General features: G+C 32.6%; 1 protein-coding gene and 1 non-coding gene across 3 annotated transcripts; one reads left to right on the top strand and one right to left on the bottom strand.

The window, feature by feature from the left end:
• Window positions 1-30,965: 30,965 nt before the first annotated feature.
• Window positions 30,966-31,047, bottom strand: Trnas-gcu (transfer RNA serine (anticodon GCU)). The gene has a single exon. It is a non-coding gene; the product is annotated as a tRNA-Ser (tRNA).
• Window positions 31,048-37,259: 6,212 nt separating this feature from the next.
• Window positions 37,260-56,524, top strand: LOC130898559 (uncharacterized). 2 transcript variants are annotated; one of them, XM_057807945.1, is made up of 12 exons: window positions 37,260-37,283; window positions 37,366-37,555; window positions 39,949-40,085; window positions 42,626-42,855; window positions 45,155-45,350; window positions 47,073-47,246; window positions 47,722-47,772; window positions 48,999-49,055; window positions 50,714-50,758; window positions 51,447-51,550; window positions 52,391-52,563; window positions 56,041-56,524. In XM_057807945.1, the coding sequence occupies exons 2-12, from the start codon at window positions 37,430-37,432 to the stop codon at window positions 56,455-56,457; spliced, it is 1,710 nt and encodes a 569-aa protein (XP_057663928.1). In that variant the 5' UTR covers window positions 37,260-37,283; window positions 37,366-37,429; the 3' UTR covers window positions 56,458-56,524. The 2 variants fall into 2 exon arrangements, with proteins under 2 accessions (XP_057663928.1, XP_057663926.1); XM_057807943.1 differs by lacking the exon at window positions 37,260-37,283 and having other exon boundaries at window positions 37,309-37,555.
• The last annotated feature ends 15,565 nt before the right edge of the window (window positions 56,525-72,089 follow it).

The raw sequence follows: 72,089 nt of genomic DNA, 5'->3' as shown, positions 1-72,089 counted from the left end.
GGAAATATTTTTAGTTAAATGTGAGTGATTGAGTCGAGGTTTGCGTTACCGTGTATATGGTCATAATGTATAATCAATTCACAAAATAAATTCATTGATGTTGTGGCGTATAGATATACTTAATACCCAAGATATAATTTCTCAAATTCGAGAACACTTTAAGAATTATAATCGTTTCGCATTCTTTTATTTGTACAGAAAAACAGCCAACTTATAAAATTGGCACGTTTCGGGATGAGCTAGTCTCCTCGTTCGTTTGTATTTAGAATCCTCCTTCACCTCGGGGCTAATTACTTTCCTCCCTATATTTTCTTTATAATCCTCTACATCCAGTAGCACTCACAGTGAATTTGTTGTAAGTTCATTCTCCTTAATAAGCAGGCTACCGACATTAAAAGGAGAGCTCTAAATAATCTTAGAAGTTCGAATAAATTCCTTCGTTAAAGACTTTCCTTACAAGCTTCCGAAATAAGAACTAAAATATACATTAAAAGACAATAGAATAATCACTGTAATTAATAATTGAGTACTTAATATGCTGAATTTTCACAAATAAATCAATATTTCACGCACAAGAAGCTAGCTGCCGCTTGTTCTTTATATTTAACAATCCGTTATTCTTGTATTTCCAAATATAAAGAGATCAATATTTTGTCTCCAAATAAGCTACGTGAAAAATGATATTTCTCAAATGTAGGATGTTGAAAATGGAAATCGTTACAATATACAATACAATAAAATACAATCTATGTGTTTTTACTCTTTGAAGATGCAAGCTTAGGAATTTATCAAGTAACTCAATTTCCACGCAAATAGGGAAACTCAAATCTTTCCAGGTACCGGGTTGTTATCCTCTTCTAGAAAATTTCCTCATAAATACGTTGTCAACTTTGTCACCAAAGTTTTAAAGCAAATGATGCCCAAAAGTCATTTATTATAGTCATGAATCTGAATCTCATATAGTTTTGGAAATAATACTGTTACCAATGGCGAATATTGTATATTGCGTAAATATATTAAGAGTGACAGTCAGTGTTTATTAATTCACCTCTAGGAATTAAAATAGTGTAAATAATTACAAAGAACATTACATTGGTGTCAGGTGTGGGGTATTGTGAATAAATAGTGACATAAAGATGAACAAGAAAACAGAAACGTCGGTATAAAAAAACGAATTGGTAGAAAGACTAAAAGGGGCTTTCTTAAGTGACGGATTTGATCCAGAAACTTAACTATTCAAAGACAAGTCCTCCACATTGATCGAAATCACTGTCGAAACTTATAATACATTCCTACATTCTTAGTAATTTAGAATATCTGTAATTGAATGCTTTATCAGGGATCTAGGCTCTAGGATACAATATGCTCCACTAAGGGGATTAGGGTGAATTTTCATCTAATAATTCACCTCGAATTCGATTATAATATAATAAGGGTGCATTGAAAATTGTAAGTAGGAATTACGTTATTACGTCACAAATACAGGCAGATTGAGAAATGTAATATTTATTAAAAACACTCCCGTGTCTGAAGTTGATGAATTTCTAGATTGAACAGACATTATAGAGAAAACTTTCGTTAATTTCCACCAGTTTCCAAAAATATTTCGAGACAGTAATAAAAAACTCGTTTTAGGGTAATTCTTCATATAACTTGCTGCAGCTATTTGCAGGTTTGGTGCATGTTTGCACCAAATTATCTTCAAATTACTACAACTGCACATTACAAATTATATTTTGAATTATTTGAATCTGATTGGAACATAAAAATTGCAGACTTCGTGCACCGTCAATCTAAAATCTTCCGAGTAATCAGAAGAGTACTGGTAGAAATAAAATCTTAAACCGGTTCGGGACTTAATTAAACGGCCTTACATTTGAATCACATACTGCACGTTCGAAGATATCTCCAAGTACAATGTTGTTATCAGAGGCGTAGATATCCATATTTTCATTCAATGACCCGGAAAACGTTGGTGGTTTCAATAGATCATAGAATACACTTTTAACTATCTATTTTCTATGAATAGGCAAAAAATATAATTTTCAATAAAACTACGCAAACCAAAGCTTAGTTTTTAGAAAACCAGGTTTTTTGTTTTGCAAGATTTAGAATTCATCAATGTTTGTATTCACAAATTACAAGTCTTCGCCAACTAATTTATAAGCGTGTTCTTAGGAGGATTGTGAAAAAATTGAACACCAAGTGTACTAACTCTAATATATTTTCGATCTTACGAATATTTATGTATGCATTCTTTATGACTGAAATTATGGTCAAGTACAATTCAAAAATATGTATGACATTATAAGAATATGGAAATTACTTACATTAATAAGTTTAGGATTGAGAAAGAGATGTGCTTAATGGCAGTCCCGAAAAGAAATGAGAAGCCAGAGATAGAGGTTTCCTAGTCGCTACGGGAAATGTTCCTAAAGATAGGTTACAGTATTTTCCAGCCAAGCCTTTATAAAAAACAGACACACAGGCAAACGCGCGCACAGTTTGGGTGGATATTGGGATAGCTGCTTCCATGGAGAGGTGAACTACTACCTGACCCATATGCTCTCTGGACACGCATGCTTTGAGGAGCATCTTAACTATTCCATGAAGATTGCCAGGAGTGATGAACAGGTCCAAGAGCCAACAAAAGAGTATGTATTCTTCGTGTACCCGTAGTTTAGCATGCTTCTTTGCACTTGGGAAGCTGCAATTGAAAATATGTTAGATACTATGCTGTAAACGAAAAAAATGCAGACAAATAGACATAAATACACTTTATATGTCTATACACACAGACATATTTTTCTTCAGCGTTGACATCCTAGTTGTGAGTGTATCTTCCGACAGTGTATACCTATGCTATAATATGGATGAAGATGGTGCCGATTAAACCAAAATTAGTTCTCAGTTCCAGCTTAAATCGTTTCCTGATTATTCCTCCTAGTGTTTTTTTTTTATCATATATATCAAAACAACTAGTTATACAGCAGACAATTGCTACTGAAAAAGTAAACTCTTCACTTTCAAATGTTGTTTTGAGTAATTTTTCTTATCGAAACTTCTGTTTCCATTTCTTTTCAATACCTACTTACTTGCTTACTTGTAAGGCATTCAACAAGTAGATCAGGCATAGGATACTCCCTATTTCGAGTCTATGAGTACAAGATTATACGGAGGTTACGCAAAGAAAGAAAAACTGAAGATACTAGCAGCAAATACCGACGTTATGTTCAAAGCCCCCTCAGATAACGTGCTTAACATAATTTAAAGGATAGTACCAAATACTTTGGTGCAGGAATCAAAAGCCTTGGCTTAGGAACTGAGGAGTTTATAGTGAAATGTTCAGTAGTTCGTAAGAAGAAATTGTTATGACAATTGAAATTAATTAACTAAGAAGGGGTGTAAGCATTTACAGATTAGAGAGATAAATTTATAATTTCCGTTGGAGGGAACCAGCGTAACAGACGTTTCAGTAAAAATTCTCGCTGATGACATATTTCTTGGGACAAAAAACGATATCGACATGCAGTTTGTCAAGAGAAATCACAATATATATTGACCAACAACCCCAGACATTCACATTGCTTATCAAATTCCTTTGAACGTATATATTTTGTATTTGTGGACAAAAGCAAAAGCTCATTCAAACAATATCAAGTTGATGAAAATCGAATAAACAGAACCAAACTTACAAACCAAATTTCCAAAAATTTTGCTTTTATACTTAAATATTTTCAAATACGCCCTCTAAGTGTGAACCTGGAATTCTAAAAATTCTTATCACGTATTTGTTGGGGCCATTTTTGTAATAATTTTTCTTCCCTGAAGCTGTAAAATAATCCATTCCTCAGATATAGCCGACGGCCGTTCTTAGTTGCCCACCCACATATTTCTATACTAAACTTAGAATAATTTTATATCGCAAATAATTTCATTTATAAGTAATTGTAACTACAAAAAATAATGTTCACCTTATATAAGTTATATTGAATTCAATGTGTATTTGTAACCTTTATTCCGACCCAATCTTCCGCACATGCTTGGTACATTGCCAGTTTACCTTCTTTGAGCACATCTACACCAAGAAGACGTGACAGTAAACCATTCGTTTGTCGTGACTTGCACTGAGGTTAAATAGGTCCATTCCGTACGTTTTTAGATAGATGTTCTCCGACGGTCCCTAATGGGAAAATTAATTTGAAGCCGCGTTTAGAATTTGCTCTTTGGAGTAGAAAATTTATTATTGAAAGGTCCTGAGGTTTAAAAGGATTATATCAATCTCTCTTCAAAAACATTGAATGAGAAAAAATTTATTATTATTTTAATTGCAAGGATAAAAATTAATCTGGACTATTGTTCGCGAACATGGGAAACTTCATTATTATATATTTTACACAAAACTTGTATAAATCAAAAACATTTTTAAATACAGTGAACTGTTCTAATAATTTAATAACAGCTATGTTTGCGATGAATTTAGATTTGTTACTAAACGCCAAATTCATATTAATTATTAGGATATATTAAAATAAAGTTGACGACTGGATTGAGGTCATAAGAGAATATAGAATTAGACCTCATAGAGGGGCAAGTCTTACAGTTTACGTAGCCTATCTAGACATCAATGGTAAAATATGTCTATTTTCAGACGACACTAGTTTCTCTTGCAGCAACGCTGAACACACGGCACTTCATAGGACCATATCTAGTCACCTAATCACCCTCAAATCATGGTTAGAATCTAATCTTCTCTGTCTCAATGTTTTTAGAATTAAAGTTACATTATATAGAAATACATTACTCTGTTTTTTAGTAAATAATACCACTACTGCCGTATTTAACCTTCCATTAGGCACGCGGGTATTTCTAACGTATTTGGTCGCGTTGTATCTAGTAGATACATATATCAAATAAATTTTTTTTGTTATAATTATTTTTAATATATTAATAAAGCAAATTTCATATGAGTACATCTTTTCTCCGATTTTAATTTAACATTTTTTCAAGTAAAAAAAAAAAATAAAATAATAAAAATAATAAAAAATAAATATTTTACGTGTGAAATGTGTAAAATTTTAATTAGGTTATCGACAGAACTAAGTTTTAAGTTACATTATTTATTCAAAATATTTTACAAACTTACTTTACAAATTAATCAAAGTAATCACCCTCTTCAATTTCTTTATTATAATATTTATTACAAATCATATTTGTATGAAGTTTTATACATAAATGAATTCCACATTTTTTACCACAATATGCAGACACTGACGTTTTCTTATTTTTTACATAGCATGGTTCGCATCGCTTTCATTTACTTGGTCCAGGTGTTGCCTCTTGAACTTCTTGTTGTACTTCCAAGGTTTTGTAATTTTTGAGCAAATCTTTGGTCGTGGAAGACTTTTTATTTGGGCTCTCACTTTTAGTTGTTCGTCTAGCAAGGCTAGTCGTAATTTTTTCAAAATATTCTCTTCTTGTGACAAAGGTATTTTTGTTTCCATGAAATCTCGCCCACTAGTTGATTCCAGCTACGTTCAGTAAATGGTAAAAAATTACCATAGGCCACCTCTTAGTTAAACTAGCAACATAAGTAGCGCAAAGTTTGTCGACCACATCAACGCCGGATTTTGTGTTGTTATAAAATGATATGATTTCTGGCTTTTTTGAAGCGTCTTCTTCCACTTCGTTCGATGCCACATGCAAACTGAAAATAAGGTCTACGATTTTTCCTTTTTTCGGGACATATGAAACTAACGTTTCATTTTTTGTATATCCAAATATATTGTCAAATACTTGACGCCCTTTTGGTAAGACGAGGTTAGCTAGAAGTTCTCTTTTATTCTTCCGAACTGTTCCCACGTACGATAGGTTCTTTTCTTCTAACTTTCTCACCAGCTCTACACTTATGAACTAATTGTCTTCGGTAATATTTGTGTCTGTTACAAAAAATAGTATCAAGTAGTTTTTCAGAAGCAAGTAGGAGTAGAGTTTGAATTATCTCCAATTAATTATCTATCAATTTTCAACCCCATTCTTCTGTTTTCAACTTATTGCCTAGCCAAACATGAATATGATAATAGACATGGTACAAGTGTTGAAAGGAAGAAGCAGATATTGGAGACAAACAAGATATAAGTATCGATTCATTAATCTCAAATATCCATATTTGTCTATGGAATCAATTTTTAACACACATTGCAAAAAGAAAATGGATTTCATTTGGAGAAGAGTCAATCTTTGTAAATTCTGTAATCCATTAATTCATCACGTTTTTCGAATTGTTCGAATACTGCTGCTTCACCTCTTTTAAAAATTGATGAGCTATGAAAAGCGTGATATCTCATAAATGGTGAGTCGTACGAAAAAAGTAAAAAATAAGCTAAGATTGATAGAAGAAAGCTATAATCAAATATGAAATTTCTTCACATCTACTTCAAATTTGTACACATATTATTATGTTTTAACAATCGATATCTCACGTTTTTGAAGCAAATTTCATGAATAGAAGCTTATATCCAGATTTTGCATCTTACAAAGTTTTTCATATCTTTTTCAATAACGCAGGATTGCTTTTAATTTCAGTTGAGCTCTCGTAACTACTTATCACATCCAATTATCCCATATATTTAGAACCAACAGCTGTTATGAATGAAAAATGACAGGATCGGCGGTTTTTATGTTACCTGGAACATAATAATCATTAACAAAGATCCTCAAGTACTTGTATAAGTTCGTGTCTGCGATTGATTTAATATGTGAAGATACTTGGAATTTTATGATCAAGTAATGAAAGTATACGATGCGTTTTTGCTCGAGAAACGAACTGAAACTAGACATTCTTTGTTAAAAATGAAAATATAATTCAACACAAATGTCAAACATGATTTTTTCGCTTCTTGTTGTCCGTTAATTGACTGAAGATATGTACTAATAGAACATGATGGAGGATATTGCATTCCAACCAATAAAAGTAGAAACGTGATTTCAAACAACTTTTCTTTGAAAATACCGAGCAAAGTTAGTATATACTACAATAATAGTGATTATTTAATAACAGTCGAAGTACGATGTTCTCTTCCATATTTTTTCTATATGTTCATCAATTATTCAATAATTTTGAGTATCAGCCTGTATGGGTGTTGCAATAGTAAAATGAAATGATGCTTATAACTTCTCTATAAGAAGGTCCGCTAGAATTTTTAGAACAATTGTTAGTAATATCTATAGAAAACATATACATTAATGCTTCACTACCTCTAAGAAATCAAATTACATTGTTTCATGCTCATTTCAATATATAGGATGATTCTGAATTGATGCGTCGAGATTCAAGATGTAAAAAATTATGATGCGTCTTTCCTACTATGAAATTTCCTGATTCCACGCTTCTTGGAAATAACATTCCTATGTTATTTATGTTATTATGTTATATTGTGGGTGAAATCTAATTTTGTTCTCAAATTTATCGAAATCGTGATGACTTATGCCCAATTTATTATGAATGCACAATTTATCACTTGATAAATAATAAAATCATGATCCTGCGAGGATGACATTTTTTCTCCGAATATCTTGGTTCCAAGTGAAAACTTTAATACTCAATAGATAGACATTTTAAGTAACATTTTTATTTTGTAAAGCTGAATTTATAAAAATTATTGAAAATAAATAAGGTTAGTGCTACTAATTTGACCATCTCATATCTCCCAAGGTTATTAGGAGACTTTTATTCATTATTTCTTGGTTTGGTTTATCGCAATTGCAATGAGGAAGGTATAATTTGATGACCGGTTTCGATCATTGTAGGCACCGAATGACTCTCGTTCAGAAGATCATATCCGGTCTGAAGATAACACAAGTCCGGCTGCTTTTCAATTCTTGCAATCGGGCAGCATATCGAACCCAATAGAGATCAGTTATAAATTACTTGAGCCCAACCAAATGACAAAATAATTTAATTTTCACGGAAATCACCAGAAGACCCTGGAAATATTCAGCAAAATTTGTCCTTACACATTTGCGCTGAATTTATTCTTAAGCTGAATGTCAAGTGGCTTTAATTTGTTGTGTATTGTAATACTAATAAAAAACAGAATTAGGTTCAGAACATTACTTTGAAATTCGCCAACAGAGCAATGTTTATCATCCGTGTAATTTATAGTTTCGTGTACATAACCATTCTCACTTGAATAATTGCATTGACGTCAGCACTCATTGTGGATCTCAATGTCTGACAAAAACCCATTATTGGTTGTATTGATACCAACAATCAGTGTAGATCTCAGTCCCTGGCAAAACTAAGTCGTGGATAATTTTAGACAAATTTCGCTATCACTCAAAGATAGAACCATGAAAACAATATCATCAAGACTATCTTCAACGTTCCAAGCGCCAAATGATCATTCGATGACTATTCGATCTGAACAATTTTGCCGTAGCAAAGTGGCTCAACATTGCAGCTTATCATAACTCCAATCGCAAGCTAGACAATTATATTCTCCTGGGGCGATCAATTTCGAACCATCAGTTAGATATTTCGAGTCATTTGATGAATAATATGAAATAAAATATCATTTATACACGAGGTGGTTTTAAATATATTGAAATATAAGTATTTTCACTATAAACAGCCCCAATGGGACAGAATTGTGCGCTCTCAAATTAATCTAAATATCAAAACTCTAGTTCCAGCTGATCTCTTGAGAACTTTTGATTGGTTCACTTTTTTTATTGGTAACAGAGACATTGAATATTATGCCAGATTATTAATTCGTGGTAAGAAGTTACTTATTCTGAAGAACGATTACAATAAATAGCAACAAATTTGACTATTACTAGACAAACTATTTGGCTAGAATAAGGACAGCCACGAGATTTATGTGGTGATGGACTTGATTTTCTAAATATTCCTCCAACGGTACTCATCGATAAAGATTGTAGTTGTTGATAACGAATACGAGAGCTGCAATTTAAGTTTTGAGATATGGCAAAACCGATGTGAATATGTCAAATATGACATAGCCATCACAAAGTTTGACATTTGACAATGGTGAACGTACTCGGAACGTGTTATCATACGGGTGCTATTTGAGTTGTTTATAGATACTCATTTTGGTCAAAGAATGGAATTGAATAATAACTGAACATGTCGCCACCACGAAAATGCGAGCTTTTATACATCGGTTCAAACAAGAACGTTTTTGAACAGTCAAAACATCGAATTGATGGGTTGTCAGCCGTACAGTTTTTACATTTTGAAAATACCTCAATCGAAATGGAAAAAATGATTCGGCAATTGGTTCAAACGCATGCAAAAGTGTATTAATCTCATTGGAGAATATTTAGATTAACAATTATATTTATTTTTATTACTTTATCTCAAAATTTAATTAGTAACTCTGGTATAATGCGTTTTCAAGTGGAGTATAAAGTCGCAAGTGAAAAATAAAATTTTTATTTTAATACTGTGAGTCATTCAACTATCGTATGCAGTATTATTAGTTTCAATGAAATAAAGAATAAGTAGAATGAACAACATGTCAGAATATTTGAAACAAGCGTATACTTTCTGGCATTTAAACTGGAAACAAGCCATATCGAAAAACACATTTAGTAGCAATATTGCTTACTAGGCATTTAAGTTGAACCTCTATAAAACCAAAGGAGGAAAATAGTCCTTGTTGAAATACAAACTATTATACTAAATAGCTGAATCATTTTGACTCCCTTTCTCCACTCTCATCGCATTCGTACAATTCCCCAGACCTATAGAAAAAAAGTTCAATTTACACAGATTATATGGTGGTAGAATTTTCCCGAAAGTATTCCACCACTGCTGCTGACTCAATATCGTCTTGTATAAGATAGATATTTTGTTGACATGGGACATGGATATGAATCGAAACAAACATATGTTTCTATTATTCCATTTTCACTTAAGTGAAATGCGAAAACCTTTTCTCAGATACAGAAAATCATTGATCGTTCGAGACGTTCTTTGAAATTCTTTGGACAGGAGCGGAGTCGCCGGTTAATACAATTCTCAATATAATCGTGGTTGGAAAGGTGCGTTTGAACCAATTATTGAAGCATTTTTTCCATTTCGATTGAGGTACCTCCAAAAACATGTGATTTGAACGCTTCAACCGCTTCTTCAGGTGTAGAAAAACTTTTAATCTTATAATTTATTTTTGATCAATGTGCAATAATCATTGCATGCGAAACAAGGACTATACGGCATATGACCCATTGATATGAAGTTTTCACAGTTCAAAACCGTTTTTGTTTTAACTGATGCTTGCATTGTCGCGGTGAAGAATGATTCTATTGATTTCCCTGATATTTTTGAACACTTCTGGCGAAAAAATGCTGATGTACCATTCAGAATTGACTGTTCTACGTTGCTCTAGTGGAACGGTGGTGACATGTCCAGTTGCCAGGTGACAATTTGCTTCGAAGTACCTCGAGCAAGGTCAACTTTTAGATTTTGCTCATTTTGAAAAATTTATACAATCGATTATTATTGAAATTCGGGTTCGTATGCACAAATCCATGATCCATCGTGTGTCTTTTGAATAACTGCGATTGAATTTTTTCAGCATTTTTTTGCACGAATCGACACAGAGAACAAAATTATCATATTAGCAAACATCCGATAACGGACTGGGCACTATAAGAAATGTTTTCATAAATAACCAGACACAACTCTAAGGAAATCGAATGTGTCATTATTTTCATCAGATTATAGCGTTTTCATATCCTCTCAAATATTGTAAACAAAGCTCAGAAATAAATTTGTCACCTTTTATTGAGTTCCATGTATATTCAATATGAATAATGGAAAATATTGATGGGAAACCACTAATCTAATATAATTTATAACGAAATTCAAAAGATGACTATCTATTCAATGTTTAGATCACATTGAATATTATTATATATATATATATATATATATATATATATATATATATATATATATATATATATATATATATATATATATATATATATAACAAATAGCTTAGTAACTAGTACATGTAATAATGAGTTTTTGACGATGTAACTGATTTTGGTCAACTTATCAAAAACACACTTCCTTTCTCACTTATGATTTAAAATATATTGTCACGCCACAGAATGCCGCCTACATATTTTCTCGCACAAAATACGCAATCTAGGCATTTTCATGTCTATTATCGTCCAAAGGGTTTCTATATTGATTGTGACGTAGTAGGGTATCATAAAGGGAACAAACGCGAACGAGAACAGGTCTGTCATTAGAGCTTTCAAAAAATATTTTTTTCTTACCTATTCTTTTAACAGTAAAATAATGAGCGTTCATTATTGTACTAGTAACAAAATAATGAGAAACGTCTTATTATTGGCGTGTCTGGTTATGCAAAATTGGTAACTGACACAGAAATATAATCTAAGAAGGTAGGTACTCGCATAAAATGATTTTATCCCTTACATTGTAGATTGGTAACACAAATAAAATCTGACATTCCTATGTGACACAAACAAATAATATCTATTCTATTCTATCTATTATTTTAAATAAAAATAATTAGAGAGGTGATCTTTCATTCAGTCTTCACTCCAGTATTCTTTTTCTTGCAACCTTTAGTGACATGATGTTGTATGCTTGCCACAAATGTATCGTTTACAATTCTTGCAAACGGTTTCGTCAATCTGGTTGTTCGAGTTGTAAAATAGGTATAAAGCACAGCGACGACGCTATGTTGGAGCTACTGTATCTTCTGCAGTTACTGGTCCAGCTTCTTCATCGGGTTCTTCCGCTGGTCTGAATCTTCTGTGACCTTGTGTCATAAGACTTCTTCGATGTAGTTGAGGTAAGGTTAATTCGTGACCCAGTTTCCGAAGAAAAAGGCGATGCATTGATGCCTGTAACGTTCAAAATCGAAACAAATACAGCCATGGGCCAACGACGTGTGATTTTAGCAGCTTTTTATGAAGCGCAGAGCTTATCGACAACGTCGACACCAGACTTGGTTTTATTATAATATGTGACCATTTCTGGTTTTGCATCTAGTCCTGACTCCCGATCTATGGAATCATCGTAATGCTGAGAAGATGTAATTCTCAATTCTTTTTAGGTACGTAGTTGTTTGTTCTTCAAAACCAAACTAACTTGACTATGGTGGTCACCCCTTGACATTCAACAGTTCTATCTGGCAGTTCTCTGTAATTTTTTTATATAATAATAATAATTTTCGTTTTCAATATTGGAACAAATATTTTCTGATTTGTTTTCTATTTCATAACGCCCCTGGTTGGCTTTGAGCAACAATGTGTTTTGAAGTTTCTTTCTCCACACGGACTTTAGATAGACTATGGATAGCAGATATTTAACATGTCTTCTAATATAAGCGAATATGTTATGACAATTTTCCTAATAATTTCTATAATAATTTTTGTTGTATTTTCAATTCGCATTGGATATAAATCATCTTCGAAAAACACGTTTTTTAACATGTATTTCGTTCTGTTGGCTTTTGTGAAATGTCACAATATAATGTAAAATATGAATTTCCAAGTGAAACGACCAGTTCTCAGTAGAAAATTCGAGCAGTGATATCGAAATAAAATATCAAATGCCATATTCCAGCCCAACAGCCATGTCATTTTGCGACAGTTAATAATTCAGAGGATTCTACAACTCGATACATATAGATCAGTCTGAGGAGTGTATATTTCAGATAATATTGGTCGATATATTTTTTTTATCCTTGTCATTCCACGAACTGTCGTCCATAAAAAATTCTCATTTGAAGATTGCTACAAAATTTCGATAAATAATTGGAATTATATTCGATAGTTATGATAATTGTTGTATATACAATTAGAAAATGGGAATGTAAAAATACATAGTCAGTTATGCGAGAAGATAGTATCGGTAGGTGAGACTAAATGTCAACAAAATCTACCTAATTAATTTCACAAGGAACGAAAAACTATCTTTTCATACCATCCAACTAGATAAACAAGACAATCAGTAAATAATAGAGGGGAAATATCTAGGACTATAGCAACAAAATTCTTATGGAATAACGGACAGAATTTTTGAAGTAGGGTCAGACAAACATTTCATAGGATCTGAATTTTTCTGTGAAATTGGCTACAAGACAATAGAAAAACACCAGAGAAGAAAGTACAGCAACAATCTACAAGACTCAGACAGACTAAATAGAGAAACTATAACGAGGGTAGATCTGATGTGAGAACAATCTACAGATACTAACATGAGTCTTGTAACAGCAACGAAGGAGTCGAAACCTCTATACATTTTCTCGAAGTGTAAGAGACTACGGAACTCCAGAGGATTATACCTGGAAGCGCAAGGGTTAGGGGATGAAGATCTTTGGTAAATTGAGCTATCCCACATCCTGAATTTCCTAAAAAATCTGATATATCAGCTGCAAACACTGAGGAATTTCAGTGCAACTGCAAGACAAGTGAACCCCATAGATCCTTTGGGTTACAGTATGTATGACACCCCAAATCACAACATAAATATCACTCCGAGATATCCTGTTTCCAGTATCCTTGATTTCTACTTCTTGCAGTGACAAGGTTGTGTTAAATTAGATGAAGTTGATAAAATGTATATGACATCGAGATTATCATTGCTATCGCAGTTGATCTAGCAATAGTACCAACAATAATATACTTGACAAGATAGAGGAGTTGGAGTTGGAGAAGAAGAAAACAGAAAATATGTTCTTAAAATATTTATGGATCTGGGAAATTACATAACAGAAATCACTAACAATACTGAAGAAATAAACAACAAATTAATTAGCCAGGGGGAAGATATAAGGATATTCATTATGTAATAAAATACAGCGGTAGCATACTAAAACAGAAGGATTCAAATTTTTTACATCATTGGAACACATTAGGAAAATATAACTAATTGAATAAAATTAAAAAATACATTGAAACTTTTTTTCTTTCTATTTTTTTATATTGTGTATGATAAATCGGCGCCTAACGTTCTTTACTCTTGTCAATTAATAGACGTCTCCGTCGTGGTCTAACATTACAATTAACTAATGCACAATGCATCAGAAGTTATGAAATGTGAAGATATAAATTCAGGACCTTTCGGAAACTATAATCTAGGTTCAGATAGATCACCCATCAGCAGATGGCAGATCTTAACCCAGAATAAGATCAAAATTTCCGAAAATTTCAAATTTGAAATATGATCAAGAAGAAATTTTAATTTCAAAGCCTGCTTTATGCGTTAATTCTTCCATGATATTTATTCAGTCTTATAATAGATTCTAGATGTTAAATAATGATGAGTTATTTTATGCTAAAATTCCGGAAAGTATAAAAACCACAAACCTCAGTAACCTATCAATGACACTTCTCATAAGAATCAATAGATGACAGTTCTATGAGGGAAATAAATAATTTTTGATAATTAAAAAAACCATAGCTAAATGGAATAATCCGTCAGCTGAGCGCATCCACCACTTTATCAAGGTAAAAATGTTCGACCCGAATAACTCAATCAGTTTGCAAACAAAAATGAACGTAATCTGGGTTATAATCAGATTATGATCATAATTTCCAAAAAGTCCTATTGTAATACTTTATTATACAGAAGACACAGAGATATGAAATTAAAATAAGCGAACCAACAAACACTCAGAATTGGATATCGCGAGAAACACGCTATTCAAATTTCAGAAATTTGCAGAGCATAATTATGAATGTAAGGAATCTAGAAGCAGAAAATTAGTCTAAAGATTAAGACTTAGACTGCGTGCATTTAATAAGGGATTAAGTGGCAAAAAAAACAATGAGTAATCGAAAATATTCAGAACACAGCTTAGATCTCTTTCAAAGACTTCACTCTTTCATGAAAGAAGTTCGGTTAGGCTAGGCCTTCACCTGTTTGACCAATTTATTTTTGTTAATCGTCATCCAGGTCATAAATGATATGTTTTTCTTAAGTAGCTTACATATATCTACTTTTAATCAACATTTTAATCCCTATTATAATAATAGATTCGTCTAGTTGATGCCTGATAATTGACACAATACCAAACTCCTAATATGAGCACGTTTTATTTTCCACATTTCTTATATAGCAGTCACCTGACCAAACAAAAAAATCTTGTCTTGTACATCAAGATGATTTCATTTCGTAATAAATCTCATAAATTCATACAATTAATTTAAGAGGCGGTAATACTGTGGTCCTCCATGTATGGCCTGTTGGTTGTGGTTCTCCGCACCATTTTCCACTTTAAGTTTTTGTTCTTTGACTATATATTTGACGTTCGTGTAATTTAGATCGTCCCGGGCCTTTTCTAGGTCTCAAATGAAAGAAGCCGATAAAAAACGCTCAATTTTCTTCATAAGGCCTCATAAATTGAAATATGCCATGTGGTATCACGAAATGAAAGGTTATGGCGGCTAAACTCTTAACTAATAATTTTGATAACTACTGTACTTATAGCTTTTCATGGTATTTTTTTTCGAGTTTCATACTGAATACAATAATATATTTTCTATTTCCTTAACCTCTCTTCATCAGTTTATTATTTGAAGTGTTACTGCCACTTTCAGTCTTTGTCGTACGAGGGCTATTTGAGTTGCTTATAGATATTTGAAACATTCATCTTAGTCAAAAATGGAATAAACTCGCGAATATTTTTGACCGATGAATTTCTACGACTTTCGACGTGGATCATAGTTGCACTTCGCTGGGATCCTGACAGGCCAAGAATCAAGCACCAATCGACAGCATGGGTCTTTCAATACGAGCCAAATCCAACAAAAGTTGTTCGTGCACGAAGCATTTGATTGTCGCCTGGTGGAAAATGGTCGTATGTTTTTTTGAAATAACTAGACGTGTCGCCTCCGTTACACTAGAGCAACGTGGAATGGTCAATTCTGAATGGTGCACATTTCTTTACCACAAGCGTTGAAAAAAATGAAGAAAACCAATCACAGAAGACGAATCACTCGCCACCTTGATAATTCGAGCTCTCATACATAAATTCAAGCAAAAATGGTTTTCAACTGTGAAAAAATCGCCATCCGTCATACAGTCCTTGTTTGGTACCGAATGATTATTTCTTATTTCGAAGTCAACGTTCTTCTACACCTGAAGAATGCTTGGACATTTGGTTCAAACGCATCCAAAAGTGTATTTGTTTTATTGAAGAATATTTGGAGAAACAACTAAGCAATATCGAATCGTAAATATTCGTTTTTATTTCTCTATCTCAAAACTTAAGTCGCAACTCTCGTATTAAATAAAATGCAAAATGTTTCTGATGCATCCATGGACAAAATAACTTCAAATTTATATTTTTAAAGACCGTTCTAAATGCAATATAACAGCTCCGGTAAATATTTCCTTATTTTTTTGTCACAAAAAACCGTCCCCTACCAATATACATTCAGTAGTCGACAATTTCTATTCGGCAAGCTTTCTCAGAAAAGCATTTCGACTATTCTAGAAGTAGCAGCAGCCCTTATTTCTTTTGACGTCTTCCTCCTTACTTCGAACGACAACTTGACTGCAACTACTTTCTCGATGTTAGGAATTTCTTTCCGACTATTTCTCAGGGTCGACTTCGCCAAGTGAATAGTATTCTATCAACGTTTCAATGACACTTCTTTTCAACATATCTGGAAATTGCATCAGAGTATTTTTAAATCGAATGAGATCTTGTGGATGTAACACATTTTGTATTATTGTGTATTATTACTTTCAGCATTATCTCTTATTATAATCATACTATAATGTACTATTTCTAAAGTTATTCGCTATCAATTTCCTCTAAAAGGATTCAAATACATTCATAATAAAATTATACAAAAAGCGTTAAGATTATTTTGGATGTAATAAATGACAAATACAAAAATTATTACAAGATATTGTTATTTTATGAATGTATGGGGAACATACAGAAATTACCTCTTTTCAGATATAAATAACAGCATTTTAGGCCTTAGAAGCACATAACTGAATTTTTTACAGTTCTATATCTATACACAGTTATTCCCACTTTCCTCAAATATGACATTACCTCATCTAACGATTTCTCTTTCGCCAGTCCCTTCTTCCTCTTTTACCGTTTCCCTTTATTTGTACGTTTGTTCTTGTTCTCTCTGACTCATTGCTCATTTTGACACCCCCTCCTCAGTATTTTCGCAGTACTATTCTCTCCCACACTTTTATTTTTTCAACAATCTTCTGTGTTAAGTTCTGCAACCGTTGTTGATATTCATACTAAACACACTGTTCACACCTCCTCTACACCAACATTCAAAATTACACTGTCTGACACACGTTTTGATAACCAAGTTATCTTATTCACAGACTGAAGATAAAAAGGTAAAAACATTTTATCTTCAGACTTTGAAGATGTTATCAAAACGCGCGTCAGACAGTGTAATTGTGAGTGTTTGTGTAGTGGTGGTGTAAACAGTGTGTTCAGTACTCATCTCTGTTACTACAGTACAGTCCGTGTAATCAACGTTTTGTACAATCTTATCTTTGTTGCTTTGGAGATTCGTTTTGCTTTCAGAATATTACTCATTAGAGTTCTCATTGTTCGACATATCTTTACTATCCGATTGTCTAGCTCTTTCATCTCATTATCCTAGTTAGTAGAAAGACTCAACTGTTTTAAAATGATATTCCTTCGTTTTCCTCCTGATTATTCTTTTGCCGTTGAATTTTAGATATCTGCCTTTAACAACAAAGAAGATGTTAGATATTATGGAGAAGACTAACGTGACATAATATTACTTTTCATGTAATCAAAATATTCAATTATTATTGGTGAACTTGGCGAATTTTCTTTGTCGAGTGACTTATACATCTCTATTTTCAACCAAACGGAATTGGTGACTGATTAATGTGATAGAGTTGAGTATCTTATATTTAAAAAAAATATAAAAACACAATGAATTGGACATTAAAAATCGAAATAAACAAAGTGGAAACTGGAAAAAATAGTTGAGGAAAAGATAGAAACTAAGTCGAAACTATGAATGTGGAGAATAGATTATATACAGAGTTTATAGATATAGATAAAGCGATATGGAGAAAACGAAAACAATGAAAGAAGTAGAAAGTATATAAGCTAGGAGTACACTGTTGAGAAGCATGATCCACAAAAAATTACCACTAAATATTGAATCAAACAGTAGTATTGAGTCTATCATCCTCAGGGTATGCTTGAATACCGAGCTCCAAATGTGCAAGCGATACTCCGAAGATGGACCAATTTGAACCTTGAGGCTGTGTCGAATATCTTAAAGAGAGCTTCAAGTTTTTGTGAAGCTGCCTAGCTATTTGGCCACTTCCAGCCTCAAAACCCAAAAAACGAATTTGAGGTGATGGTTGCAGTGTCATGATTCTTTGTAAAAACCGCAGTCTGGGTCTTTGCTGTATTAAACTCAATCCGATTGCTTCCACCCTACTCCGAAGTGATTTCACGATCGGTATTGATGGTGATGATCTGTTGCTGCCCACGGATTTGGGTTGGGGCCGAGTTTATTGGGACGGCTGACACCATTGTGCTATCATCGACAAAGGTATGGATCGGATTCGCAGTTCTATCGAGTAGATCGTTGATGTACAGGAAAAGAGAGTAGGTATGTTGACTTTATACCATTCTGAGGTGGGTAGATCGCTCTCTGAAGAAACTACTACGATAGTTGATAAATGAGGGCAACAAATCGTACGATCTCAATCTACTTAGGTTAAGCTCTGTCAAATATGTACAGTGCGATTGCTCGGTATTTCCCATATTTCTCTATAGCATCAGTCCGTACGTTGGTGACATAGGCCAGGAGATCTTTGGTTGATCTATATTCTACGAAATCGGTATTGATGTTCTTTGAGGATGTTAGCACACTCAAGATAACAAAATATCAACCTTACGCAGTATTGGGAACAAAACCCTGGTTGATATCTGCTAATATCTGCATCTGCTAAGAGTAGTGTCTTCAAGTGTTTCTTGAGGTTATGTGTTACCATAAGAAACAATTTTTTAATTTTGAAATTATTTGATTTTTGAGTTCCATAATAGCCATCTGTTATTATAAATTTACTTATAAGTTGTTTCCACTATTTTCTTCAAATTGAATTAATTAGATAGTACTTTCTTCATCCTGAAATTCGATTTTATGAAATGTTTCAAAAAATAAATAAATCGATGGCACCATACGTATTTTTTGTTTCAGTCTCGATTTACGAATGTGCTGGAAAACATATAATTGGAAATGAATTCCACTTCGATGGTAGTTTTCTGTGTCTCATGCTCACGAAATAGCTTCTCATTTGACGATTCCTTTTCGCTCTAACGCAACAAAGTAGTATAATTAGTGTTACAATTGGAAACAAGTCGAGGCCATATCGTCGTATTTGGCTGACTGTGGTGACGGCAGTGTACGATATAGAGGCGACATTCTCAGTGCACTCACGTACCAAATTTAATTTGGAAAGCGAGAAAGGTTTCCCTCTACTTGCCGTTTGACTGCTACGCGGTAGAAAATTTCAACAAATATTACTGACCAATAGGAATTAAGGCGACCAGATTTCCTAAATGGAAAATAGAGCTTAAATCGTATTTTTCTTTGGGATTTTCTTTTACTTTTACGAGAATCATAATGCTGTTGAAAGAGATTCTGTTGTTGAAAAAGTCATAGTGACTTTTCAATTTAAAAACCTTGTTAAAAATTAGGATTGATAAAACCGTCAAATTATTTTGTAGTTTCAGGTTATCACGTTTTTGAAAAAAATTAATGAAAGTTGATTGTATCTTTCTCTAGAAAAATTTGGGAATTTACGTATTTCTCTATAAAAAAGCACTTTCCACTTAGATGACAATATTTTAATTTACGAAATAAGTGCCAGATCCAAAGAATATAGTGTATGAATCCGAATCACTGCGACATCTTTGTGTGAACAATACGTTTCAATATTAGTCCGGTCAATTTAGACCTTCGAAGTCACATAAATTCCCACCAAGCTAAACATAAGTAACGTTGTTATGAAATATAATTTAAAATGGAATTTGAAAATTGAAAGAATTGTAGATCTTAAAATTATCTACAAAAAACATATCAATACTTTCTTTCCCATAAGCCATGTGTTGTGTTACTGCTGTAGCGTGTCAAAGTTCACAAAAGCATTTTTCGCATTTGTTTGTGATATTAAGAGGAATGAAGATTTGTACCTCGGAGTATAACCTTCCATGTAAAAATTTCTGGCAAAAGTCACCGTTTCATAACTGATTTTATGATAGAGAGCAACGACTTAAGATATCTTCCAGAAAGTTCTCTTTTTCATCACATAACTATAGGTCAAATAGGATCTACTATTCATCATCCTTAGTCCTCTATGAAAAAAAATGCTAGTTGAGTGTATTTTCTTATTCTTTCTTCGCCACATACCCTTCTTTGGTATTGCGCTTTTCGGCATCCAGTGTTGACTAGTGTATCCCGTTTAAGATTTTACCTTAATCAGTTTCTATGGTTGATGGTAATATTTTTCGATGATGAGTACTTCTAATTCTGTTTTTTGGCCTCCTTAATGAATTAGTCTTAGATGAAGTAATGATAGGTAATTATTTACCTTTTCTACACTGAGGTCTTCACTCAATAGTTTGTCTATTCCGTCAATTTGTCTTAGTTTAGGTAATTCTTTCGGTCACAAAATCGTCTATCCTTTTTCGATTTGGATAGTTTTTCTTCGTAGTTATTCTTGTGCTAGATATTTTTTTGATATAATTCATAGTAGCTTCCTCATTAATCATCAATACATAATACTGATAATGCTAAGAATAATTGATTGAAAAAATAATTAACATTCTCATTAAACTGAAATTATTCCCTTCTTTTGGAATTATATTTTATAGTAAAAAAATATTCCGAATCTCAACTCCATATACATGGAGAAATGGTCACGTTTATTTTGAAAAAAAATATAGAAAAGGGCGAAAGAGAAACAAATTAACCGAAACCGTCCTTTGAAAATTTGTTTGCCACCGGTATTCCTACGTGTTTGCCCGTGTGGAAAGGAACCAATAATAGTTCGTTTTCATGCATCCATTGCATAAAAGACCCTTCTTGATGGATTAGAATTGGATGAAAAGAGTCGCCGTCCATTTTTCTGTCGGAATATTGATTCAATTACGTAATACTTGTGAATGGGTCCATTGTTGTCTATTTAATTTTTTTGACAAACATTGGATGATCTGTAAGGGGAATTTATCATAGATTATGAAAAGAATAGAGGTACACGCTTGACAAGAATGAATGTTATTCCAACTATAATGCGAATAAATAAAAATCTGGATAAAATAGTATCAAGGAATGATAAGCTGGGAAAATCGTAGCACAAGGAAGAGAGAATCTGGGAAAAAATTATAAGAAGAAACATTATATTCAAGAAAATAGTAGCTGAAGTCAAAATGAGCGGAAGAAGAATGAAATATAACTTATTATTGTATAGATTGAATTAAAAGAGGATATAGAGAAAAAGACAATATACAGGGTGTTCCAAGACTTGATGCAAAAAATTCAGGAGTGAGTAAATGACGTGAAATTAATGCTGTGACATCAAAAATGTTCTCATACGACCCCTTGTTTTTGAGCTATAGGCTTTTAATGTTACGAAATTAAAACTCATACCTAAGTATATTTTCTAAACTACACATTCGAACAATATGAATTTCTGATAAATGATTACGTATGTCCTTGTAGTATACGTGACGGAATAAATAATTCTAAATTACTATCTGAAAGCCAGGTGCGGCTCATGACCAATGGTTACCTATCCCTAACTTTCACAGAGACAACCTGTACAATCTAAAGCCAGCAAAACTGAATTTTTCAATAGATTTTTTGACAAAAACGTACTCGACGTTTAACTCTATAGAATCAATGGTTTAGGAAATATGTAGATTTTTAGATTGTTGTACATGGCACAAAGATGTACATGATTTCATATAGCCCCATATAGCCCCATATAAAAAAATCGATAGAATTTAAGTCAGGTGATCTTGCAGGTCAACAATTGGGTCCACCCCAACTATCCATTTTTCTCTGAAACGTCTGTTTAAGTAATTTCTTGCCGGTGCAGCAACATTAACAGATGCCCCATTTCGATATAATCTAAATATTTTGAGCCAAACAGCTAAAATGTTCTAAATAACCTCTAATATCCATTTACATTTCTCGTGGACACACAAAATAGATGTAGCTTTTAAGGTATCTGAAATATCTATGGATGTCTAACCGTTTCGGTTTTCTTATCATTTAAATTAAAAGTCACACAGACAATGGAACACCCACCCGAAAACACAAATAATGAACATAATGAAGACGTAATTATCCGAACACAACGAAAGCGTCCGTCGAGCCGCTTTGAAACATTCAAAAAGTTTAATTACAAAAAGCGAAGAAAAGGCGTGGGTGGAAGGAGATGAAAAACGTTACAGGGGCGGAATAAATAATCAATTGATTTGAACAACTATTTTATTTACTTATTGAATTTGCTAATAGTAATTAGGTCGGTTAATGACCTTCGTAGTTATACTTTATACTGAGAATATTTCACGAGAAATCTATACAGGCGTATGTGAACAATATTATTTTTAAGCAGTTTGTTTCCTGTTTCAGCCGCGATGTTATACTTTGTACTTTTCAACAAATTCAAAAAATAGGTTTAATTATAAATGAGTAAGTCAATTTTTCCAATAAAATACAATATTTCGTTCATAGGGCTCTCATGAAAGTTATTAAGTAGAACACTATCATCAGATATGGTCTGAACGTATTTAATTTTGTCCAATACATACCATAATATAAAAATATAGTAATAGTATGAATTCTAAATGAAACTAATTCGTCGAGCTAAAATTTAGTATCTTCTCCAATCTATCCTCCATTCTTTTATATTCCTATTTTCTTTTGTCTTCTCCCATCCTGTTGAAGAATCTATAAGTTTTGTTTCTAGATTTTTCCTCGCGTGTCTCAGTTGACTCAGTGATTCCATCGAGTAAACACTTATGTTAGTGAACTGTAGTGGAAGCGACCTCAGGTAGTCGGGTAAGACTCTGATTAAACTTTATTTCCAGGTAACTGTGCCCTGACACAGCCTTTCGTATTTCATGCCTTGAAATACCCTCTCATGAAAGGATTGTGATTGTCAACACAAGTTTGATTGTGCGGAGATAATTCGTTTATTTAGGTAGCCGTATTCCTGAGTACGGCTCAGAATTAGAGAAAGAGAACTCGAATTAGATCTTTTTTGCCGAAGGAAAGGGTTACTCTCGGCAGCGAAATCATACATACACATTAATACGTCCAGGCTAGGAAGACAAGAGTTTATAACCAACAGGCTGACTCTTAACAAAGAGATAAGATTTACCAGAACCTCCCATAGAACTTAGAGGACAGGAAGGAGTCTACGCGCGAAAATGCGACGCGAATGAGGCTGAGGACCTGTCGAAATGACAAGAGGCGATAGGATATTTCTATGTCTGTGTGTGCGCGCGCGTTTGCGTGTGTGTGTCTTTGCGTGTATTATTTCCAATCCTGTACAATTTCGTTTTAGCTTATATTTTCTCTAGATATCTCGTCTTAATGCTCAGTATGTTATTTCTTTGGCATTGTGTTGTGATACAAATTTCTGCCTATTAAGTGAGATCTGAAATGACTAAATTGTGTGTTTTTACTTCAGGTACACCTTTCTTTGCCAGGAATGTATTTCTGATAATTTCAAAGAGTTTCTGTTTTCTCCTCATTCATTTCTATTATGATTAATTCAAATCTCAAGTTTCTGTTTATAGTTGTCGTCTTTAGTGATAGATACCAAAACATATGCATTGGTTATTTTCTTATTATTTCCTTACTTGAAACAATTTCTTGCGAATAAATGATATCGCCACAAAAATTTTTCAAGCGAAGTTATTGTGAATAGTTAGAAGCAGTTCTATAGAAGCGACGTAATTATATTTATCACAGTGAGGAAACACAAATATACAGAGAATATTCTATATATTTTGTGCATGTTCATAAATGAACAAATTTTCAAAAATATAGATCTTCGGCAGGTGTTCCAAGACAAAAACAATTTTATGAATCTGCTATAATGAGGCAATTGGTTTTATTGCAGAAATAAATGAGGTAATCTTGTAGCAAATAGTCAAAAAGTTCAAAGAAAATGTATGGATATTCTCTTCATTAAGGTGTACACAATCGATTACCAAACTTTTTTGTAATAGATCACTCTCAAAATTTCACTGGATCCGGTGAACCCCTTGCAATTACATAACTATCAATTTCCAAATCTCGAAAAAAGTTGAGATTAGATTCATTTATGGAAACTTGCGTAGTGGCGAATTATTACACTATCAATTTTGTAATGTAATGTAACTTCCACAATGCTAATTAAAAAAAATTGTTTGTCTGCCTTTGATGGAGAAAATTAAACAAAATTCTAAATATTCAACATTATACTAACAACATTTAGATTCGACCATGTTTTTTTGTATCAATCCCCGACCTGTAAATGAACAAAAAACTTTTTATTAGTAATCTTGAGGCTATTTTAACATTGTATTACTATGAAAGTGAAGATTACATGGTTTCATTCTGAATATGTAAAATATTCAACCTTTATAATTCGACCATGTTTCGACAACGATGTTCTCATCATCAGAAATTAAATAATATGATGTAAGTTCCGGTGGCAAACTGTTTCTATTTATTAAAAGCAATAAATTGCCAAGATCGATATAAAATTATGATTTCATTTATCATATTTCTGTGAATTCTATAGAAAATTTTAAACAATATTTCAATCTTTCTGGGCTTTCTGTTCTTTTATCGAAATATGTAAGATCAGAACTGTACAATATATATCTCATATATCAGGTTGGTTGGAAGAGAATTCTTTTCATCTAAGTTTCATTTTTTTATTGAATTGTAAGATGAATAATATATAAAATAAAACTAGATGCATACGTATAACAAATAGACAGGTAGGTACTCAGTTTTATCACACTTGCAATCATTAATATCGATTCACATTTCTTTTCGGAAGCCTGGAAACAAATTCCGTCATCGACCAACACTAATATCGAATCAATTTTCTTCATGAAATTCCCGAAATAACTGAGGAACGTTTATCTTGACATTCGTATTTATATTGGTGAAGGATCATACAAGTCATGATCCCAGCTTACGATTGTGGACCCTAATTTTTTTACACGCCCAACTTAAACCTCCGTCGAGTCTCCCGTGGATCCATGGTGGTCTACCTGGACCACTTTGAGTTCCAACTGTCGACCAATTTGTGTCGGCCCTTATGTTTATTTTGAGCATATAAAGAGATAACATCGATTTGTGCTTCATAGTATACTAATAATTTTTATTAGCAAAATACCTAAAGTTAGTTTTGCCGCCGTATGGATGAAATAAAAACGTACAAAGAAGTATATACGAATATGAAAAAAAAAGTACTGTTCTGCGGACGTTGAAATAGTATAATTTTTGTATAATAATTACAAAGGTTGGTGCGAAGTCTGTCGATATGTGCTATATTTTTAGATTACAAAAACAAGTGAGAAGCAAATTCTTTCTTAATAACTTACACAGGGTATTTCAGCTATGATTTTTTTCTCTATCTATATTTTTTTCATCTCGGAACATAAACAGATATTGACCGAATTTGAATCAGACATTCGGCGCTTTCGTTTAAAATTAGAATTAATTGGTTAGGAATTCATATCTGAGTTATGTTATTATAGCTTTTCAATTTCATATTAAAATTTTTTTTATTGCAGATATCATGCGATAAAAAAATTAAATTATACCAACGCGTGAAAATTTCTGCCCATATTGGGTAAAATGAAATCTGGAGACGTGCCACAACCTACATTTACGGAATTTTTCTAACCGATGTCTAAAAAGACAAACAAACATGACATATTCCACTGAGACATAGATATCTCATTATCATTGAATCCGCCACATTGTTCATAATATTCTCTTTCAATTAATTCGTTGCAAACTTTCGCCACATTCGAGCTAATATTTTTACTTTGTTTTAGAGTCAACTCACAAAAAGTTTTTTCTGTTAATTTCCATATTTCATCTAACTTAAAAGTTACGTTGCATGCAGCTGCTTCGTTCTTCACCAACACCCAAATTTTTTCTATTGGGCTTAGCTCTGGATAATAGGGTGGTAAACGCAACGTTAAAATGTCATGTTCTGCAAAAATTTTATCTATTATATATGTTTTGAAACCTGTCTTGCTTATTTTTATAACTATATACTTCAGCTTCAGTTGCTTTCAACTCATAAAAATATTTCAGTAAGTCACTTCTGCATTGCAAGTTTGCATTTTTTTTTTCGGGGGATTAGGACTGAATTTTTCTTTCAACTGGTTAACAAAATTTGTAATGTTCATGTCTTGATAATCTCCGGTTTTTTATTCTAGATTTATAAATTGTAAGCGCCTTAGGTATAAATACTGTTTCACCTTCAGCATGTATGATAATAAGCCTTTGACCTTCAGAGACAGGTGCTTTTAAGCATCTGTTCCACTGTGGATAAAGTTTTCCCGCTTTTGTATGTTCTCAACTTTCGTAAGTATTCCATTTTTTTTGCTTTTATGTCGTAATTCTTCATTAAAACTCTCCTTTTATCTTAATTTTTTTTTCAACTGAATCACATTTTCGCAACCAATCTATTTTTCCAGTAAAATTTATCCCAGTTCTACGATATTTTTTACTACTTTAAAGATTCTTTCCATAGTGGGTCTTCCATTATGGGCCGTTGTGTATGAATAATTGATTCGTGGAATTATTTCTTCTTCAAATTCATCGACGGATCTTTTGGAAGTTGAAAGTTTGTTGAGAGTTTTCTAGGGTGATTTAAAGCGTTCCCCAGGGGATGTCCAATTGCATTCACCAACAATACGTTTCATCCAGGCCACAGAAACATCACCCGATTTGGCTACTCAAATTTGGAAATTCTCACACTAAACTATTGAACCATTCGATAAATTTAACAACTGAAATATCGGTTAAAAATTCGATTTTTCACGCAAAGCAGCGTCACTCGACTATAAATCAAACTTTATCGGAAACTGATTCAAACATACCAAAATATTTTCAGAAATTACTGACTATAAAAGTCCACTGAATTGAACTGTCTACAGTGATTATTAATAAATATTTTAAATACCTACTATAAGAAGAAACTAAGAAACAATTGACAAAAATGAAATCACCGCGCTATTGAAATATTCAGGGGCGGAGGAATCAACAGCGCGGATTGAAATTAAAATACCTAAAATTGTTAGGTATAGGGAGTAGGATCTTATTATTTTTTGTGCTAGTATGACACATAGTGATCCTCGATTTCCATTACATTAAATCTATTTTCACATTCATTCCAGTTTTTTTATTTATATTTTATGATGACACTATTCAAGAACTATTTCCTGCTATGGCGAGTACCTCTCTGTTCTTAGCAACGGAATGTAGGGTGTTTTCTTTGCAAAGGCATCGTTTTAATTTCGGCATGAATAGAAAATTATACCACGTTTTAATAAGGGACAGGGAAAATAATGTCGGTAAACTTGAAACCGCTTCCGTTTCCTTTTAAATACGATAGGTTTATGTCAACGATGTTATGAAAATTCAGATAAAAGCTGGCTGGATTCCGAAAAGACGTCAACAGAAATTCTCCTTGTCAATTAAAACTTTAGTTGGCTTAGGGGTTGGATTTTAATTAAACAAAGCTGACCCTCAGTAAATATTATTCAAATCAAATTATTCTAGAATAACTTAGTTACTACTCAACCTTATGACGTATTAAATATGTTCAAAGTTTATTTTCCTATTTCAATGAATATTAACCTTGAGTTTAGCAGATATTGGATAGCGTCTTTACTCTGGAAATAACGACCGCGGAAATGGAAGCAAATACAACGACATTTGAAATTACCTGATAAAATGATGTTTAAATGATTCTCGATAATTATGAAGAGAACAATTAAATTTTCCATGACTAAAATATTAGTCTAAAACTTTAGTCCTAGTTGATGAGATGAAGGGTGTTCAAAATTTTGAATCAAAATCAAGAATTTGCCATGAATTGGGTGACCAATTTTCCAAAGTTTATTCATGTCAAAATATCACTTTATTGAGGAGCTCATTGGTAACCAAATTTGAAAAATAAAAATCAAATACGTTCTTGATTTATAGCAAATTTTTGATTTTGATTAAAAATTTTCGACACCTTATATCTCACCAACTAGGCCCCGTAAGGGTTCGTATTCCTATATCAAAATGAATCATTTATTGAGATGTCTCTTGTGGTAGAGCGTTGTCGGTCGAATATAGAAACTCCCTGTGTAGATAAACAGAACCTTATTATGTATAATTATCAAAAAGTAGATTGTTAAGCAAAGGCTCCCAAACTTTTATGGTAACAAAACATACACCAAATATGTTCCATTTTTTTAAACCACCAATAAAAAATTACAAATTATAGAACACGTAATTTTATTACAGACATTTCAGGAGTGAAAACAGTATTTTAATGTAACTTTTGATAAGAATAATGGAGTTATGTCACTGTTTTATCGCTTCAGTGTTATATCCCAAAAGTTTAATGCGTGTATCAGGGATAACATCCAATCTCGATCTAAAATTGTATAATTGTAAACCATTCCTCTACTACTGTGTGATAACTTGAGATAAAGGTTTTCTATACTTCAGGGTATTTATTCTTAACACAAACCCAGAATGCAGTCACAGATACGGACTCAAATTGGTTATTTACGTTAAGTCCGGGAAGTGATTTAGTACGGTACGAGGTAGATCTTACAGACGAGGCGGCGAAGGAGCCGAGTCAAGAATATCTAATCGAGTACCGTAATAATAACTTCACAGACGTATATCGTAATATTTTTTTTTATACTGTTTCCGGTTTTAAATAAAAAGCAAAATTATATTAAAATATGAAATTTTATTGAAAAATATCTTATTACTATCTTATTATTAAAAAAAAATTAAAATTAACAGAAGTCACTAAGATAACATTTTAAACAAAGGCAGACATATTGAATTTTTAGAAATATTGGGATTGAGAGAATTTAAAAGTACTTTAAAGTATTAGGATACCGTAAGGTGTCATTTTCCGGACTCAAATTAGTACTGTGAAGTCGACTTACAGCACTGTATGAAAAAATAGTTATTTATATGCCAAGGTCCAACAAAGCAGTAACATTTTTTAGACGACGCATAAGAATGTAACAAGAATTCTATTATATTTTCTCTGGTAAAAGTTTTGATTTTTTCGCAGTGTACCCTCTGTTTTGTTTCTTCAAGAAATTGATAAATTTTGGTTATTTGTTGATGTAAACATCTTGTTTTATTGCGAAAGTACTTTTAATCATCGATAATGTAGATCTTAATCTTTTCTAGAGTTATATAAAAAGGTAGTTCCAGTTTACCTACTGGAATATGACTAAGGTACTAAATCATTCTGGAAAACCCTGGTAATTTTTTATAAGGGATCCTCAGATTTCGCGGAATCCACATTGGGAATCGTTGTAATAAAGTATGGAGCAAAATAGAAATATATAAGGTGTAGTACCTAATTATTGGCAACAGCGGTATCAGACTGTTATGTAAATTTGGGCATATCCAAGTAATTGAAATTATGAACCGCGTTGATTACGACCTACGACTACGTTTCCAAATAGTAAATTATGTAATGTATATTATGAGAATTGATAAATCCGTCTCGTGTGGAACCAGCTTCATCAGTGAACAGTAGTTTTCGAACAAATGCATTATCGATTCGCCTAAAAGGCGCGCTAGACGGGTTGGGTAAAAAACGAGTAGTGCCTTCGGTATCTAGATATCTTGACTATGCACAGCCCAAAACACGTTTCCGTCACTATTAGTATTTGTGCAGTTTTTTCTCATGCCCAAAAACAGGAGCAACGTATCAATCTCAAATTTCTCGTTAAATTGAAAAAAACCTCCGACTGAGTGCTATAAATTGTTGCAAGAGGCTCATAGGGACAATCCTATATCTCGTGCGCGTATTTTTGAGTGGTGTAAATGCTTTAGTGAGGTCCTAGAGAGCAAATCAAAATGCAAGGCAATGTTGATCGTTTGTTTCGACATCTTACTATTTGTCAGCTTTGGTTACACTGCGAGAAACCAGTTGGTAAAAAACGGCCTGAATTGTAGAAGAACAACCCGTGCATTTTGTACCAGAACAACGCACCTGCCCATAACGCTCTATCTGTGAAGCAGTATTTGTCCAGTAAGCGCACTCCAGTGTTCAAACACTCACCGTACTCTCCAGATTTGGCAAGGTGCGACTTCTTTTTTGTTTCTGAAGATAAAATCTGCTTTGAAATGGACCCGATTTGAGTCGATAGAAGCAGTAAAGAAAAAAACGGTAAAGCTCCTAAGGGCCCTCACCAAAGAAAACATCCAGCACTGCTCCGATCAATGGACAAAACTGTAGAATGTAGAATAATTTTTATAATAAAACCGTTTTTGGTAACCAGTATCGTTATTTAATAGCCAGACCTCGTACTTCTCAATTACTCTGACGTACTGATGAATTTTGAGAGGGGTTTCTATAAAAATAGAACTATACTTGCAATACATCGATATCTGCTTCTTAACGAATTTTTGTTTCATATTGTCAATAACTAGGTCCCTTCTGACTACTGGTTGCTTTACCTTATGTAGGATATTAATTGCATTATTCAAAATAATGATGAAAATAACTAGAAAATGATAAACTATAATTACGAATTTGTAGAATTACTTTCTTTAGCTTCTTTTTTTAGACTACTGGGCATGCCAACCAACTTCTGATGTAAAAATAATTTCAAAAGAAAATTTATCGACGAGGATGGGATTCGAACCCACGCGGGCAGAGCCCATTGGATTAGCAGTCCAACGCCTTAACCACTCGGCCACCTCGTCTACACTAAGTTGTACAAATAATACAGACATTCCATTTTTTTATCTAATAATATGATAATATTGTAAAAGATTAGATTAGATTCAAATGAAAATTTTATTTCGATATTTTCATTATTCAGTATGAATATCATCATAAAGAAGGTAACATTTGAGTAAGACCAAACTAACCTTAGGTTAGTGACAAAAAGACAAAAAAATATTATGAAGAATATTTCTTTGACTAGGCTATCCCAAAATGATCTCAATCACTTCACATTTCATAAAGCCATTTTAACTAATAAATTTGTTGCGAAGAAGCAATGGTCAATTTCTATAAGTGGAAGCTGTTCCGACCAAGGAGGAAAGAAGCAACGATATCTCTATCCTCCGAGGTTCCAGTTCGGTTCTGCGCATTATCAATCATGCGCAGTACAGATGAAGTGCCTCGAACGAGAGAGAAAATGAAAATTGTCGGCACCGTAACGTAGGGACGTTGTTTCCCTTACCAACTGTCTATATAGGAGTATTACATATATGGTGTTTATAGGCTATGTGAAGAAAAAAGTTGCTTGATCCAAAAGTTGCTTGATGATGATCCAAAAAGTGTTGAGGATAATCTAGGTCAGGGATTCCCAAACTACATTGTTAAGTGTTAAAATTGCTTTGAATCTTGTTCTCATATTATGAAGACTTTTGCAATGTAGAATTCCGAATTACTTTAGATAGTTGTCCCATCTATTGAGCTGAGAAACGATTATAACGCCCAAAATTACATCGAGGACCATCAGTTGCAACAAAAACAATATTTTCCCATCAATTTTGTTCGTAAAAAACATAATATTATCAGATAACCTGAATTATTAGAAAAAATCTTGTAGTTATCAGAAATCGAAATATTGGAGAACGGATTTTTACTCTTTTTTAGTTATGAATATGTCAAAATCTATGTGTGAAAAATCATCCATTATACGTTATTAGAACTATAAAAAATATATGAAAAAAATCATTTTCAAACCAACTTATATTCATACACTTTGTTTTATACTCCTCATCCAATTTATCTGAAGCGATAAGTTGTACTTCGGTCGAGGTCACGTACTAAACTAAGCATCAAACATCTCGAAATGACCATTAGAGGACGACATACCTTCTCCGATAACAGATGAGACGAACCGCTCGTTCACTGCTTGTCTGGAAGGCTTGGGGCGCAGTCGGTACACAGGACAAGAACAAGATCAAACTAGATAGCAAATTAGTGCGGGTATTCGACGTTTTCGGTTATGTTCAATTAAGATGGTCGTGTTTTTTCAATAGGGTCGGAAATCGAGCGATGGTTAGGGTAGATCTGTTTGGTTTTCTTCTTTAATTAGATAGCGTTGGCACTCTATACGAGAGTTTTGAATTTTTATACCCGTTTAATTACGTGGGGTAGAGAGTTAACCGATTTTTGATAGGGTTGTGTTCATTGGACAGGAACATGCAAATTAACCAGCAGAGAATGGTCGCATTACGAATCGTAGTATATAAAGCAGATTAATCAATATTTAGATCTCATGAGAATGTGTTGTTGTGATAGAAGGTGGACAAACGAAAATTTCGTCGCTGGATTTCTTAAGCATAGCTTGTCTGTCTGTCACGTGTATTTTAAATTGAATTATTGTACGTTATTTCAGGTAATTGTACTCTATAATTCATAAATACAATGAAAAACGTAAAAATACTTTTATTTCACATGATTTGATACCTTTTGGATATTAAAAACTTTAGTCAGAAGTATTTCTTCTTTGATCAATCGATTTCGCCACTGCCACATCATATAAACCATCGTTTATGATAATGATACAACAAAGAAGAAAAATAAACGAATGCAGGAACATGAAAGTAAGGGAAAATGGTTAATTGATGATTCACAAAAGGAGTAGATTGAAAATGCAAATTATGTGGAAATATATTTACAATTGCTCTTGCAGAAATAGGTCAATTGAAAAGAAAACGTTTGTTTTATCTATTTGTGCAAATATGTGTGTATCTGTTGATAGTTCATGAGGGCAAAAAAACTAATTTTATAGCTGCAATGGCACTCTTGCGGAATCTACCATACATACACAATTGAACTAAAACGTTGGAAAGAACGAAAACTAGAGTCGTGGTGTTCTTCAAATTACATATTGTTATCAACTCTTCCAGTGACATAGACGGTGAAGCCGGTCCTGTTCTATTATGTTAATAGAACTAAAAGTTTTCTTATGTTTTATTTTTTTAACTGAAGTGACAATTTATTAATATTGTTTCCATAACCTATTAACAGTATGCTGTAGCTGTTTTCATGGAGACAATTTTAAGGAGGCCTTTCTGTTTATGACAAATCAGAGTCAGTCAGTAAATGTTCCGATGTTGTAGTAAATCCATCGGAAAAGTAAGAAGTAAACGGTGCATTTAAATAAGTTACGTTAAGAATAAGATAAGTGTTTAAAAATAAGTCTTAGTTTATAGTGTATTTAGTGTGAGTGTATAAATAAATTGAGTAGGTGGGTAAGACATACATCCACCCCACCGTGAAATATGTTAGAATAAATATGAAAAACATCAAAATATACTAAGTAGGCGACAATTTTTTTCATCAAAATATTTCGGATTTGATATTATGTTGCCTTTTTGACTCATTTGTCAAAAGGCGAAAAGCTCAAATCACCACTTTACTCAAGTTTTGCCCTTCTGAAATTGTTCTTTCGATAGAGCTTATCGAAACACCGGAAACTCATTTCGCTTCTTTTTCACAAATTGGTAAGTTGATATTCTAAGGTCAAGATATATAATCTGAAAGACCATTATCTGAAATTGTCTCACTTGAATATATCAATTCATATACAGATTTTGAGACAGTCAATTTTAGTTATTCTTCCGTACTAAAACATTGTCTTTTGAGTTCAAACTGAACAGGAACCTCCTTTAGTAGAAAGTTCAAATCAGGAAGAATTTGAGTCTATCATGACAACTCAGAATTCGCACCTATATATTATTATTTGTCAAAGTCTCGTAGAGGGTCCGTAACAACCAGCGGAAACTATCTCCATTATGATATTTACTCCCTCTCTACAATTAGGTTCCGTTTTCATTTAGATCGTGCAAATTCGTGCCCTATTAATTGTTTGTTTAAACACGTTAATAAAGATGAAGTAGCGCACAGATGGCGCTGAATGGGGCGATGGGGATATTGGATACTAATGGCGTCGACGGAGGGTCAATTTTCATTCGAATTTACGTGACGTAATCAGAATCGGGGATGAGAAAAATCAATTTCAAGGGTAGAATTACATTATGAACAAAAAAGGAGGGTAACATTTAATTTGCATCGAATTATTTAGGGTTATATCTAAATTTATAGAAAAGATTTTGATATATTCTACAATGCTTGTTGGTATTGGTCAAACACCTCGGTCAACCATTTATATTTTCATATTGTGATGATTTTCTTCTAATTTTTTTTTTAAATATTTCTAACGGTGGAGTTAAGTTATTCACACTGTTTCTAACTTAATTCACATTTATATTCACACAATTACACTGTCTGACGCGCGTTTCGGTAACCAAGTTATCGTCTTCAGAGACTTAAGGTGAATTAAGACCTAATAACTTAACTTTTCCCACCAATGAACATTCTCTATAGAGTGGGCTCATTTGTCTTTATTTAAAATGTACATATATTTAGCAATTTTCGCGGGAGAAAATTTATTGGTGATAAAATTTAGTATAAAACAAGTCAAGTTATTAGGTTTTAGTTCACCTTCAAACTCTGAAAACGATAACTTGGTTATAGAAACATGCGTCAGACAGGGTAATTGCGAGTGTTGGTGTAGTGATAGTGTGAACAGTGTATATAGTATGAATATCACCAACGGTTCCAGAAATTCCAACTTAATTTCGCTACATTCACTATGACTTTTTATTATAAACTAACTCTAGCTGCTAAACAAGCAAAAATTTATACCAGAAAGGAATTTCTAGAATTCTAGAAAGTGAACAAACAAACACTCAAATGAACACTCTCTAGAAATTGTTTAAGGAAACAATATAAGCAAGTCGCGGCTGAGACAAAAGCATGTAATAAAAAACCATTGTATTCGCCAAACGTTAGAACCTGGATCGGCTTCACGATTCATGAAGTGAAAGAGTTGATAAAAATATGCATATCAATTCCATTATCAGGTGTAGAATGTACTTACGTAGCGCAAAAACACGAAACAATCATGAGGTCTTTGGACTATAGTTTTATGTATAACTAGAGAGAAAAATATAACTGCTGAAAATGAGATAACTGAGAAAAGTGATTAGAAAGGGATGAAGTTGAATGAAACAGAAATACTGTTCAATGAAAATCAAATAATTGATTGAGAGGAACAATATTATCAAGGAATCGCATAATTCCATGAAGAAACACGACACTAGGCGTGAAAATACCAGAAATGAAATCACCACAAGAAAATCATACGTGGTAACACGCTGCAGGTAATTAACTGATCAACGAGTTGTTTTCTAGAAACTAGTTATTAAGTGGACTGTAATACATTTTTGTTTTTGGATGTTTCAAATGTCAATTCACTCAATGAATTAGCAAGTTAGATAAACTTTGTGTTATACTCGAAATATAAAAACGAAAATTGAAATTTTATTATCAAAATGCTGCACTCCTGAGTCTGTCGCAAAAAGAGGCAACGAAAAGTCGCACAAACGAGAGATAAAAAACTTCGTCTTGAATGGGCGGCAATGCAAGATTTAATTAATTTCGAGCAAACCTTCTTAGTTTTGCAGCTTGTAAACGACATTTGGCTTATTATGTTATAGAAAGAGGAACTTTAAGACGCGAATTCAGCATTTTATTTGGTTTCTCTAGCTTTTATAGTTACTTCACAATTAATTATCTAAATTCGAGTAACTATCTAAATTCCACCCGTTCTCCTTGTCGTGATTTGGCCGATAAAATATTCAATATAAACATTGTGATATGCCTGTGCCAGAAAAAGTGGTGTAATACAATAAATAGGGACAAGAAAATAACCAAAGTTCGTTCTAATAAGTGTAATCGGATTTTTTAAGGATCATTTCGAAGTGATAAATTAAGATTTCAATGAAATACCACCTACATTAGTATATTTAGTTATATTAGCGCACTTAAGGGTTCTGCTACTACAATATTCAAATGTCTTATAATAAGAATTGAATTTAAAGAGAGAAAGGTTAATTTTTTAGATAATTTTGAGTAGCAAAACACAGAGCAATGGAATAGGTACTCTATTTTGTGGAAATATTAATATAAATCATTATAAAAGCCATTAAAAATCAGACGAATTTTTCAAGCTTTATGTCTTTTCTTACTATAATGAAGTCATATATCTAAATTGTGTATTATATGTGTATTAATTTACCCCACGGATAGAAATCATATGAATAAATGAGAAAAACATTACAGAACATTGCACTGCACCCTTCTGTTAGCAAACCTCGTCGTTTTTTCTTGAAATCCATAAATAAAATATACAGTGTTAATCCAGTTGATATAAATACATTTGGGGAAATGCAAAATTTCGCAGCGAATCGAAGCGATATAGGAGCAAATATCACGAATATAAAATAACATGGTGGATGGTAGTCCACGACAAAACCATTTTATCATGTTTCCACGTAAATAATCACTTTCAGCATTGTTAGCAGTCATTAAAAGTGTCTTTTATAATGACAGTTGTACAAAAAAAGTTTATTGTGTTATGGAGATCATAGAAAAATATAGTACATGGCTCGCTAGGCAGTCACATAATCTATAAATTTGTCCACCAATTTTAAAAAAATATTTCACCTATGGCAACAAGAAATAATTCTTGTCATTGAGACATCAATAATGATGGAAAAATCTATTTCTTGTTTAGACATATCTAATTTTCTTATAACTTTGAAACTATTAAATGTAGAATTAGATTTTTCTTCTTGCATCTGAGAAAATCATTGGAAATATTATTGCAAAATTGAAAATATATACAGGTGGTAGTATTCTCCTAATATTTAAGTTATTTTGGAGTAACGATATATATAACCAGTATAGTAGATATATAATAGACTCGCGCAGATGTCACGAATATTCAAAACTCTTTTATTCAGCTTTGTTTTGTAAGCTTAACAGAAACGTTACTTTCTGAACAGAACACCTTGTATTCATTAAAATGTCAAAACATTTGATTAGTTATGTCATTTCAAATAATTTCAAGGTACGATTTCAAGTAATTGTGGGATTCATCAGTTGTGGGATTGTGGGATTCATCAGTTGAATACAAAATGTCTATGTTTCAGATAACGAGTAACTGAAATATTACAGTTTATTTAACGTAGGAGCTGGAGTGAATTTAATGTCCAAATGGATTCATCTTTTTCATGTATTGATGGCGACGAATGTGCAAAACTTATTAAAAAGTATAAAAAAGAAATGACAAAGACCAAACCCAACGATAAATCGAAAACATCGAATGAAAGAAATTCTAAAGTGAGTTTTACCTATTCAATATCATGAGACACATATCATTTAATGATCTTATACAATTAGAAAATGTTATACTACATTTATTTCAGATCCTATAAAAAAATCGAATAATACAAAATTTTAGGAGATTCTCTCACCTTGCTAGCAGCTGTGCTGCTCTCAAAATGATTTTTCCTACTCTGCATTTTGATACACCATACTAAACATGTATGTTAGCTAGTGAATGTGAATTTAAAATACAAATTTTGGCACATCCAAAATTTTCTAATACTGAAAGTATCCTTTTGATGCCAGTTAGTTTAGAGGCAATCTTCATAATCATTTATCTTCACTCGCTTTTAGAATTGAAATGACGTGTAATACAAGGTCTTTTGCCCATTGTTCTCTTCCACAGTTCTCATATCTCTTTCAGCTCATAACTCTTTTAGTAGTTGTTTCAAACATGTACCTTCTGAATGTATACCTATATGTCTGAACCATCTCGCTCTAAGTACTTTAATTACATGTGTTGGCGAGTATGCATTTATGGGAGTAAAAAGTTTAAATACCTCGACGTTGTGATCAATAATGGAAAAAACAGGAGTACTGAGATTGAAGAGGAAATTGTTAATGTGAATAGAGTATTCCGTGCTAATAGGAAGCTATTGGAACGTGAAATACTGTCAAAACGAACGAAGATCAATATGTATAAAACTATGATCAAACCAGTAACAGCTGTAACTATGACACTAACAAGAAATAATGAAGAAAAATTGAGAAAAATGGAAAAAAAATATAACAACAATAATGAGAGCAGTAAAAAATAGTGAAGGGGATTATACGATAACAACGAACCAAAAAATTACTGGTGTGCTCAGCGGCAAAAAAATCAAACTAAGCAAGTCAAGTGGTTGGGGCATGTATGGAAAGAATGAACAAAATCTATAGCATTCAATATAATGCAATGAGATCCCTATGGTGGGAAAATATGTAGCAGATTAAGGACAAAATGGTGGAAAGAGGTGGAAGATGACCTAAGCAGAGTAGGCAGGGAATTTCTTATTTCCAGACTCCTCGACAACTAAGATCATTGACACATGGTACAGTTATGACATAATTATTAGCTGTAACTACATTTTAACACCAACATTAACAAACTGTTTGGATAACATACATTAAGAATTTATATTTTCAAATATTGGATCATTTGAACTGTCTTGGAGCGAACTTGTGGGTACGGCGCTTAATGGAGTATCATGGAAAACTTGTTAGTATATGGTTTCAGCTTGAAAATCATTTATTATTATTATTTTCTCTGGTTTCATTTTCCTTTGTATTGAATAGTTTCTGATCAAAAAATCTTGTTTTAATTTCATATTCCAATTGGTAGGCCTCTTTATTAGAAAAAAGGGAAAAATATCATCACCAAAAAATAATTGAATGGTATCACACCATTTGTTATGTATATTTAGATAATAACACCCAGAATTGAAATTTGCAACTTATATAAAGTTCAAAACTACGAGTATATATACAATGGGGCTCACACATTTTGCATATTTAACTCTATCCAGATCCCGTCCAACGACGGTTGCTTCTTGAGTTTGAGATAGACAAATATAAATATTTATAATTGGATATGACTGTATTGTTTGTAAAAATATTACCAATTAAGGTCTTTACACGTTTGCATGTGTTTGAATCAAGTGTCGACCTACAAAACATTCTGATCTGCCTAAATAAGGAGAAATAATTGGGTGTCAAACAAAGACTACACGACAAGACTCATCGATTCAATGTTTTGACTGTGCAAAATCGTTGATTTTGGAACACTCCTGGCAAAAAAATGGTGCTGTATCATTCATCATTTACCGTTCTACGTTGTTCTAATGAAATTGTGGCGATATATCCAGTTACTCCAAAAAATCAAACGACCATTTGGTTTGAAGTGTTTCGTGCGCGAACAATTCTTGTTGGATTCGTCTCTTGAAAGATCCATACAGTCGATGCCACTTCAAGTTTCGAGTTCATATGGATAGATAGATAGATTATTGTAGAAACAAATAGTTATCCCCAGAATGTGAAAATCTGTAACCTCGACTAATTATATCAACACTGAATTATCCAGTTTTGTGTCAAATTGATTTAGCTCAGTGTCATCTGTATCAAATATCTATAAAAAAGGTGGTTCAATCTCGGTTTAACAAAATATGAAGTGAAATCCTAATCCCATTTCAAGTATCAATATTTTTCAAAATACAGATAACAACCGAGAAGTTTGGAATACTATGAAAATGTTCCTATAATTTATATATGTAGAACTTGTCAAGAGAATCTATACAACTTTTGTATTCATCAAATTCGATTGAGTATGGACTCTAAGACCAATCACTAAGGTTATTTTTTTATATTCGAAGTGTTCCATGGATTTGTTTGATGACGATTCCAAAAACGATGACACCAATAAATTTATGGAGCTTAGAAAGACAATGAATAAGTTCAATGATTTATCTAGTAATCATACTTCGCTAGACAAATTGTCACTATATTTCAAGTAAGTATAATATTATTTCCTCAAGTTCACATTCAACAATCGAATGATGCAATAAAAAAGTTGCACTTATACTCTGTCGATTTGGTGTCAACTTTTGACAAAATAAAAATCAAAGATGTATACAGGGTAAACCATAAGGGACTTCACATACTTCTACCATATTTAGAGTTCCTTTGAAAGAATATCATGTTGCTACTGAAAAGTATCAACTCTTCTTATTGATTTGTGAAATTGACCGAAATTTTTAATTAGCTATAGTATTCACACAGTTTATTTGATTATTTAAACTGTTTCACAATCACACTTATGAAACGATACAATAGTCAAGACAGTAGACAACGGATTTTCTACACTATTTTATCTTTAGGATGATGGAGCAATAATAGAAGGGTATTTAGCATTATTGCTTGGTAAGATGACGAAAAATTGCAGAAAAACGACCGCATACTTTCATATCAATATATTGCACCTTTTCATACTTCTGGCCTCCAGCGACTGGTTCTTGTTTCTCAGATTTAAAGTTCCAATTGATGAAGAGAGATTTTCATCAGACAAGAACGCAATCTTAATTATTATTTGGATTAGATGAAAAGTAACAGCACCGTTGGACTGTGTATAACCTCAAAAGGAGCCCAAATCTTATTTTATTGTTGGGTCGAAATCAAAACCATTATTTTTGTGAATTATTATGACTATATTAAATATAATATGAGTATATGATTACACTAGCTCAACAGTTATCTAGATTAATTCAAACACAATTTACTGGGAAAAAAACTAAGAGAATGCTTTCACCAGGACATAAAAATAATGGAGAAAAGATACCAAGGAAGATGAGATAGTCATATGATGAATGAATACTGCTCGAAAAACATGCCCAAGTCACTTTCAGAAAAACACTCAAAAGACAAATTCGATTGAATTTTTTTTGAAATTTGAATTTTTGCGATGTAGCGTAATGTCTTGAACCAACTAGTTATGAAGCTTTTTTTAGGAACCATCATAATAATATTGCAAATAATGCCTCAACGTGGATGAATAAAAAATGTCATACACCCATTTTCTGATATTTTTCCAATTTTTCAATTCCTTCTCAATGAAAAGATGATTTGCAACGATGGGACTAGCAAATACTGTACATATTTGGTTTTCCGAAAAATTCGACATACCTTATCGATGGTTAATTCTGGATACCACCAATCGCATTGAAGAAATGCACAACTGCAATAACAAGTCCACCATGCAATATCTATCCTCTACTCTTTGTTCTATCATATAGAAGAGGTCTTTTCCCTGCAGATTTGAAACTTAGTCAGAGCTACCCTCCCATTGCTTAGTCCCAGCGATTGCCAAGGTCATGGAGAAAGGCATTAACCAGCAAATCCTGAAATATTTGAGGTCTGCTAATCATCAGCGATCATCAATTCGGCTTTAATGAATATAGTTGAACCGGCTATATTCCCAACAAATGTACTAAAGCTATAGAGAAATATGGAAAATTCAGAGCAATGGTACTGGATATATCGAAGGATATATCGAAGACTTTTGGTATGATTTAGCGTGCCAATTTCCTGAATGAGTTGAGATCGTTCTTACTCATCGACTGACATAGTAGCTTTCTCAAAAGTCCAATCCATCCAGTCACTATTGATAGACACACCTCAGAGAGGTTAAAGTCAACGCTGGTACGTCACCTAGTCTCTTTCTTCTATACATCAACGACCTACTCGACAAAAATGCATACCCGATATAAAGGTTCGCCGACGGGAGAACACTGGTATCGTCCTTCAAATCAGCTGCCCTAATAAAGTCGGCTAACACCCAAATCCGTGAGCAGCGACAGATTACCACAAGGAGTCGGGTAGAAGCAATATTTTTTGAAAATGCAACAAAGATCTAGACTGCTAGGCGAAGACGAGGAAAGCTGGAATTGCAGATCAGGATTTGGTCTTGTAAAGAAATAAAAATCATCACCATAAATTTTCTTGTTGAGTTGAGGCTGGGAAAAATATGTTGTGGCATGATCCATGTACTACATGTTTGGAGTATTGCTCACACATTTCGAGCTCGGCTTACAAGCATATCTCTAAGACTCGCAGCTTAATTTCACCTAGAGATATATTTGCAAGAGCTACTCGAGAAGAAGACGTGGCTCATGAACACCGAATTCGCCTACAGATGTCCAGAACGTCAATTTATTGGAACTCCTTCCTTTGGAGAAGTACAAACCTGTGGAATGAGTTACCAAGACCTGTCTTTCCCAAACACCACAGCCTACAGAAGTTCAAGATCAATATCCATGGGCATTTCCACACAGCAAACACGAACTACTCGAGTGTAATAAAGTTTAACCTCTTGTGCTTGCTTTCTACATAAAAAAATGTTCAAACGCTAGACCAAATATTCTTATATCAAACGGTTTCTTCCAGAGTAAATTAGATGTTTCTAATTTCTTTCCTATCATACCAGTATGAGAATAATTTTTAGCTTTAATTGAAATAATTTGATTCTTCTAATCACCCACGTTTCCTTTTATTCAGGATTGGTTCAGATAAAGGACACTATATAACAAATGAGAGTTACGTACGAATCCCCAGATTATCACCAAGTAAAACAAGTAGATCGGCCATGGATACAATTACTTTAGATATGGCATTTCATCACAGAACAGAAAAAAAACCACTCACTCAATTTAACACTTGCAGTAAATATTTGGGTGAATGGAATGCATTAGGAATGGCTGGAGAAGGAATATATAGATATCCACATGGTAAATACAAGATATTTCCAATCTACTCGTGAATACTCTAAATTTTTAGTATGGAACGAGTCAATTTTACGGCAGTATTCACATTGTTAACTTTCGCTTCTTTTAAATTATAATGAAGTATTTCAAATGGATTGTCCACTATTATTTGATTGTTTTTTTAATATCTTGCTATAACAGACAGAATCATCTCCTGTTGTAACATGAAGTTAATTAGTAGGAATAACCTATGATAATCCACCAACGACGGGTGTGATACATATGTCACTCCGAACATATCCTTATCACCACCAATGTCACTATGTGTTTATGAGTGTACTAATCCTCATAGTTTCTTCCATATTCTGAACGATGGAGTTGCCTAGTCAAGACCTGTGTACGATCCTTCTCGTAAAACGTGCGAACACAAAAAGCGCAGGCTCCCTCCGCCCACGCACCGTCCAAAAAAGCTAGAAGATGAGGTAGAAAATTGATATGGCCCACCAACTTTCTAATTTGTGATTCAAAAAATATACCCTGCTTCAACCCAACTTAACTTCCCTTCTTATTCATAGCCTTCACAGTGTTTCATTAATCCAAGTTTGATGTTAAGTGGAGGCAGAAGGATACTTTTTGGGTCAGGAGGACGTTGATGAAGATGAATAGAGTAAACAAAAAATTGTGAAATTGGAAGAAAAACAATAAACAGATAGTCTAACAATACAAAATATCCAGACCTATAATTTGTTCAAAAACGAAAATAAATGTCACTACATAGCGTTTAATAAAATATCATCAAGAATATAGAAAATTGTTTTTAATATATCAACAATAAACTTCAGGTATAAAAACTGACCCGAGGTCGGCGGTCGACATACCGAAGAGTTTGGCCGCGCAGATAGGCGACCCGAAGTTAACATGGAGTTTAAATGGTAATATGGGAAATCCTATGGCCGGTTTTCTCAAAACCGTACGGAATAAATGAATAGGACACACTGTATATAAAACAAACATAAACAAATAAGAACATTCTTGTATAAAACACAAGAACAATGAAAAAGTCATTCAAAGAAACCAATACATACACATATAAGTAAAAAACTGGAATTATTCTAATTATTACCATCAAGTACTAGTTTTTTTGTAGTCTAAATTGTTTAGACTGCAATATGAGTTACATAGGTATGACTAAACAGTATTTGAAATGCAGAATGTACCAGCATGAATATTATTGTCGAAAACATAATAAGAAAAAAAGAGATAAATCAGTTCTGGCCCAACATTTCACAACTTTAATTCTGATGATGTGGAAATTCTGGATAAGGAACATAAACATGCAAGAAGCACCATCAACGAAATGATATACATAAAACTGAATGATGCAGTTAATAGCCAAACGTATGTGGCTAATCTCGGGGTTCAATACAACCATCTTTTGAATATTTATGAGTTAACATACTCTAATCGGGCTAGTACTTAATGGTGATGTTTAGAATAATTCAAAAAGTTTTCGCCATTCATGCTTTTGTTAATATTGGGAAAGTTTTGAGGTATTCATTCACTGATAGCTGTATCTTAACAGAAGAATTATCTCTTCGCGCGGAATATGTATATAAGTATTTTATTTTTTGACTGGACGTCAAATAGTTTGAAAAGGTATTTATTGGCTCAGATTTTTAATTGTATGTGTTTGTATTGGTTTTGTTAAATAACTTTTTCATTGTTCTTCTGTTTTATACAACAATGTTCTTATTTGTTTATGTTGTATATATTATATACATGTATATATATTTATATTGTTACACTATCTGCTCATTGTTTGTTTTACTACTAATTTCACAACTTTTTGTTTACTTATTTATCTTCATCAAAGGTTGAGTTATAATGTACCAAATATTTTCAGCCTTGATAGAGATGAAATCAAAAATTGAAACGTTGGCTTTTTAAACAACTCTGGGACAGTTTTATTTTGAGTCCTCAACTCGCAGCACCATTCGAAATTACATTCTAGTAAGGAAAATAATATCAACAATGGCATTGTTCTCATTACTATATAATCAAAAATAAGAGAATAATTAAGCTACTTCATAATATACTTTCACTTATAAACACATACCAACTCAATAACCTAAAAAAATACTGCGAACAAAAATATACGGAACATACTGAAAAGTGTTACGTTTTACTTGTTTGAACTTTGAGAATCATGTAGGTCATTGATAAATGGTGATTGAACTGTGGAAATATATTGCTTCCATATTATTCTATGGAAATATTCTAATGTAAGGACAACTGCTTTCAATTTGAAAACTTCTCACTTAAGGTGTGATCTATGATGGAAATTTCAATGCGAATGGATTATATCATGGTAGAGGTACACTGATATACCCTAATGGACAACGTTTTCGAGGAATTTGGAGTAATGGCAAACTTACCGATAGTTCTCATTTTAGTTCAGTAGATATTTCGGCCGCTAAGAGATCAACGGAAAAAGTTAAGTTCTCGTTACCAGATAGAAGGTAAGTAGTTTTTTATGTTGATATCAGAAACTGACGTAGCTTTCTAGGACATACATATTTCATTATATTCATTATATCATCCGTTAACACCAGAGTTTCTTCAAGATGGTGAATAGTACTTAACATACTATATTATATGTAATCATCCAAGTGGTCAAGTTATGTCTCTTTCTAGCAAATTTTTCTAAGTGATTATATGGATTTTGCCAATTACATTAGACTTTTATCACACCAGGCAACGTTACATAAAAATACATGGAAGGACTGTGACCGCATATCAAATTGATAATTTTTATATTCTAATTCAGCGTACAAAGTATTTCAGTCATCTTAAACTCTTAGTTATATACCCGGAACCAAATGTTTATAAGCGTGTCAATCTACCTTCCTTGAACTTAAAAGTTTTAGTAGAAATACTATTTTGAGTCACATACTATATGCACTCTCTTGGTCCCTTTCTTGGCAAAAAGTTCCTGTTGGTGGTGCAGTATCAAACGTAACTGTTCTGAAGTTTAGCAGCAGCATCCAATTCCTCCATTACTGCCCTCAATTCGTCAAAAAAATCGGTGACAATCTCTTTATTTTTTTTATCTTCTCTTGCCAGATTAAAATTTTGTGTTTTACGCCTAGCTACATCTGGGTGGCGACCCAGAAAATGTCTCAACCACTTACGTCCAGCTTTTTATTTCTTTGGGTTAAGAGTATGACGAATATTAATCTCTTCGAAGTAAGAAAACACACTTAGTAGAATTATCTTGCTTGTAATAGGCATTCCAGCATCAGCCAACCGAAATATTCTTGAGCAAAGTTTAGTTGAAGCCTGGTTGGACAGACATTCCGTTTCCAACAGCATTCAAAGCCTGAAAATTCTTTTCAAATCCTGACATAAAGTAGATCGACAGAAATCCACTGACTGAAAGTTTTGAGGTAACAACTCTTGCAGATTTGAACATGATATGGAGGAGTAAATTACATTTGATAGTTCGGTGTACAGATGATCTTAATATGTCACTGTGTCTGGATAAAGCTCTTATGCTAATATACTGTTGATCGTCAATGGTATCCAAAATAAGTAGTTCATATCACACGCTAATTTGAACAGAGAGTTCTATATTAACACTATAAAACTTTCATAATTGTCGAGACCGTCTTTCAGCATTAGAAAATGTTTATTTGTTAGTACCTATTATCAATTAACATATTCACTTGTTTGCTAGATGAGAATTTTTCACTTATTTCGAAAAAATCATAAAAATTCAACTACCTGAAGACCTGAATAACAATGTGTCGAATTTTCGAAATATTTTGAATTATTGAAAACATGTCTTTGGTTATTCGACATTTCCTTAAACATAACATGGCTTTATGAAAAACTACAGAAGTAAAAATGTTTAAGAAATAAATTATCCATGATAGGGGGGTATAATTTACAGATTAACTAATACTTTTGCGAAATTTAGGTCATCGCCAAAAAACCTCTCCGAGAGGTTGGATCGCCTTCTACTTACCTTTACTCAATTCCTTCAACAGTGTCATAAAGTGTAACAAATTTTGTTTGAAGCCCTACGACCCCTCAGAGAAACGACTTGGTATAGATGATATTATTGTCTTGTACACTCTTGAATCGCCAGTTTTCATCTCATCCATTATCCAGATTTTGCGACGCTTGTTTTTTTCAAGAATATTCCCGTATAAAGCAGTTGGGCTGTTTTTGAATTTCAGATATCCCTGCGAAGTTATAAATGGATTTGGTGTACCAGGAAATGAGATTCTCACTAACCAACAACCCACGCCAGAAATACCCATGAATTGTTATGATGTAATTAGTGGTGTATTCAACCCAGAAGATGGTTACGTTGCATCCTATATGGATAAACATAAAACCACAAAAAAAAGGTGAGTTCTTTTTACGTTGTAACCTTAATTTCCGTGGTAAGAGACTCTTCCACAGGAAGTGGTATTCGGCCTCATTTAAAGTATTTAAATAACTGGTACTAAGATGGGGTGAGCAATTAATATCAAATTGGATGCCACCAGCGATTTAATTAATGAAAAATTAATAAAAAAAGGCGGAAAAGTTGGAAACACCTGTTGAATTGAATTAAAAATTGAACAATCTAAAACTATTCCCGGACAAGATCATCCAAATTAATAGTTATTGCTCGGAACAATTGAAAAAAAAGGCTTAAGCAGCAAATAAATTCATTGAAAAATAATAAATTCGCATTAACTACGTATCCAGAATAGCTTCCTTAATGGATAGAGTTTGATAATGTGAAGTAAAACTGGATTTTTAAGTTAAATCATTCAAATAATATCATCTCAATAAACTAATACCAGTATATTAATAAACATTATTTACGATTTTTAGTGCAACAACACGTGGAAGTAACAGCATGGATCGATCTTATGAAGAATACGAGTAAGTAGTATTTTCCATCATGTCATATTCATAAGGTATAAAAATTATTTTTTCTTCGAGTTGATCACTAATTAAAAAGCTTTTGGCGTGTTGAGATACATTTTAGTTATATAACCCTCAAAGTTGCTCTACATCTAAATTGGACGATTTTATCCGTTACGAATGTTAGTAAAGCTGGGAATGAGGTTAATATTCATTACCTTGTGATGAAAATTCACCGTTTTCAATGAAAAACCTCAACACGCCCTGAAAGTACAGCGAATAAGAGTGAATATAGAACTTGTGCGAAATATGTGCAAAGGAAGAGACCTGCAATAGCGAATGTTTCGTTGACACAACAACAAATAATTATAATTGGAATACGTGATTTGAACGCATCAACCGCTTCTTCTGGTCTAGAAAAATGTAGAACTTGCGTTTCTGTTAAAAATGATATGTCCAGGCAACCATTTGCTTTGAAGTGCTTCGTGCACTAACAACTTTTGTTGGATTTGGCTCAACTTGAAAGACCCATACAGTCGATTGTTGTTCAGTTTCAGGATCATATGTAGATCTATGATTCGTCGCCTGTTATGATCTCATAGACATCTTTTGCAGCACCGCAGTTTAATTTTTTCACTATTTCTTTGCACCAATCGATAGTAGCTATTTTTGAACGATTGTCAAATTATGCCGTATCCAACGAGAACAGATCGTTTTGGCAACCAAATGTTCATGCAAACTGAATGTTTGCGAATGGAACTAGTGCCTCAATCTCCCGATATTTCACATGAAGATCTTGTAATTCCAATTTACGCACAACATCGATGTTTTCTGGCACAGCAGTCGATTTTCGATGACTCTCACGAAATTAATCCTGTAGCGAATTACGATCACGATTGAATTCGGAAAACTAGTGACACACGGTCGCTTGAGATGTTTAATAACCAAAAATCTAAGATTGAATAAGATCGATGTTCCAAGTATCTATAAACAACTCAAATAGCAGTCGTATGACAACAAGTTCTGAGTACGACGACCATTAAAAATGTCTGAGGTTTTTCAGTCCTTTGCGTCATAAGTGAACTTGGTCACTGTATCTGCGTCACTACCAGGGATCAACACTCATTCAAATTTTTATCTTTCTTCTACTCTCTTACTCTCCCTCTTGATTTCAACAAATAAAAAAGTATTGATACTTTTTCGCAGTCATCTGATTAAGAAATTGACATTTTTTATTGTTTCAGAAACCTTATGCGGACTGGAACTGAAGAAGACTGCGAGGTTGAAATGTGGTTTAAAAGGTACTTTGATATTTACTTTTATTCATTCACCTAATGAACCCACCAGAATTTTGTCAATTTTTAGCAAAATTATTTATGTGTAATCACCAAACGGAGTATTGTCATGGTGGTTCTATCCACAGCAGTCTCAGAATAATGTAGTTAGATGATACGAGGACTGCAGGAAATGGAATCAAACACACAGAAAAGCGACAAGAGGGCTCAAATATTTGCTACTAGAAATCAAAAGTAAAAGCTATCCGACAAAATTAACACTATATACAAATTAGTTTCTATGAAACGCCATTAGGAATTTGAAGCGATCTACACACAATCCCTAATTACGAATAGTCGGAGTGAATGGGCAAGGAATAACCAAGTAGTGCAGATATTTGATTTACAAGAAAAGTTTCAATTATATTCGTAAGATACACTAGATGATGGAAAAAGTGAAATACAACAATTTCTGCATGTGCTATACAAATGAATTCAACGCATTACAGTGGAAATATCCAAAATATAAGAAACAATCAGGACAGAAATTGATATTAGAAAGGCACCTCTTTTTATCTTGAACACTGGTGAAGAGAATTATCTAATGAATGTTCTAGATATATAATATTTTGGTTCAATGGAAACCTTGGCATCAATAACTACTCCAACGCCTGGATAATTATGATCCTGAAACAAGGGAAAGATCAACATGTAACTACATCTTCTCTCAGGTATATAAATAAATCTACTCGAAGGCTGAGTAGAATACTAAAATAAATAAAAGTCATACCGCAACACCAATATAGATTTAAAAATAAACATAGCACATTGGAACGTGTACACTGGTTGAGTAATAAAATAAATATTGATTTTGGAACTGAAAGATAGCAACTCTCCTGGACATCCCACGATATACCATATCCTCACTACAATTTACTGAAATATGTACTACCACACCAATAGAAAATTCAATAACATACTTACCAATCACTATCGACATCTCATCATAAGAATCGTTATTCGTTCTTGTTGGGTGGACGTAGTTTGATTTTAATGAGAAATAGTTAATGATATTCAGACATCATTGATAAACAATTGGTATCAGGAAAAATCTACAAATCTTGGATATCAAATTTCAAATGCAAATTTCAAATGAAGGGTTGTGAAATCTAATGGTGGTACTTATACTTAATTTAATGAAAAACGAAAATATATCAACCTTATCTTAGTTTTTCCGCCGTTGTTTGTATCTATTCGCCAACCAAGAATACTGAACTTCAAATATCCCCAAACAAAGAATTTCTCTTCTATTAGTATGCGGTACAAGGATAGTATGAAAATGTTTGTGTGAAAATAGGTGACATTCCAGCAACGAAAGGAAATTATGGACTGCTTGAAACCAGCGAAGCAAAAAATCAGTAGTAGTTCTCCATTAAACCAATATAAGGGAGGTCTGATATTGGACAGTACCATATTTTAATAAACATTTTCAAGAGAAGATAGTGAATATATAGAAATTCATGCCTTCCTGAGAAAACAATTCATGATAAAGTTTCTGAAGGTTTATCTTCTTATCTTTATGTTGGTTCAAATATTCCTCAAAGTGATCGAAGATTCTTATATTGCAATTATTGTGTGAGAATTAACAAAACTTTCTATTAGATTAATGAATGAATTTGTTTTAGGATTAACCAAGATCCCGTATGTATAGATAATCAATTAATTATAGAGTAAGTTGTTTCAATTATACCAGAAATCATGTTTTTTTAATAATTTTCCAGACAATTCTAGAATTTTCATGTTACTAAATCCATGGCTTTTTGATTGGGAGTTATGCCATTTTCCTTTTTCCCCATGCTTTACTATCTTTCGTTCGATTTTTTATTGCTGCTGCATCTTCCACATTGTCAATTCATGTATTTCTTGGTCTTCCACCATAATTCCCACTTCCTATTTTGGATTCAAACTTTGTTTTTGGCATTGTAATTTCTTACATCCGACATATGTGCTCAGCTATTTCAATTGTTCTTACTTTAACTTCCACTGATTCTATTTTTCTGTCTCCATACGTTCCAATCCTCATTCTATCTTTTTTGGTTTTATTTGTCTATTTTCCTAAAAAATTTCATTTTCATTCCATTTATACGGGCTATTTGATTGTGATTCAATGTCCATCCCTCACAGGATAGCATTACTTTTTTCACAATGTTTATTTTCATCTTTTTCTCTCACTCTATTTTCAAAACTTGTTTATAATTTTGCGTAACCCATTCGCTTTGTTCGACCAGTTCTTGAGTGTTATTTTTGAAACTCACTGACTTCAATGATATGATAGTCTCACAGATGATTGACGGATGAAATCGGCCTTTTCATTCGGAATAAATTTGATTTTATTCATGAAAATTTGTCTATTTGTAGCATACCTTCTATAGAAAAAGCTAAATGGATACAGAAGTATTGTAGAAGCAATCCAGAGCAACCTACGGGCTATAATCCTCTCCTATATGAAGTTTTTACTACAGGTAGGTATGTCTGTCACATTTGATTTATGTAGTTCGAAATTGCAGTCTGTTTCATATTTATTGGTGCCTTGCAAGTTGACCCTTGTCTTGTTTTTCCATATATCAAAATTATTAATGCCAATAGGTGAATGCAAAAACGAATAATTATCCATACATGCTTCTGAAAAATATCTTTCTTTTGAATTCATCAACATCGTAGTTTTAAGTGCCACTTGATCGTTTTATTTATGTATTTCGATCTATACTATTTCCATCCAGAAAACTATATTATTTTCGTCACTTACAGATATTAGAAGAATAAAATATACTTCATAAAAATATTTCTTCCTTGAAATCATCGGAACCGCGGCTTTAGGAGAATCGTCACTAAATTCTCATCATTAATTTCAATTATAACGTAATGTTTTTCTTGCCAAAGAGCACATAGCTTTCAAAAGTGCAGTTTAAATAGGGACCAAGGGCTTATTCTTCACAGCGTACTCTCTGTAGTTTAGTAGTCAAAGAAAAAATGTGGAGATTCCCGTTAAGGAGGTTCTCCCGCTGGAATCATTTTAGAATGGTGGTCGGGAAATTTGTATTAAAATAGGTATGTTGAGTAAATAGGTTTTAGTTTACCTTCTGTCTCTAAAGATGATAACTTGGTTATCGACACGCTTGTCAAACAATGTAATTGTGATTGTTGGTCTTGTGGTATTGTATATTCAGTATATTCAGTATTAATATAAGCAACGGTTTCAACAATTTCAACTAAATTATTTAACGTGTGTATGATTTTACCAATGAATTCGATTATTTCTCCTATTTATCGCAATTAATTATGAATTAAATTGTATTCAATAGGTACCAAAAAAGAACTCAGTGATATACAGAAATTTGGAACGCTAAAAAATATTGATGTCACTATAAGTTCGGAACCTCCAAGTGATAGTGTAGTAACACAAAAAAAAACAATTTCTTTCATCCAGAAAGTGATTAAAGAAAAGCGTAAGAAGAACTATGAAGGAGGTCCACGGGTGAGTAAAATAGTGAAACTACCTAGAGCCTAGTTATTTCATATGAATAATGGTTTGTGACTCGGGATTTGGTATCAAAAGAAAACAATTCGAAAAAAGTGTCGCTCTATCGTCTGAGAAAAACGTTTGCTTAAAATCAAGACTAATATCGTATAAAAATGTGCTAAATCCATAAGATTAGAACTAAATCTTGCCTCACCGCCATTTGGTACTCAGTTTCTCTTCCTGTCACTTAGTGCTCTCGAAAATAAATAGTTATTTATGCGACAATAGAAAAAAAACCTTTACACACGAATTACATACAATAGTTTTCCTAATATGGTAATTTTCTTCACGTATTTTTTTACGCAATAGTGCGTAAAGTGAGTTTAATTTTTCGTTAGAAGAAACTATAACGCATTCATTGATTTCTCATAAAATATATCATTTGTTTCTCAATATTTTGAATATTTTGAACATTTTAAATAAGATTAGAGTGAATTGACAAAACAACAGACGAATTCAATTGGTAACAATACTAATATTAAAGTTGCTCTTTGTAAAGTGATAAATGTTTCAACTCTTCTCTTGGTCATACATAAATGTCACCTAAAAATAATTATTACTATATAAGTAGAAAACAATTGGAATCAGCGGGACTTTAACCTTCGACCTTCCACATATGAGTCTTGTACTTTAGTCTCTACGCTACTCAGACCTGGACAAATTTTCTTTGCGTAGTAAATCTTGAAGTATGTTTCTTCACGCACTAGTTTACATCGATGGATGGATGATGTGAATATGTCAAATCCGAAATTGCTATTATGAAGTTTCACATTTTCAATGGTGAACGTACCGTGAACGTGAAACTGAAATTATATCGCGAATATTTTTGAGCGATGATTTTCTATATCTTTCGACTTGGATTAAACCAACAGAAGTGTACCGATCAACTCGTTTCGACTATTATTGATGAAGCAGCATTGCAGTGTTTCGTTTGTTTTTCGACTTTAATCGTGATCGCATTTCGCTACAGGATTTTGTGGATGTCGTCCAAAATCGACGTTGTCCCAGAAAACATCGGTGTTGTGCGGAAACTGATATCGTCATGTTACATACTATGAAATTGAGACATACTTGACCATTAGATCAACATCAATATTGCATGAAGTTTGTTCGTGTTGCATACTGCAATCGTTCAAAAAAAGCTCGTTTCGATTGGTGCAAAGAAATAGTAAAAAAATTTAATGGCGGTGCTTTAAAAGATGTATATGAAATTGTGGCAGGCACCGTATTATATATCTATGCATATGTACCCAAAACTGTATCAGTCTTTCAGGACAAGCCAAATCTAACAAAAGTTGTTCGCGCACGAAGCAATAGGAAACATATCTTTGCCTGCCTTTTCAAGATAACTGGACATATCGTCACGGTTCTATTGAAGCAACGTGAAACGGTCAATTCTGAATAGTCCACCAGCTTACCAGAAAAGTTCGAAAAATTCAGGAGAACCAATCACAGAAGATGAATAATTCTCCACCACGACAATGCGGTTTCTTACACATCAGTACAAACACTCAAAATATCGAATTGATGGGTCGTTCGCTGTATAGATCTCGTTTGACAACCAATGACTTAAAGATTGCAAGTTAAACGTTTGTCTACAGCGGAAGAAGCAGTTAATGCGATCCACTTACATGTTTTGGAGGTACCTCAATCGTACAATTGGTTTACAATTGGTTCAAACGCATGCAAAAATGTATTGATCTCAATGGAGAATACTTTGAAAAGCTATAAAGCCATATCCAATTATGAATATTTGTTTTTATCTGTCCATCTCAAAATTTAGGTAGCAGCCCTCGTACTTACCAGAAAAAGCAATGTGTGATGCCAATGCTTTGCTGTCCATACAAAAATAAAACCTAATTGTATGCTTTCAACTATCCTCTTCAGCCCTGCATAGTTTCTTGAGGTTTGCAGATCAGTTCGAGAAAACTAAAGCCGTTTGACGTTACCTAACTCAGCTAACAGTTTTTTTAACGTGTTAATTTTTTTAAAAGCATTCGTACTGGTCGCTGCAAAGCGACGCAAAAAATAACGGATATTAGAGCTCTATTTTATACACCATTATATATGTGGTGATATATATTTCAAAGTGAGATTTTCTAATTATTGGCAATCAATACCGCAAAGAAGATTACCTTAGTAGTACCAATTTCGTACACTCAACTTACAAACCTTGATTTTGCTATAGGAATCTCAATTTCAAACGAGCAATCACCATGAATTTATAAACATGCTGGTTATCATCAGTCATAATAATGAGAATTTTCATGATTAGTAACTTCTGTTTATATTCTGAAGGGATTTAAAATAAAACTAATATAATACAAAAAATGAGAAGAAGCATTATAAGAAATAATCTGGAGCGTTTTCCGTTTATCAAAATTTATTGGCGACGGATGACCTTAATCTCTCAGAGACAAATAGTTCGAGTAATGAAGAAGTCGTTTAAAACAACTTAGCAGAATTTAATAAAACCATTATTTCACAAAATGACTTTGCTTTTCCGATCATGATACAGCAGTTTTGTATACCGAGTATATTGTATCATATTGTTAAAGAAAGTATTATGACAAACCAAAGAGACTTTGTTTTGACAAATATCATTTGAAAAAATCATATTCACGCAACATGAAAATAATAAATATAGATAGATTCAAAATTGTCTTCAAATTGGTTAGTTCGCAATAAAATATTCAATGAATAAAGTCTTCGATATGGGTCCTGGAGTCGATTGTAGTGGAATTCTGAAATTCTGCGAAGGCGCCTGGTACGTTTGATCTACCTGAATTCGTTTGATGATTGTTCACCTTGTTTCGTTTGGACTGATTTCTAGGAACATCTATTCATTTATTGGTTTTGTTTCTTCATTTTCTAGAACATTTGAGAATTTTTTTATAAACTCTACATGGTTAGACATAAAAAAGTGGTCGATAACCACATTCGGCTCCTGGTTCCAAACATCTTCCTCGGTAAAATATTAACACTAGCTTCTCATAGAAACTGCATAGTTTGTACAATACGTGGACGTGAATTTTTTTAGAAATGGACTCACATAAGGCAGTGAAGTGGTTTGTAAGACACCATTATATCAAACTCAGCGGATATGTTTTCTTACTTAATAAAAACTGGTGGTGATCAACTATCATAAGCAATAGGCGCAAAAACAAAAATTATATAGTTGTTGATATTTTTCCAAAATCTCAATATGATTGTACCTGTGATTCGTCTATATAAAGTGTTGTCAGAGTATTCGTCATGGTTAAGGGGATTATTGAAGATGATTTGAATCGAATTAGCATACGAGAGTTCTTGTCGTAATATCAAAAAATTGCAGCATAAGTATATTCTCTAATAATACCCTTCAAACGGTATTTAATAGATACAAAGTTACAGAGATTAGGCATATTATCATTATTGATCTTTATGTTTCAGGTTAAGAAAAAATCATTGCTGAAAAAAGGTATTATTGCTCCATTTTCCAAAATGTCAGAAGATATGTCATCAGTCGAAAAAGACCTACTTCTTTTTTACAACCCCGTGACTAGTTTGAGACGAAGAAGTTTGGCAGCGTCCTTTCCTGGAAGATATGGAATGGAACCAACTAGAGGAAGTGATGATGAAATGTTGAGAGTGATACATGAATTATTGGCTACTGATCAAATTGTGACACGATCCGATTATAATGTCAGAGATTCCGATACAGGTGAACCGAAATCATATTCTGATGCAAATGATATTCTCGGTAAGAATATAACAAGAGAATTATCTTCGCCAATAACTTTTGAAATGGAAACTTTAATGACTCCAATTAACAACGAACAATTCGAGGATAACAAGACTGTTGAGTGAATTCAAAAGACAAACAGATAATAATATAAATGATAAAATTCATGAGTAAAATCATGTAAATATCAAATTTTCGAATTTCATTCATATTATCAAAATAGTTATGCAAATATTTCCATTTAGAATACATGTGGTCCATAAATTATCGAGGTGATATTGGTCAATTTAGATCCAAAAATAGGAGTACATGTGCGTGAATTTAAAGCTTTAAAAAGCTTTAAAAATGAGTCTTCTGGATTTTATGACACAACGGTTAATGTATATGAAAATAGCTCACAATAGCATCATAAAAGGTAATTATCTAATAAAATTGTTCTCATACTTTCTTTTCTAAGATCTATCATTTCGGAGGAAGAGCTATTCGTTAACTGGAGCTGTATTCTCCAAGTAGCAAAACAAGTTTCATTAATGAAAAATAACTTTTAATAAAACAAATTTCGAAAGCAGAATGGTCCTCAAAATAGGAACACGTATATAAATTATTTTAATAGCTCTTATTTATCTGAATAGGACCATTTTACTCTACAGTTTTATTGAGACGATCAAAACATTTACAAAAGAGCAATTATATAAAGTATATCTATCACCACAAGAGAACTATTATCAACATGAGCCACTACTAAGTAATTATACAGAGTCAGTTTTATGTATGGAACGCCTCATTTATCTAGGGAACGGCTTGTACGATGTTTATAAATTTTTGTGTACAAGAATCTTGTGATACGGCCGGTATTATGTTGGTATCTACATTGTTATAAGATCTTTCCTTTTTTCGGAAAAATAATAAACTTGGTTAAATAAAATGGATCATATTATATACTTTGTTTTTTAGATATCCTTAAGAAAAACTGATTATTTTTTGTGTGATGTTTTCTATATTTGAGTGTCATAATTTGGCACTCAAATATAGCTAGATTCACAGTATCTCCACCAAAGTTGAAATAAATATTATACATTTAGATGGCTACGATTGAGTTAACTTGAATATTCTTGAACAATTTATGTGCTAATACAAATTTCCTAACAATGTATAGTGTCAGTAAGTTTTAACAGATACTCAAAATCTTGTCCATTCACTTCAATACAACAAGCTATACGATTGTTAAAACTTTTCAATACATTTTGCAACATCCCTGACTGCCCAATTCTTCTTATCTCTGTGGTAACCCAAATTAATTCCTCAATATTGGCATTTGTTTTATAAATAATGTCTTTTGAGTAACCTCATAGGAAATAGTCTGAAGGATTCATATCGGAGGGTCGCGGAGGCCATTCAATCTATCTTCTGGAAAATACATTATTTAGGTTTTGCCTCACCACATATGCATAGTGCGATGGGACACCATCTTGTTATAGCAAATATTGTCGTTTGGGATATTGTTATTGTCTGAAAATTTCTAATAATGAATTTTTTTTAAAATGTAATTGAAAATACTTACTTTGATTTGGAAATATCCCAGTCAACGCAGATAAAATACTGCTTTCCAATAAATCTAAATAAGCCGGACAATTTGTGTTACCTTCAGTGAAGAAGCAAATAATTAATTTTTCGCCTATTTGTTTGGATCATTTTGATTGTAACATTTTTCCATCATTACGTCTGCAAACTCTTCACGTCTATCAAAACTGACACTCTAATAACTAACGAACTAACCAACCTAACCAACCAGCTAACGATTGAAACTCTTATCAGACGATTGATGCTGTGGTTTCCAGAATCCTGAGTCGGCCCTCTTTTCCATTTGATGTTTTTTTACATATTGTTTGATTTGGTAGATCAAAAAAATTATTAATTTTAATTTTCCAGGCTCTTTAAGAACGACCAACGGTTATAAGAAACATAGCAATTATGATGATAGATAGCCCTAGCAACAGAACGAATGTTCGAAACAGATGGTTTAAATGAGATAATAATAACCTTGCAAATTTTATGTTGGATTACTTGAGCTCGTTTCTTTAGATATTATTCATTCACTTCATAGTGACACAAGAAGGAATGAAATTTGAAACAAAAATCTGATTCATTTTGCAAGTTTTGGTACGAAAAAAAAAACTTATTTTTGATATACTGGCCCAATCCTCATCAGGTGTCTGTTCCATTCAGCGATAGTGCTCCTGCAACTTCTGGAATTACCACTGATTATTGACGGCTAGTCGATGAATCAACAATAACAATTTCACCGACATTCCCGACATTTTCTGAAAACAGTAGAACTTCAAAAAATATTATTAGCTATAAATACGTGTTTTCACTACGAGGGAATATCAAAAACTAACTGTATATCGTTAGGCTCTTTGAATAAATAGCATATGGATGAATGAACCCATGAAGAAAATTACACAACAGACAGATGTTACTCAAAGGCACGTGGACCCATCGATTGAGGACGGCTTTCTTCAACTCGAATTCTTAGAAACTCATTATTACTCTTAAATAAGGAGATTTGATGTATATTACCAATCTAATAATGTTGAGAGGCAGAGCAATCTTTCCTATTGTGGAGAATATTGCTTCAGATAACTTTCGAATGGCTTCTACTCAGAAATGATGAAGTATATGAACGATCTAAGTAGATGCTCATCTGATCTCGGTCCAACTATTCTCACTATTAATCCAACCGTTTGGCCAAAAAAATTCTAGGATTTTTGCGACATTTGACCCTGAATAAAATCAAATTGTCTTTCTATTAATTATCAAGTATTTAATCAGCCTTCAAATGTTCATAATTTATAGTAGATAGCAACTACTCTTGATCCCGATCAATTGAAATGTTTTTTGAAAAAGCATAATTTACATTATTCGCTAAATTTTTATGAGCACGATTTAATTACATATCAATTCCGAAGGAATATAATATTCACAATATCGTTTGGATGCGAATTTTTACGGAATAGACTCTGAAAATTATTATGACAAGAATAAGCGAACAGAGATGTAAATCTCAATTGAGGACTACTGAATTTGATATTGAATTGTGAATATACTATAACTGTACATTCAACTTAATTACCTCAATAAACAATTAAAAATTTTCTTTTGGAACAAATCATACCAAGCATCCCATTCTAGTTAATATATATATATATATATATATATATATATATATATATATATATATATATATATATATATATATATATATATATATATATATATATGTCTAATTTATGATGTTATATTGGATTTCCTAGATTATGAAGGTTTTGGTAATTTTTGTTTTCAAATGAACCAAGTACTGGGCGAGTCATAAATATTTGCACCTTTGAAATTGCCATGGAAAACTCAAAATTTACTATATTAAAAATTATCACGATACCCCTATTCATCTGGAGAGGTAGAGAAATACTTTATTGTCAATAAGTTGTTACAATTTGTAAACTGAAAATTTAAAGAATAGAAAAATAAATATAAAAATAGCCATATGAAGATACAAATAAAACAAAATTTCAATATACAGAAGAAAACCACAATGAGTAACCAAATTATGGGTAATAGTAATATGTAATAATTGGTATATGAATCGTATTTAAGTTGATAGAAAAAATTAAAGGTCTCTTCAATACTCTTCAATTTTCCTACTTCGACGCTGTACTGTTTGTTTTTAAATAATCTTGCTGGTTGCTGCAAGTTTTTAACCCATGATTGGTCTTGCAAAATCGTATTTTTCCAATTTTCATACCTTGTAAGGTTCCGATTTGGGTGTTTTATATGAGTTGATGTTTGTATGGCCAAAATAATTTCAATGTATTCCTTTATTCAACCTCATAATGAAATTTCATCGTTACGTCCCTGTTTGCATTTCACAAATCGAAAATAATTCAATTTCAGTAAATGTATTACTCTATGTTCCGATCGTAAACTATAAGAAACCAAATTGGATTTGTATGGAAATAGATTTGTTCCGATTCTACTAAAATTTCAACAGGACAATTAGTTTGAAAACAATAACCATGTATGATTTACGAAACGACCTAACAGTTAAAAACAAAGTTGGAAACCATTAATTGTGTAGGAATACATTCCGAGTTTAAACTTCCGCTTCTCGTACTTATAATGGGGAGATCTTATTAGAGATGCACCCATCTAATTTTAAAACGCTTTGGACAATCGCGCTCGTTAAATTAAGGAAATGCTGTAAAGTGTTGTCCAGTACTAAAATGGCTTAGAGGGTTTAATTATTCTCTAAAATAGCCGTCTTATGTGGCTGGCGTTTGTAGCATCTTATTTAAAGGAAGATTAGCGGCAAGGGACAGTTTATATTTACGAGAGATCTATAATTAAACTCTGTTGTATTCGAAATTGCTAAAGTTTCAACAGGAAGAGTTGAAGTTAAGTGTTTAATTCGGTGAATTGCATAGTTATTATATGAATTGGTTTGGATATTTCTTCTTTTTGAAAGGAATTCAATCCATTTTTGTACTGCCAATCGTATTATAAACATCATCATGTTTCTAATATTGGATATGTTCAAAATATTTATTATTTTCAAAGGATGAACTTGACAATTAGAAAAAAAAACAGCTTAAAAACTGTACAACATACGACATCACTTTTTGTGTACATTAAACGTATAAATCATTCTCTTCAACGATGAAAAATTAGTGAACAACGTGTGATGTTACCAGAAATCTAATTTCAATGGATGTTGGCTAAATGTGAATTTGTTCTCTATTAAATTTCAACTGTCAAATGATGATGAGCCAGTTAACTGGAAGGTAGCCCATAGAATAGCATTTTAAGGATTGGCATTCAAATCTTTTGGTTTGATATATTTGGCGTCCGGTCTGTGTAAGCTTCAACAATTTTCTCTAGTTTCTGTTGAGCGAAACTAATTTTAAAGAAGTGGGAAATACCAACACTAAGAAGCGAGGCAATAATTTCATTCTTGAAAAGAGAAATTTTCTGTTGAGCTCTGCTAACAAGCAGAAGAATATGATAGAAGATAAAAGAACTGGTTGAATCTAGTATGAAAATCATACTCATCCGGTTTCACACTCTTTTATTCACAATGCCTTCTTTAGATTCAAAGAAATTCCTCAAGATCAATAACTTCATCACTATCCAATAAGTGATCAATAAAATCCATCTAATCAAAATAAAAACTTAATAATGATATCACTTATTGACCAATAAACAAGAGTTTAAATATAATGTCATAGCGTACAATATGTTTATTGGTCTAAAGAAAAAATACAAGGGCAATCAAATCTGTTATACTGAACTGATCGCGGTAATTAAAAAACAAAAAGTATCTTATTTGGGACACATCCTGCAATGACCGAGATATTCAACTCTCAAGCTCATACTGACGGGAAAGTAAACAACATTCCTGGCTACAGAATATAAGAGACTGGTGTGGCATTCAGGATGTGGCAACAATTTTTTCTCGGGCAAAAGAAGGGTGTCTTCAGATAATAGATTAGTTTTGGACAAGAGAATACCTACACGCTGCAAATTGTATGGTACTTAATGGAGAAGAAATATATTTTTAGTAGGGGTAACATGAAAAAAGAAATGAGAAAATGAATGTTAGCAAAGTTTCCTGATGCTCTTCCAAATTATGCACTTTGGTGTAACTTTGATGAACGAGTAACTTTTGGGGTCCATATAAATTTTCTTCAGAATCACCTGCCAGATGTTCCACTTAATATTTGGCGACAAAGCAGAATTTCTGCTGGTTCATAATTCTGCGCCTATACGAGATCATTTCGTTACTTTATTTGAAACCAGATGGAAGAGGGATTCAACTGATTGGCCAGCTCTGTTTCCCGATTTAACAAAAGTTGAACTCTTTTTATAGGAGTTGATAAAAATGTGCTTCATAAAACTTCCCTAACTACTAGAGAGTTTAATAAACAGAGAGGTTTTATCATCTATTAATATGAATATGCTTAGAAATGTCAATTGAATCAAAATCAACTTTTAATGACACACTTACATTCACAGACTGGTGACACTAAATAAAAGCTTCTGAAGCATTACCTACCTAATGACTTTATCAACCATGTGGTGAATTTTCTCAATGAAAATTCTTAATTTTCCTAGGGTATTCTCATCTCCACATACATTTCTGCTTTTTCTAATAATAATCCCTCGTTTCTTTCAATAAATTATAAAATGTTGATCTTTTAAAATCCGGCATGCCCTAAGTTAGTTAACTACTCTCAGAACTTTATCCACTGTATGTAACTAATTTCGAAAGAAAATACACTCAACAATTTTTGATGATGAAGGTACTTCTGTCGACATCATCAAATGAATCGTTAATTTGTTTCTTGATGGATACTTTGTTGGATCGGCCACTGAATGATTAGCCTTTTTGGAGATAAAAACATTAACAGTCTTGTCATCATTTCATTGCATTCCATTTTTATAAATATTCACAACCATCTATTTTTCGCTAGCGTGAAAATGAAGCTTTTTAGTTCTCGTCTTGGCAGAGTTTACTCGTAGCTAATGCCAATAACTTCTACCGCTGTATCCGTGTCAGACATGTTTAACCCTGCATCATCCAGGTCGAAAAACTGCACATTATCACCCAGGTGGTAAAGTAGGATTTTAGGTGTATTTACTACAAAATTATAAGCAGAAATTTTTCATAATAAGTTGAATTTATGAGATATCATAAAAAACTTGACGTCTTGCTTGTCTATTATCAACGTTATCAAAAACGCAGGTTTAGAAGAAGAAATGAAAATCTATTGAAAGCCACAACTGTTCGGTAAATATCAATTTCAGATGGCGATGGCCATTTCTATACACACCAGCAAGATAAATAATACCAAACAATGCCTTCATTTCAATAATATTGGTTTCGCCGCAATAGTACTTCTCTTTATAAGATGTTGCTTTTTGGCGTATAACAATGTTGGTACAGTTGATGATATTTTCAATAATCATTGAATCAAAAAAGAGAAGCCAGCAGTCTATTGCAATTTTCTCATTTTTGCACAGGATTTGGGCCCTGGTGATTGTGAAATTATATTTTCTGATGTGGTACTGATTTTGTTATTAGCATGATATTTATTCCATTTTGTTTCATTCTCCTTACTCATAGAGTGAAGTGTTTTAGGAAACTATAGGCAACCAATAAAACGTGCGTTCATTCAGGTGGAAATAACGGTGATTTAGAATGTGTTGGGATATGTCACAACCCACCTGGATGATGCCGGGTTAAGAAAATTACGCAACTAAACCTGATCTACCAGCTTCTGCAGTAATGCGACGCTCGTCCTTCTCACGTGGTGTAGTATGGTGCCACTGATTTGGACCAATAACGATGCCGCGTTTCGCCTGTGATGTTCACGTGCTGATTATTGTTTTCTTCTATAAATAGCCTTTATACAGATTCAAATAGTTCTGTAGAAATAATCATGTGCTGAATTTACGTATATTAAAAATATTTCTTTTACGTATAAATTTGTAACTGGATGGAGATTGAAGAAACTTGGATTAAATTAAAAAAAAAATACTGTTGATAAAATATGTTTTCTGAATCTACGTACTAACCACTTTTTATCACTGTCCCAATTTTCCTCAGCACACTAGCTCAACAAAGATTTGAATGAAACGTACATATGGATGCAATTCTTTTCTCTCGAAGCTTTTATCTCGAAACATTCCGTACTGCTACATCTCCTTTGTGTCTTCCCGTATTTTTCTTTGAATCACAGCTTTCATTACAGTGAACTTTGTGTTATTTTCATTCAAAGACACACGACAATTTTCCCGAATCCTTACAAGATAATCATAAATAGTAAGGTCGCTAGAGCTTTGTTGTTGGTGGAAAAGCTAATTAAATTTTTTATAACAAAGTTCGAATAACTGAGTCGAGAAAACTGTGAAAAACTCGAGTACAGAAAATTCTTTTCAGGAGGCAACGAAATTATGTATAGATTGAATTTCAAAGTTCAACAAAGTTTTTAATTTTTAATATCATGAAATATCGATATCGCAATTCAAATTTAGTATTGCTTTCTGGATAGAGTATTCTCAGAAAACAAGTACATTATACTTTTAATATTAGCATTTCAATTTTTGCATTAGCGGAACTTTATTTGGAGTATTTCCATTTCATATTTACCCGATTTTGTAATTAAATTAGGTCTGAAAAGTTTTCGACCTAACAATTTTTATTTTTCCCTGTTTCAAATGATTGTTGCCGTCGTTCTCCTCAAAATAGGCGTTTGATAGCACATGAAGTCTAAATAACTTCTGTGCAGTTGAATGAACGTGTTATTTATCTAGAGCGTGTATGATATGTTCCTCATTGGAATACTTCTTTCTAGACTCTAATGGAATTATGTTTTATAAAGATTATATTGGAATGCTTGAAAATAAACAGATTTGTTACAAACATATGAATTTATTACTTCAATTTAATAAAAAAAACCGAACTCTATTTACACCATATAGTGTCCAGCTTGTCCCAATACATTTTCCTTCCACAAAAGCTCTTTTACATGCCAGAAACTTTTGCAAATTCAAAGAAATAATGAATAAATAAAATAAAAGTAAATATAATCCACTTAAAATTTTTCATATTATTTGAAATATACATCTGGAAAATTCATTTCTTGAAAATTCAATAAATTGCAAGGTTTGTTCATTCTTCAGTCATTTCATGATTAAATTATAGACCAAACTGAACAAATATGTGTACAATGTAAAACTCTGGATAGCGAGGAATCTGACTAAATACTACATTATATCCAAATATTGTTATGTTACATCTTCATTTTATTTGCTATAAAAAATTATTATTCCTGCTTGCGAAATTCTTATAGTATCTTGTCATGAGATGAGAGACAACACGGTTAAAATAAATGTTTTTCAAGGCTATAAAAAATATTTTCATTACAAAAGTGAGTGTGTCATAGATCATACCAAACTTTGTGCTAGGCGTTGGCGTACTAACGGAGGGTAGGTACAAAAATAAGTTTTAAATCATAAGATTTAGTAGTGTTAACAACATATTTTCATCAATTTGCAATTTAAGCGAGTGTGGTATGAAGAAAGCTGTTTATCACTCAAAATATTAGCTATATATGTGTTGAGTTGAGTCAGATGAGAGAAGAACGCTACTATCCAGAGAAGGTCTGAGATAACAAAAAAACAGAAGACATAAGTGTATCGGCTCAACTGGTTCCACTCGAAGAAACCGATAACCATCCAATTCTCATAAGGGTGTGGGAACATAGAACCCGTACACACTGCTTGGTTCAATTTTATCATTTGCCCACTTATTGTATGAAACAATATTAACTAACTGTAATAAAAGTATATTTCATATAAATAAATCAGCTCCCAGTCGGTTCGTTTTCCTAATTTTAGTTTTTAAATGTTGCATTAAATTATAAAATACTGAATCTGGCGATCTGGCGTTTGCTGGAACTCAAACTTTTGTTTTTCAATTCTTCACGTCTTGCTGCTTCCCAGCGTTCTCTATATTCGGTTCGTTTCAAATTTCACCAAAAATGTTCAATTGACCTGAATTGAGGCATATTAGGAACATTCCTAGACTTCTTAATAAACAGAACCCTGCCCAAACTCTCACAAAGTCCATTGCATAATGAGCAGTTCATCTGGTTGAAACGCACAATTTCCTTCAGGTTACAAATGACAAATGTATGCTGAAGAACAACAACGAGAATATATCGACAACCATAACAACACTTCTATGTTTTTTGTGTCTTTTGGAATACACTTCCAAATTTACTTCCTCGTCTTTCTGATAATAATAAGTCAAAAGTAAAATATGACTCGACGTCGATAACGAGTTCCAAACCTTTAGCGGACGGAAACTCCTTGTCGCTGAGTTTTGATTTTTGTTCCATTTGTTGCCTCTCAGAATATTCGGAACCGATTTTCTTTGAAATGAACTTAATTCTGTTCCTTAAGATCGTTCATCACATATTCTTATCGATATTAAACTTTCTGCCCAATTTTTGCAAACTCCCAGTCGTGATTTTGTTCATAAAATTATTTCACATGGTTTTTTTCCTTTTATATTTCCTATACATTATACTTAACTACCAACAGACTTATGGGACATGTGATAACTGTCAAATTACGAGAAACAATAACACTCTGGTCAACGCATAATTTACTTGCAAAGCTGTGTAAAAATGTATGGATTTTTCGTCCCCAAACCTTTATTTATTCTGGAATTATTGTCCAAGATGATCGTGGTGAATTTTTTTCTCAATTATTATTTTATTCATGAATGTGATTAGTAAATTTTCCATTTTTTCACAAATTTTCATGAGTTTCACATTTGTGAGAATAATTAATCATATCTGGCTTTCATACTTCCATCATCATATATCATATAGAAAATTCGTTTAAATTGTAAGGCAAGTTGATCAAAATTTTTCAGTTAATTATGATTCCCGTATGTGAATTACTTCAAAGTTAAATTACAGAGGAATTTTAGGGGTTTCATAATTTCCGCAACAATAACTTCTGAAACAAATTAATGAATTGATCTTGTGGAATATATTTTTGAGAAACAAAAATTGTTCTCAGCAATATAGATTAAATTTCTCAATAGACATTAAATGAATTGCTTAATCATTATATTTTTTAATTACCAAACATTGCTATTTCCGTCAGAGCTACTTTCTGCTTATATTGAATTTTTAGCTTTTTAGTTGCTCAATTTAGATTGTCACTCCAAAATCTACTTCGAATCTGAATAGTAGTAGCTTTTTCATGTAAGTAATTTTAAAAAAGGCTTTTCCGAGTATGAAAAGTTAAGTGGCGCAGTCAGTAGGATATGTTAAACGTTCAAAGATTTACTGTGGAAAATTGGGACTCTTGGTAGAGTTGATTTAGTAGCTCAATTTTAAATCTATTTGCTCGGGAGAAAAGGAATTTAAAGAGAATATTAGTAATTACAGCTCCAAGTTCAACTAGATGGTAAAAGCAGTCATACTATTGATAGAAGTAAATTACGTTGTATAAAGATAATACTCGCAATGGTTCTGACAACTCCGATTCTGATTCTGATGTATTCTCTGTGCACCGATACCTGAAAATATATCTTCATAAAGTCTGAGCACTACCCCTTCGAATTACCCAAGCCTTTTTCTGAAATGGGCATGACATTCGTGAGTCAGAGGTTCAAAATCAAATAATATTAGATTTGCTAAGATTCGTCAACGTGTTGCAAACAAGCAAAAAATATCTCAAAAGTAGTATTCCACTTTGTAATTTCGTGAAGCTACAATTGAAGACCCACCTAAAATATGTTATATGCAAGTTGATAGAATATAAGAGCAACCTTTCTAATGCTTCCTCACTTCATCTCTCATATTGGGATAATATTCGTCCTAGAGGGATGGATTGATAAATCTGATATATAATATATAGGAGGGTTGCTACTTAAATTTTCAGATAAACAAACAAAAACAGATATTTATAGTTGGATATGGGTTTATTGTGTTCCAAAATATTCTTCATTAAATTCAACGTATACATGCGTTTGAACAAATTCCATTCCGATTTAGGTACGTCTAAATCATGTGATTTGAACGCATCAACCGCTTATTCGGGTGTAGAAAAACGGTTTTCTTGCAACTAAGATTTCGCATTGACGTGGAGGGGAATGATTCCTCTTTTGCGATTGATTTCCCTGATTTCTCGATCATTTCTGGCAAATAAATGCTGTTTTACCATTAAGAATTGGCCGTTCTACGTTACTATAATGGAACGACGACGTCTTTTCGCAGTTTTTTTTTCTTTTAGCCCACGATTTATTTTTGATTTAACTATATATAACAATTTCATTTCATTTTTTCTACTAAACTAATTAATTTCATTATATCGGTACGTTTTAATTAATAGTTTCTTATTGTAATCATTTACATTACGAAATCTTGTCCATTAGTAAACAATTGAGAACATAGATAAACGACAGCATTATCGTACAACCATGAATCTGTTTGATGGTCCATACTCAACTAATGATGACAATGATTTATTTATTTATAGTTTACAAGAGCTCCAAGAGGATCATGGAAAAATTATGAAATTTACATACTACCTTGGTGATCTCTATGAAGATAATTGTAAATTTTTTGTTCTTTTTTCTCTATATTTCTCCACTACCATATCCCTAGTTTCCTAAGTAAAATATTCAAATTTTCGAGATTTGTGATATACTAAATTGAACACGACCCAGATTAAATATTTATCGCCTCAAACTGTTACACTTGCCAGCGGTTCTTATATGAGAATACTGAATAAACAGAATATACCCGAATGTATTACTATAAAATTCCAGCCTCCAATTCTCCAACCGTGTTGATCTATTTACTTTTCACCCTTCCCTTTCGCCGAATATTTTATTCGATATTTTATTTCCTACATATATCTCGAAACTCCCAAACCGAAAGTTGCCGCTTTCACTTCACATATTTAAACAAATATTGTAGGCTAGGGGGCTTTCAACAGGACCGTACTTCTGAGCTTTTCATAACTTGACATAGAAATAACACGACCTTTACGAGATTAGACTTCATGCAAAAAAACAAGCAACAAGGTGGGACATTGGAATACATAAAGCAAAAATAGCTTATGTGGATGATTTGATCCTACCGCCAAACACGACGGAATTATGGACAAATGTTATGCAGAACATCAACATCAAGATACATAAGAAAGAAACGAAAACAATATTTATATTTAACAACAAACCAAATGAAATATATCTAAATGATATAAATAAATAAATTCAACTATCTAGAATCAAAATAACAAAATATGGAAGAATCGATTATAAAATGGAGGAGACAACAAGTGCAGCAGGGTTAGTATTTGGTAGTATCAAAAATATGTCCCTGGCAAATAAAGAGACACCGAAAACAATTAAAGCACAAATTTTTATGATAGTAGTCACTTATACTGTTTAAGGGACATTAACATGTACATCAAAAATACGATTCAGATCATAGGTAGGATTAGAAATATTAAAAGCGCATCTTTTAGATCGTTTAGATGGTTAGATGAGTATACGAGGCAAGAGCAACAAAGAAAGAAAAAGAAGGACCTAGAAAAATATAGAATGAATTTATATAGCGACCGAAAAAAAATTGAATAAAATGGGATGAGAAGAAAAGCAAAGGAATGAAAATAATGGAAAAGTGATACCACATCATATCTCAACTCCACACACGCTTAATATTCTTAAAAAGGCTTAAAATTATGTACGTAAATGGAAAACTTAAATTTTCCGATATATTTCCAATAAATTTTCTCAGCTTCTACGAGAAATCCCATTTTCTCAAATATTCTTGCATGCTCTTCAAACGTTGTTAGAACATTAGTAGGATCCTTGTAGAAAATACGTGGTAACTTCGGCTAAATATATGTTACGGAGGAGAAGCAATAAGTAACGTAACAAACTCATCTAACTTAGTGAAAGTGGAATATAAAATTTTGGCATCATTTGAAGACAAAAGGTTGCTTGAGATGCAAACACTAAGAAAGTATATAATAATGAAAAATCATTCGTTAAATTTATTCATAAATAAGTAATTACTGCATCTCATCGTAAATGAATCAGAATAGCAGTTACGATGTAAGGTTAACATCATATTTATGAAATAATAGATAATTGTTGATATTAAAAACAATGATTGATTGAGTCCATTGTAATATTAGTCCAGTGAACAACGGTAAAACATATGGTATCACCTCAGAATTTCATTAAGACTCATGGATTTGTCCTAAACTTTGGATTGAGTTCTATTTATCCTTCATTTCAAAATCTATTCTATGCCAGAATGTGCAAATTATTGAGGTAAAAACTAACCCTTATTTTCAAAATCGATAAAATATGAGTTGAAGCATTCAAAAAGTTGAAAAAAAAACTTTATGGGATAAAAATAAAGATCGCATGATGTTTTAGGACAATATTTACGTTTTTTAACCCTCAATCAACATATTCCATTTTTCATATTCATTCATAACATAAGATCTTTATAATAAAATTCAATTTTTATAGAAAATTAATTGTAATTATAATTTTTTTCAGAATCAAGCTCTCTAAACCATTCAAACTTCTTGATCCTGTTATTTGTATTCAAATGAAGTAATTTGCAAATTTATAACATTTTATTCTAATTAGAGAGTTAATATCAAGGAAAGAAATAACGTTTTTTTCCATCACGTGAAGAGATTCTATCTTATTTTCTTCATAAATGTCTCATTTTAGTTATTACAAAATGATAAAACATCTCATTTGTATAGTTTCTTAAAGTTCTGTAAAGAGATTCAATACATTTTTCTCTTAAAATTGACCGTTCTTCACTTAATCTAAAGTTTAATAAATCATAACTCGGTTTGTATCGTATGTAAACAACAAAAACATCTTTTCATTTTTATAAAGCTACGTTTAGTCTCCTTATATCTCTTTCGATAAAAAATATGTTTCTTTTTTAACAAAAATTCAAAATTTCTATCACGAATAAGTGAAAAAAGTATAAATTTTTCGAAAAAACTCCATGATGTAATTTGTGCTTAGACGGCTTTTTCCATCGATTTCTACGGTTAGTTTTAACCAAAAATTACCACCCAGTAGTTAAGGTGGTGCTCACCTCAAGAGTAAAAGCACATATCAGCATAATCAGCATAATCTAAACCCTGCTTCTCACTGTTGAAATTTCAAGAAAATCGATGGGTCTTGATGGAAATATGGGGTAAAAACCGATGTTAACTGGACTATATAATAAGTAGTTCAGATGAAACTAGTCTGTAATTGTCATATATTTAAATTTTCGCTTCGTCGATTGCTGTTGTTATTTTGGTGCATTATATGTGACAATTTCGCAAATAATCGTTGTCTATTTGGTTACATCGTTATTGTACTGGAAAAGGAATTTTCTGCTGATTAGGAGTTCGCCAGAACTTACCAAATTTTCCTTTAATATATTTTATATCCTCACTTTTCCACAATCTCTTCAACTTTTACCAGACCCCCTGTCGCACTTCCTCCAGAATATCTCCAAACCATCACCGAGCCTGCGACGTGTTTCAAAGAATTACATATGGATCTAGCATCCTTTCTTCCTTGGAACTGCTCACAAACACTCTTCTCTTAGACATAAAAACCTCAAACTTCTAGTCATAATTCCAAAATCTCTGTTCTTAAGCCCTTTGCAACTTCTGTATTTTATTTTAACGTCTTAAAAGGGTTTGGCGTCTTACGGGGCTAGCTAAGACTAAACCACAACGATAAATACCATAAAAATAATTCATAATTAGAGTATAATAAACAATTCAGCCAGTACTTGCAAGTTTGAGACTAACTAGGTAGCGAAATTTAATTTCTAGATTATTTTTCTTCAGCATCCGCTGGTTAATTCAAGTTTGTTTTTTGCTTTTCACATGTAATGTCAACTATTTATATATATTTACTAGTAGTGATAGAAGGGTATAAATAAATTTGATCTACCGTATATCATAACTAAAAAAAATTATTACCGTCATTTTTATTCCGTTCCAATAATTTTTTCAGTATCAGTGAATTCTGCTCTGGATTTTCCCCTACACGATTATTATATATCGAACGTGTCCAATTTTTTGAACGCTGAACTTTTTGATTTGGATGTCTTTTTGAAACGTTATACGT

The sequence above is a fragment of the Diorhabda carinulata genome, chromosome 10 (genome assembly GCF_026250575.1).
Source record: "Diorhabda carinulata isolate Delta chromosome 10, icDioCari1.1, whole genome shotgun sequence".
Classification (NCBI taxonomy): domain Eukaryota; kingdom Metazoa; phylum Arthropoda; class Insecta; order Coleoptera; family Chrysomelidae; genus Diorhabda; species Diorhabda carinulata.
Note: the sequence above shows the minus strand (reverse complement) of the source record. Positions and strands in the feature narration are given on the sequence as shown.

What these genes read in the sequence shown, in the direction of transcription:
- LOC130898559 (XM_057807945.1), top strand. Translation starts at nt 37,430, where the DNA reads ATGGATTCATCTTTTTCATGTATTGATGGCGACGAATGTGCAAAACTT. An exon ending in AAATTGTCACTATATTTCAA is followed by an intron (nt 40,086 to 42,625) that starts GTAAGTATAATA and finishes CCTTTTATTCAG; the next exon opens with GATTGGTTCAGATAAAGGAC. An exon ending in CATAAAACCACAAAAAAAAG is followed by an intron (nt 47,247 to 47,721) that starts GTGAGTTCTTTT and finishes TACGATTTTTAG; the next exon opens with TGCAACAACACGTGGAAGTA.